This window comes from Molothrus ater, chromosome 2 (genome assembly GCF_012460135.2).
Source record: "Molothrus ater isolate BHLD 08-10-18 breed brown headed cowbird chromosome 2, BPBGC_Mater_1.1, whole genome shotgun sequence".
NCBI classification, from domain to species: Eukaryota; Metazoa; Chordata; class Aves; order Passeriformes; family Icteridae; genus Molothrus; species Molothrus ater.
This window is the reverse complement of record NC_050479.2, coordinates 94,259,474-94,322,463: the sequence shown is the minus strand read 5'-3', so window position 1 is coordinate 94,322,463 and position 62,990 is coordinate 94,259,474. Positions and strand designations below refer to the sequence as shown.

General features: G+C 45.6%; 3 protein-coding genes across 5 annotated transcripts; 1 reads left to right on the top strand and 2 right to left on the bottom strand.

Annotated features, from left to right (window-relative positions):
* Positions 1-2,521: 2,521 nt before the first annotated feature.
* On the bottom strand, positions 2,522-22,063 carry CCDC191 (coiled-coil domain containing 191). The gene is given in 18 exon segments (XM_036394754.1): positions 2,522-3,838; positions 5,340-5,494; positions 5,883-6,035; positions 7,107-7,250; positions 8,279-8,380; positions 9,600-9,682; positions 11,233-11,327; positions 11,821-12,275; positions 13,552-13,798; positions 14,531-14,721; positions 16,595-16,742; positions 17,524-17,608; positions 17,611-17,746; positions 18,255-18,433; positions 19,341-19,469; positions 21,779-21,993; positions 21,995-22,018; positions 22,020-22,063. Coding segments are annotated over 18 exon segments (2,718 nt in total). The 3' UTR covers positions 2,522-3,705.
* Positions 22,064-24,130: 2,067 nt separating this feature from the next.
* QTRT2 (queuine tRNA-ribosyltransferase accessory subunit 2) lies at positions 24,131-37,231 on the top strand. Of its 2 annotated transcripts, XM_036394765.2 has the most exons (8): positions 24,131-24,398; positions 25,368-25,423; positions 26,669-26,745; positions 29,446-29,655; positions 30,566-30,765; positions 33,286-33,437; positions 34,814-34,931; positions 35,937-37,231. In XM_036394765.2, the coding sequence occupies exons 1-8, from the start codon at positions 24,202-24,204 to the stop codon at positions 36,175-36,177; spliced, it is 1,251 nt and encodes a 416-aa protein (XP_036250658.1). In that variant the 5' UTR covers positions 24,131-24,201; the 3' UTR covers positions 36,178-37,231. The 2 variants fall into 2 exon arrangements, with proteins under 2 accessions (XP_036250658.1, XP_036250666.1); XM_036394773.2 differs by lacking the exons at positions 24,131-24,398; positions 25,368-25,423; positions 26,669-26,745 and adding an exon at positions 25,450-26,668.
* An 8,057-nt stretch (positions 37,232-45,288) lies between these two features.
* DRD3 (dopamine receptor D3) lies at positions 45,289-59,496 on the bottom strand. 2 transcript variants are annotated; one of them, XM_036393049.1, is made up of 7 exons: positions 59,392-59,496; positions 56,849-57,140; positions 51,749-51,861; positions 50,412-50,554; positions 49,133-49,329; positions 47,868-48,213; positions 45,289-47,034 (listed from the first exon to the last, which is right to left on the bottom strand). In XM_036393049.1, exons 2-7 carry the CDS (start codon positions 57,128-57,130, stop codon positions 46,838-46,840), a joined length of 1,278 nt encoding a protein of 425 aa, XP_036248942.1. In that variant the 5' UTR covers positions 57,131-57,140; positions 59,392-59,496; the 3' UTR covers positions 45,289-46,837. The 2 variants fall into 2 exon arrangements, with proteins under 2 accessions (XP_036248942.1, XP_036248950.1); XM_036393057.1 differs by lacking the exon at positions 59,392-59,496 and adding an exon at positions 57,231-57,273.
* Between the last annotated feature and the right edge of the window lie 3,494 nt (positions 59,497-62,990).

The window sequence follows — 62,990 nt, the reverse complement described above, 5'->3', positions numbered from 1 at the left end:
TTGTTCCAGAGCTCACCTTTGATTTGCTGTGGTACTTCTGTCTGCTGTTCAACTGTTCGTTTGAAGATAACTTTGCACTGCTGACAGCAAGGACCTTCCAGTAGGGTTTCAGTTGGATGAGACTGGTGTTTGCAGAAGGTTGTCAGACTTGGACACCCAAGCATGACTAGCTTTAACTCCAGTGCTGTTGATGGGGACACAAGAAACTTGTCTCCCCCTAGCTTTTTTTTCCCCCTGTTGTGGCTTGCTGTGCTGGCCCTGCAGAGCAGGGCCATGCCTGGAATGGCAGCTCCTGTGCTGGGAAGGCCAAGGTCCAATGCTGGGGCAGGTGCCTGTAATGGATAACAGGTTTGCAAATATGTGGGCTGTGGATCACACTGCAGTGGTCCATGGACCCCTCCCAGGCTAACTATTGTTCCTCCCTGCCTGGGGGGAGGAGAGGAAATTGTTTAATATTTCAGGCACCCTTTCAGATCGAGTTTGTGCAGGGCCTGGGGAACTTGGAAGTGACTGGTGTACAGATTTAACAAGAAGATGGTATTTCTGTGGTTAAGGTTTTTGGGAAACCATGTTAAAATGCTGTAGGGGCAGGGGTCTTGCTAGAGGATGGGGAGCTTGCAATCACTTCAAGGTTCTGTATTTGCTGTTGCACTGCAGTAAAAGTCCTCCCCCCACCCCTGTGCAAGAGAACGAAAGCCTGGCTGTGCAGCCACCTCCCTCTCTTGCTAAGAAAAGCAAGGAGCTGACAGGCAGGAGTGTGCCTGAGCTGTGAGTGTGGGCTGATGACCAGCATTAAGGCACTGACATCTGTATCTAGCCAAGTGTTGGAGCAGGAGGAATGCTCTGGCACAACTGCAAGCTGAAGCTGTTTCCTTGGTCTGACAAGCTCTCATGTCACTCTCCTGTGGGAGCCTCAATTTGCAAAACACCAGCATTGTGCCAGGGATTTTAGGGGTATCCTGTGCATCATCTGGCACGGCCTTGCTTCTGCCAAGGAGGTATGAGTTGTTTCAGCCAAATGTCAGCATCAGTAGGGAAGTAAAGGGGCTTCTCATGTCCCTTTTGATTTAGACCATGTTCAGCATGAATTTGCCTGATCCCTGAACATCTTCCCTTCCCTCAGCCAGATCTAGCAGAGGCTTCAGCTCCATGCTTGCACTGGCAGTAGGCCAGGGCTGTCAAAGCACAGCTCCTGGATCTTCTTTTGGCTCCTTGGTGCTGCAACTGTCCAACCAAAGAGCATCTTGTCAGGAGAATCTTTCAAAGCTACTAGGAATAGAAGGAAACCGTGGAAGGTAAGAGTATTGGAAACAAAGGACAGTTTCCAAAGTGTTGACTGTACTTCAAGTTCTTTGGAGGCAACAAAGCCCCACATAAGCAGCATTATTTTCATTCATGGTGAGTGGGCACTGAGATGAGTGGGAGCTGTGGGCTTTGAGGACAAAATGTGCATTGCTGGGGAAAGAATGTGCAGTTTAGTAAACTGGATACACCCTTGAGTAGCCAGTGGTTTGGGGCACCTTTTTAGCTGTGCAAGATGTAAATTCAATACATGCCCAGCCTGTTACTAGGGTCAATTCCAGGCTGCATGTGGGCACATCCACTCTGCTGCTAAAAATGCCTGTTCTTCCCCTTACAGCTGCAGCATGTCCTGTCTCTGGCTGGCTGGAATGCTGCTTCTCTCCAGACGGAGAGGCTTTCTCTCTCTCACCTTTTGTCCTCTGGGTTACTGTTGTCCTTACACAAATCCAGGTGGAAGGTGGGCCAGTGGCCTTCCTTGCTGTGTTGTCAAGCCCCGCTAGAGAGGAAAATTCCAGCAGAAAAATGGGAGTATAAGGGCTGGTTCAGGAGTTCCAGGAGCTCATTGGCACTACATGGCAGAGACTTCCAATAGGAAAGAATGTCCCAAGAGCAAGTGCATTGCTGTTAGCACCAGGTGTGGTTGCTGGCTGCACTGGGGCATTACTTCGGGAGCTCAGACCCAGCTCTGCTCCTCCCTGGCTGTTTGGCTCAGTCCTCTGCAAAAAACGCTCCCTGCTCTTCCCCGCAACACGTGTTATCCAGCCTCTCCCAGCTTGTGCTTCCTCTCACAATCTGCCTCTTAATGCAGCCAGATGGTCTGAGCTCGCCCACGCTCCATGCAGGCACCTTCAGCTCCCTGCACTTGGAGAAAGCGCTCATCTGACCTGCTGCTGGTCGGGTCTGCACCGCGCCTGTGGGAGATGGGGAATGCTTGGGTGTTGCAGAGGATGGCTGTGGGAGGTACCTGCAAGTGACAGCTGTCTTCAGACCTGCACCAACAGCCTGGCTTTGTGGGCAGGGTCCTTTTTCTGGCCACATCCCTGTGTCCACATGGACAAATTCCTGATGCTAAAGCTCTGGAATGTGCTGCTGTGCTTCAGCATCCACCCTGTCCTATGCCACTTTGTCTGCAGCACTTAATGCTGGTCTAGGTCCCTGGCTCTGGCCTTTTGTCCAGTGCCATTCAGTTGGCTTGACACAATGTGCACGAACAGCTCAGTTGTATTAATTTCAGATTTGGGTTTATTGGAAACTTCCAGTGCATATATGGGTTTTACTAAGGATCTGTTACAAGATAACAGTAAACTGTTGTCTTTCTGGTGTTACTCAAGTACTTCCTGTACTGCCAAATGCTTTTGGAAAGCTTTGCCTACCTTGCTGTGAGAGGGAAATCATTCCAGCTTCCTGCCTTATGTTGTTACAAAGACATAGTGTACCTGAATGGCATTACCCTGTCTGCATTATGCTGCAGGTTAAGGTTAAACAGTAGTATGAAACTTCCATTTAAATCATGTCAGCAGCTTCTGTAAAACCTACAATCTGCCTTTTTCTTGGAGTTTTGTCTTTTTTCTTTGAAGTACTGGATCAAGTGAAACACTCGATCAAGACTTGCACAATACACCCTGAAATATTAAATAGCTTGGGAAGTGTTTAAATGATAATTGAGGCTCATAAAGTTGGGACCACTGCTTGGTACCAAAATCAAAGCACTGTGCTTATGAACTGGCCAGTGGGCAAACAAGGCAGCCTCTTGCAAAAGAACCCAGGTTTTAGACTTTCCATATCCAATTATATGATCTGGATCATTAGCAAATATGGTTTGCATAAAAAAAACTCTTCTCTTTCCCCCTCCCATCCAAACTTTCCTGGCACAGTTAGCTAGAAACTGTGCTCTGGGTGGCCAAGTTCACAGCAGTAGTTAGGGGTCAGCTGACAGCCAGGTCTGTCTGTCCTCTGGACAAGCTGTCACTCTACATAGTACTGCCAACAGAAATGCACCAGATTACTGCTTTGGCAAAAAGAGGTGCAGTTTAGTTCTGTGCTTCCTTGGGTGGAGGAGGATTCATGTCATTGCTGCAGCTAGCTCTGCATGTGGAAATGGCCTTGGCCTCAAAGACACCCTATGCTAGATTTGGTTATCTGGGCTTCATAGCCACCAGCCAAGACACCCCTACAGAGGCTTAAAAGGACTAAGTTCATGAAGTGCATCATAGAATTGATGGAACTGTCCAATAAGCTTCCAGCTCTGCTTTGTTTACAACAACAGTGACCACAGGGAGCTCTCTTTGGCTCTAAGATCCTCTGCACTTTGTAAGCCTTCTCCCTGGACTTGTTTCAGTCAGCAGGGAGATAGAACTGAACTGGTCTTGTTGTCTCCTTCCCATCTCATCTGACTCTCTTCTGTCATGTTTGGAAGTTGGGGAGAATTTCAGCTACTCTCCTGCGTAGCTGGTTTCTTCTTTCTTCTCTTTCTCTTTCCTTTTTCATCAGCAATGGGTACTGCCTCCATGCCTTGAATGCCTTAAGTGTAATTCTCCTGAAAGAAATTAGGGACACAAGGAACAAAGTGACAACATGCAGAAGTGTACGTGACATAAGTGGCAATCAAAAGAGAACGTCTGTTTGAAGGGGGAATTCAGATCTTGAAGATTTGTCCTTTCTGCTGTTAGTCAGGGCTGTCGCATGTTAAACATCTACATGCAGACCATTTCATTGAAATGTCAATCATGCTGGGGAAGAATAACATATTGCCCTTTTCTATTCCTCTCCACCAAGAATTCTGCTCTTCTCTCTGACAGGATTCATTAGCTGTTGTTTGCTTAGCACTCTAAAGATGAAAGAGGTTTTCTGAAGAATGAATAGGGCCTCTGAAAGAAGTTTCTTTAGGAAAAATGCAGGCTCATTTGGTCCAAACCAATCCCTTGGGAGTGCAGGCAGCTGGGCTCATTGGGCTCCAATTCTTACCTGATTTTAATCATCCCATCACAGGTGCCTTTGCCCTGGGTTCCCATACAAGCAATAGGGAACCACAGTCCTGTCTGAAGAAGAGTTTGTTATGGCAAGGTCTGAACTGCCTTTTGCAAGTCAAGAAAGAGATAAAGAAGAATGTCAGGTGATTATGCTCCTAATAGGAGGTCATATATAGAATGAATCCAGTCTCTTCCTGGGTCTGACTTTCCCCTAGTTCCTCCAGTTTGCTGGCTTGTTAATGCTAAACTGTGCACTACTCAGACCTTACTGACACAGCAAGCTAGAACAGGTTTGCTCTACCACATAAGAGATTAATTTAATTTTATTCTTCCTCTAAGGTGCTGCAGATCCTGTTGGGGCTGTGCACAGGCACAGCCTATTCGTGACTGCATGCAGCTACCATGCTTCCATGATGAGGCAGGTGAACAGACTTCTGTTCTCTGCTGAACTTTGACAATAGTTTTTTCTTCCTGCTAGAATGCATTTTATTGCACAAGGAGTGGACTGGGTGTGTCCAGCTCCAATCATGATTGGTAGAACTGACTGCTCTAGTTTTTGCTGCCAAGTCAGGCTGGTGATGGCATAAATATAAAGACTCCTTAAGTAGGATTTCTAGTTGATCAACTTTGGATTTGTGAACTAAATCATCTGCTGTGGACAAAAAAGTACTACGTAATTCCTACACAATCATTTGGCTTGCTATAATTGTACTTAAAGATTTTCCTAAGGCAGCTTTTAGCAGAAGCCGCATGGCCAGATCTGCTAATCAGCTTAGAAAGTTTCAGCTTCTTATCCGTACTTAGGCTTTCACTGTATTCTCTTTTTTTCAGATTTAGAAGTCCTGTGAAGGGTGCCATTACACTTTCTTTTCCAAGCTGCATGGAAACTTAGCATAAACCTCTGCCGATGCTGTCTGTGCGTATCACAAAAGCAAAACACCAGCAGTACAGAACCTGTTCCGTGTGTTCCTGGGGACAAGGTGACCTGTCAAAAAGTAGCCCCTAAAATAATCTACAGAGAATATTAAACTAAAGTAAAAAGAACTGCTAGTAAGGGTATGCACTCACCTGTTACTGTGTTCAGCAGCAATCTTCAGCCTCTCCCATAAGGCCCTTTTTTCCTCCATGGTATGATCAAACCATGCCCAGAAGCACTTCCTCATGAGGCAGACTGTGTGGAAGGTACTCGCTCTCTCCTCCTGAGCAGAGAGATAATCCTTGTACTGGGGAGGAGGACAAAGAAACAGGTGAGAATGGCTTTTTTTCTTCTTTTCTCTCCCAACCTCTGGCTCAATAAATAAAACAGTGCTGAGACTGTGACAGTGAAGGGTGGTGGGCACAGGAGTGGAGGAAAATCAACAGGGAGCAGGGTGAGACAGTAGATGGTAGAGGAGCAGTGTGTAAGAGAAAATTCAGTGTGGAAGACAGTGATGGAGAGTGAGAAGTTGAGAGAAGGTCTTTGAAAAAGGGAATAATGTTGCTGGAATGGGAAGATAGCATTAACTTGGCAAAGGTTGTGCTACAGGTGAGTGAATTGGCACTGTGGTTACAGGAAAGTGTGGCAGCAGCCAGCCCTCTTGGTATCATTTCTTCACTGTGGTGCAGGCCAACCTTTAGCCAGTTCCTGAAGCCCCATCTCAGTAACATATGGGAATAGAAGTCCTCAGCCCGAGACATCTTCTCCTTGAGACTCTGCTGGGCAACCTGCAGCCAAGTCATGAGGCATTTCCTCTGCAGGCCCAAGCTGTGGTGCCTTTGTGCCACCTTGAGTGAAGACAGCAGAGACAGCAGCTGGTTACCTGAACTGGTGACTACCTAAGTATAAAGCCATAGAAAATTGAGTGCACTAGAAAATCATCTCAGCTTTTTTGGGGCCACCCAAATCCAGATTTCTGACAGCTGGAATAACTTAGAGGATCCAATCAAGAGGGGTCAGCATAAGGAACAAAAGCAGTCTCTCTACCAGGCCACTGCTGCATCACTTGTAGAGAATACCCTTTTGAATGAGATGCTCAGTTTAACTGATTGTGAAAGGGGCAGAGGCATGGCCTGTAACAGCTTAGTCCAAGCCTGTCCATAATGCCGACCAGCAGGGTGGACATACGGAACAGCTTGTATCCATCTACTTCTTCCCAGCTGGAAGCCTGCGTGCATTTGGTCAAGTACTGTGAGTAGCTCGAGTTCCAGTGACTTAAATGGAAGCTTTCCAACTTAGCCCTGGGCTCTGGCTGGATTTTCAGGATACAGCTGAGTGTTATCGGTCTCTCCCTGATAAGGGATGCTGACTCAGTCATGTGCAGAAATGTTTTTTTAGCAACATTCCTGCATTGAGGTCTCAGAATCTGCCACTCACTGTTCTGCACTCAGGATAGGGCCAGGATAGAATAGATTGTTGGATTATCACCTGTAGTGTCCTGCCACTAGCAGTGGCCAACTCTGTACCAGGAACTTCATAGAGAGTGAAAGCCCTGATGATAGGTTGGGGTTAACTCCTGCAGCTAAAGTTGCTTGGCAGTATCTCACTGATAAGCTTTGCTGTGGAGTAAGAAAACTGGCAGGCTCATGTCATATGACTTTAAATTTTTTTTTTGCTGTATAATCCTGTTTAATCAGCTATAAATGAGGATGCCATCCCTGCAGGTTCTTAATGGCTTTTCATGATTATTGTCAGATGGGCTGATTTAAAAATTAATATAAGGCAGGGTATGCAGGGAGAATTTTGCTTTTTCCATCTCTACCTGGCCTAAAAGCTTATTAAGGCTTCTGTTAAGTGCTGCATCTACTTTTTCCCTTCCTCCTATTGCACCAGTCATTTCCTTTACCCTCAGCACTTACCACTAGGTTTTCCTTGGCTTGCTCCCTCAGCCTTTTCCATGGCACTATTCCTAGCTTTCTGAGAAGGACCTCCTCATAGTGATCTCTAGCCTTTTTGTGGAGCTGCTGCTCTTTCTCCAGCCTTCTCTGCTTCTCCAGTTCTTTCTGCAATACAAAAGTAGTTTTAATTCCCTCAGGATGAAGGGGATATCAAGCAATGGCAATAGATTATCATATTGGAGCTGGAGGTTCTGACTTGACAGGAATTAGGGATCTGCATCAGCTTTAGCACTGCAGACCAGACATGACCCCATGCAGTAGAACTGTGTCCTAAAACATGTCTTCTCCTGGGAGATGATGGTATTCCTGGACACTCCCTTGGGCTGTGTATCAGCACTGCAGTCTGGAGTTACTGTAACAGACATGTCACTTGTGGCTACCACAACTGCTGATGTAGCAGGAACCTTCTTTGACATCCAAAACATGTCAAAAAATTATTCTGAGTTTATGCATGGACCCTACCACTTAATCTAGCCTAAACAGCAGGGGAGGGATGGGGGTATTTCGTAACTGTGTAACACTGCTTTTGACTGATACTCAGGAATGAAGGTCAAATGTTCTAAAACACTCAATCCAAGGAGAACAGTAGTTGTAGGTTGAATTCCTGTAGGATTTCAAATGCGCTATTTGGGTTATTAGGAGAACTCATTTCCAAGTAAGAATAATGAAGTGCAGCTATTCCTAGGTTAGCTCCAAGAGGAAAAGGTGCCCTTGATATAACTGTCAGGCTCGTTTACTTCTGAATGATGTGTTTGTGACTGGTATCACTGCATACATTGGAGGGGTGACAAGAGTGGAAGGAATCTGAGAGTAGACTGAACATGCTGCCACTGTGAGGGACTTATGTGGCTATATTTCATCAGAGAATGTCCAGCAGCTGGGACCTCTAGTCCTGCTGAGGAGACAGACAGCATATACTTCATAGCACATTTGGGACACAGCCCTTCCCCTCACACTGCCAGAAAGAGGGCAGTCTGTGAGTCTGTATTGTGGGTGTTGTGCTGTGGAACTCTTCTCTACCAATGAAGACCTTCATTTCACATTACTCTGGCTGCTGACTGAGTACCAGTGGGTACTGGATCTTCTTCCCTATCCCTGCTAAAGGGGAAGAAACAGGTAAGGCATTTGGTCACCAGCTTCTGCTGCCTTCTCTCCTCCCGGCGTTTTTCCCGCTGTGCTTCCTTTTCCTCAGCTTCCTTCCTCTGTCGTGCTTCCTCTTCAGCCTTCAGCTGGGCCTTGAAATGGAGAAAGGTGAAATTCAATTTGTTTCATGTGACCGTTTCCATGAACACAGATCTTTAAACTTTCCTAGTATTCCTCTAATATTGACCAGCACCTGAAACTTCAGCAGGTGAGGTTTCACATACTAGACATGATCCGTGCTCAAGAGTGAACTGTGGAAAGGACAGGGAGGAGGGGCTGTCCTTTTTACTGCCTAGATGCCTTCCTTTCTTCCTTTCCTTTCCTTTCCTTTCCTTTCCTTTCCTTTCCTTTCCTTTCCTTTCCTTTCCTTTCCTTTCCTTTCCTTTCCTTTCCTTTCCTTTCCTTTCCTTTCCTTTCCTTTCCTTTCCTTTCCTTTCCTTTCCTTTCCTTTCCTTTCCTTTCCTTTCCTTTCCTTTCCTTTCCTTTCCTTTCCTTTCCTTTCCTTTCCTTTCCTTTCCTTTCCCCTAAGTTAATAGTATTTGTCCACTAGTCATCAAAAAAAATGTAAACCATACACCAAGTGATTTATTGAGAACTTGATTACTGAAGTCAGTTCTGAATCCCTAGGCTCTGCTCTCAAGTTTCATTTCCACATGCAAAGCAGCATTACAGGTACCCAAAATTTCTTTCCCCAGACAGTGAAGATCACACTTTCTAATCCTAATGCAATTTACTAGTAATATTTTCAGTAACAGTTTAATACCCTGACTTGAAGAAGGCTCCTCTGTTGTATGTGTATCACAGAATTTGTACATTAACTATACAAACATCATCAGTATCTTCCCTGTTCAGCAGAGATTTGCCAGAAATATGCAGATTTTTACTAGGTGAGACTGCATGTCCTCAAGCTGCATGTGACCAGAGAGGAAAGGCAGGGAGGGGAACCCCACCACTGCCAGGTCCCATCAAGTGGATCTCTGGGTGCACTTCCACCCTTACCATTCTCAGCAAAGACAAGCTACAGTCATGGGGTAGGTGTGAAAAAAAGTGTTTGGGGGTGGTAAGGGAGGCTGTTTCTAGAACTGCAACTTCAAGATGAAGTATCTGTCTATGCTACAGGAGGGCTGGTGCTGCAAAACCAGCAGTAATTACTTCTTTTGATATGTGATGCATATTTGCTTTCTCACAAGTCATAAAACTCCTGCTTTGGATAAAGGACCTCTTCTCAGTCCCTGACTCTGGGGTTTAATCAATATTTCTTGTAACTGGAATGATGTGAAAGACACTTGTTTCATTTTCCGCTTCCCTTACCAATTTTTCCTCTGCTTTTCGTTGTTTGGCTTCTTCTATTTTCTTCTTCTGTTCTGCCCGCTGAATTGCTCTCTCCTCCATCCCTACAGAAACAAAGGACAAAAGGCTTAGTGGAAATGAGCTATGGTGTAATGGCAGAAGTTTGGTGAATAAGGATGCATCACTCTAAGCCATGCCCCCACTGCCCTGGCAATGCCAGCACAAAGGGACTTGCTTCCTGCTGGCCCTTGCAGCTGGCAGTGTCATCAACAAGGGACCTTTAAACGTTTGTGAGATGACTCAGGACCACGGCAATTACATTCTCTCCACCACGGGGCTCAGTTATGAAAGAACAGTGTTCAGAGGGTTTGTCCCTCCCTGCCTTGCCTGAGGCTCAGGGCACATGATTTAGCAGCAATTACTCTGAGGTCTCCAGTAAGCTCTAACTGCTTATTTAAAAGCAATTTCATGACAGCATCACTGTCACAGGGACATACAGGTACTTGGCCCCTCTAGTAAGAAACTACTGCTTAATGCTTCTTTCAGAAGATAAATTGCAATGGAGTGATCTTGCTGGCCATCAGCAAAGGTGTTACACACAGAACATGCAGAGGAGTTGGGAACCTGTGCTTGCTTCCTCCGCAGCTGCAAACAAAGCACAAGCTGGAGCAATCAATAACTGGGAGGCATTGAAATGTTTTGACCACAGTATGTTTCCTCAGATTCTTTTCTCCTCTCAACTGTCCCAGGATTCTCAGCCAAGGGCAAACTATTACGTGATAACTTCTTCACTGAATTTTTTTGGGATCTTTAAACACAGCTACTTGAATGCTCTGAAAAATGTTTTCTGTCTCTAAGGTGTACAGAGTTCAGGCAAATCAGGGTGAACGATGGCTTGGACTAGGTAGCAATGGAGATGAACACAGGTAGTAAAAGACAACTATTAATGCCCAACTGTCATGGCCAAAAAGGTCTGCTGATCCCAAACTATTGAAACATCACAATGATTATATTCCAGACAACTTTTCATGCAGACTGACACTAGCCTGCATTGATACAGAAGAACATGACCGAGGAATATAACAGAACCCTGATTCTAGTTTACTAATGAAAAGGCTATGTTGTGTGTTTATTTTGTGCCAGTGTGGCCAGAGAAGGAGAGATATCTTACAAAAGGCATGGATGTGGAATTCCTTCCCATCCTGGGTATTGTTGTCTCACAAAACCTTGGCTAGGCACTTAATTGCCTCTGAAATCTCAACACCTCTGTCAAAGTTGGATGAAAACGACTGGCTAGTTTAAGTGTTACTTGGATGCATAACAAAGGGAATGAGACTGATGGCAAAAAAACCTGTACAGCTTCTCTGAGTCTTGTCATGGCAGAGGCAGCCACAGGTGTTGCAACAACTGCCACAACAGTGTACTAAGCGTGGGCATGAGGAGTTTGCAGTGTCCCAGGTTTTACAGATGCCTGACTCAGACAAGAAAACAACTCACCCTCTCCTCTCACAGCACTGTTAGACTGAGAAAGAAAGTGCAGAATTTTACTTCCATACCATATCATCAACCAGCAAAGTTGAGGCAAAGACAGACATTTCCATACAAGCTGTTGAGAAAAGTGGTCTGGAATGGTGTTTGCTATCTAGAACAATACCTTTCAGTATGGGATGAGGTGAGGTCAGCCGGCTGGAAGGCCTCCTGCTTTGCATTGCTGCCCTTGTGTTTTCTGGCCCATAAGAATCAGATGGGCTATGAAAGAAAAAGAGTAAGGAAATTCTTCAGTGAATATGGTCAAACTATGTCTCACACCTACCACCTATGGCCTTCTTGTTTCTGTTCTCCATTGTGCTGCATTATCCCTGATACACTTTTCTTTTCCTTGAAATGGGACTGATGATGCACCCTTACAATGGAGTTCCAGGGCTCCTGCATGGTCTAAAATAAGGGAGGATGATGCTCTTTTTATTCATAATTAAACAGATCCCTGCAGCTGCTATGGGTGACACTGGTGTTGCTGTTTCTAAGTAGATCCTGCATGGATCACCTGATGTTGAGCCAGTGCAGGGAGGGAGAAGGACAGAGAACTGTGGCCAGTCTGATACTTCCTTTGAGGCTAAGTCACAACTGAAAGGAACAGCAGATAGCACTAGCATGACTGAAATGTGCCTGGCAAATTCTGGCTCAACTTGAGTGGGATTGAGACATGATGACTAACTGACCTTGCTTTATGGAGGGTATATACCTCAAAGGGGTTGTATTCTTGCATCTGGATTCTTTTTTCTCTGTGGATTGAGAAACAGAACTGTTAAACATCTGGGTTACAGCCATAGCTTGTGCTCCCTCTTCTTTATCTCTGCTCAGCTTCTGATTTTCCTGCAGTTTATGGATCAGCTCTTGCTGTTTCTGAAGCTGCTGCCTCTGCTCCTCAATCACACGTTGCTGGAAGGCGTGACGGTGCTCAAATCGACTACCATAAGCAGGAGATGTCTTTGGATTGGGTGCCTGAAACTGCTGGAGGACTGTGGCTATTTGATTCCTGTACATAGCCTGGTCCTGGGCACTCAGGGCTGCATGTTTAATTGTAATCTCCCAGGCGAATTTGGGATTTCTGCAGAAATGAGATGTGTGAACAATATCCCAACAAGACTGGTCTCTGGTCTGATCAGGCTCTTTCTGTATAAGGCAAGTTTCAGTTGGCTAGGGGAAAAACCAAAAGAAATGAGGAAAAATTGGCATTGATTAAAACTAAGCACTCTTCTGCGCTTCCTGCATAGTGTTTTTTTTTAATGCAAATCTAGTGAGATGCCTGAGAAGTAGGGTAATCTCAGCTATGCAATTCTTATCCAGTCAGGCCAGAGGGGCCCCATTATGCACAAAGTGGAGGCCGTGGGTAAGAACTCTTAAGAAGCTGTGTGCCATTTCACCAGGAGGAAGAAATCCTGATTAGACAAGAGCTTTAGCAGGAATACATTCTGACTATTTTGTTAGGGAGCACATCTTAGGACAGCTCATTTCGCAGCAATTAGCACACTCGCTTTTGGACTGTGTTGTCCCTGCTCAGAGATCAGATGGAGAATAAAATTAAAACCAGTTGTTGAAGTGATCTACACAGCTGATCTACTGAACAGTCCCCTTTTAAATGGAAGAGAAGTCTACGAGGTCCCGCTTTCTCATGTCTCTTTTACAGCTTTGATAAATGTTACCACAAAACAGGTGCACAATGGGGAATGAGGGTGCACTTTTCTGACACATGGTCATTCTCTGAGGAGGCATCAGCTATAAGGTCTGCTTTCTGATTCCTAGGTCAAACCCCAAATTCAGTCCCATTCCTAGAGCACAAATATTACCAGTGCAGCAGAAGAAAAATACATGCCTACTAGGATCGTATAGGCATTGAAAGAATCAACATTTGCTTACACTTAAGCAAACAGAAAGCTTGACCTGTAATATGTGTGTTTGAGCTCTAATGCTGACATTAGAGCACTGATGTGGTACAGGTTTCATAGACAGAAGGGAAGGTGGGGATCCAACCTGACAAATGACAATTTAAGCGAGCAACCTCTGATTCTCCTCTCTTACCTCCCTGTGATGTGCATTATTCTGAAACAGCCAGTGACAACCTTTTTTTTCCTCCATAGTTAAAAGCAGGAAAAGTGCAATGGCATGAAAAATGTAACTAATCTCTCAGTAAAAGTGATCTGGGGGTGGGATGCTCATTGCAACTCAGAGTACACGAAGGGTTGTTCTTTGGCAGCACTAGAGATTATTTTTAAAACTCATCCATTGTCCTTCACATTTGCCTCTGATTTTTAGACTTCTCTCCTGAACAGCTGCAGGGAGATATTTGGGGGTCATCCTGGGAAAGAAGCTTTCCTCTGAGACAATGTACTCTTTATTTCAGACTGCATATAAAGTAAGTACTTTCTAAGAGTACTGCTATGCCAATAGGCAAAACTACATGAGAAAGATTTACCTTGTCTTGCTGTAAATCATGATGATGGTTTACTTCGGCTGTCCCAGGCTTGTTAACCTCCAGTGGCCTGTCCCCACCTGTCTCCAGCGATATAGCCTCCAGCAGCTGTTGCATCTTTCTCTTTGTCTGCTCCCTCTTCATCTGCAGCTCTCGCTTTTCCGTCTCTGCTCGGCTCCAGCGCTGCCAGGCCAGAAAGTAGCAGCACAGGAGGCGTCGCTGGTTGTGCTCCACAGCCAGTTGGGTTTTCCTGATTGAGAAAGCATTTGTGTTATGGCAGAAGTGAGGCTTCTGCCCAGGAACAAAGCCACATCACTTCCTCAGTCTTTTTGCTGTTCAACTCTGAAGGCCCTCTGAAGATGTACAGAGCTCCTCCAAGGAGGAGTAGGAGGATAGAAAGGATGCCGGCTATTCTGAATTAAGTTTCACTGGTACACACTTTGCAATTTCCTGTGGCATCTCTGAGATGCAGGACAGCTGCAAAAGAGGTATCATGTTCCCTGGCCAGCAGCATATGGCAAAGTGACAGTGTCTCACCACCGCAGCCTGCCAGACACCTGTGAAGGGAAGTATTTTCCTGGATGATAGGGAATTCATCCAACTGCCTCCTTAGTGAAAGGCACTGGCCAAAATCATCTCTGTTATACATCTACTGAAACAGCAAATATATTAATCAGGAATAAATTTGGCAATGCAGATTCTCTGGAGTCCAGAGCAAGCCAGGGTGAGTTTTCTAGCAAAGACACCTACAGAGACTGAGACACAGGCTTGTTGAAAAGTGCTAAAGCTCTTGTTTATATCTGTCCTCCTTTTCATCTGTGCCACAATGCCTCTGGCAGCCTGCAGGCAGTATAGCAATTTTCTCAAAAAGCTGCTGTTTCCTTCCTGCTGGATAACTGACAAGCTCCTTTTACAGTCCCTGATCATTGCTCTGTCCAAGTACGGCAGCAGTAGGAGGAATTCCACAGTAAAGGGCCACTACCTGTTTTGATCTTGAAGATGAACTTCCAATTGCTCTGTCTCCTGCTCTACTTTCTGGGCCCAAGTATAGTTTCTCCAAGCTCGCAGGGCCTTCAGCTGGCATCTCCAGTCAGCAAGGGCTCTGGCTTTTCCCATTTTAATTCTGTGCTCCAGAATGACTTTCAGCCAAGCAGAGAAATGTTGCTGCAAGCACTGCATGGGAGAGTTTCAGAAAACCAATGAGAAAGATAGATACAACCTGTCACACAAATACTGATCCTCTCTGCTCTTTGTCTATTCTGGCTTTCCTTTTTGAGATTCTTTTTAGAATCCTCATTTTCAATAATTATCTCGAGGATTTAAAAAAAGTATTGCAGAGCATGTGCAGGTCTTCTACAAAAAGCAGAAAGGATCTAGAAAGAGACATCATATCAAGGGGCTCTATGCTTTGGAGTGAAATGCACTTAATTCACCAAGTATAGAGGAATGAAATGGGTGAGGAACATAAAATTTCTAGAGACAGGGAAAATATTTTCTAATCTAGAAAATGTCTAAGATGCTACAGGTAAGAACACATCTGTAAATAACTGCTGCTTTTAAAAAAAAAAAAAAAAGAATTTTTAACTTAGACAAAAATCAAGACATTTCCTAGAGTGAATTTATGACACAGCCTCAGCTCATCCTCGTTCCAGCAGGAAGCCAAACCTTTCCCCTATTGTGTAATTAGACTTGCTGCCTTTAGGAGTAATTTGCATTGTACAGAGCAGCAATTTGCTGTCTAATCTACCCCATAATTCTAGTCCTGTCACTGCAGATACTGTTCATTTTGATCCTCCAAGTGGGTCAACTTACAGGACTCTGCTGTTCCCCTTTTGTCATAGTGCCTTGTGTTAATTGCATTCCTCTCTCGCTGAAATCTTCAAATGGAGACTTACAAAAAGTCAGTGCATTAGCTGTTTCTTTCTGCTCTAGGAAAGTAATCAAAATGTCACTATTGCTTAGCTCAGCCAAGCTGTGTCTTCTTACATTATACCAATCCTGAATTGTTCTGTGGTTTCATTCAGGCTTATCTTCACAGCTTAGACTGTGCTGGAGAGAGGTTGTGTACTGCTAAATAGCAGCCAAGCCCAAATCCAGCAGATGGGCAGATGGATTGAGCTGTGAGGAGAATCGCCATAAAATCTACAGGATTCTTCTGCTGAAAAAACCCCTAGATGTAGATATATAGACATCAACAATGATGACTGCTCTATTAATTAAAAACATTATGGGATGGATGGCATTCATAACTGCACTCAGGAAATTTATTTCCTTTGCTGAGACTGCTGAGATAATAAAAAATTATTCAGTACTAAAAGATCATCCTTTGGTAGTGAATATTTGATACACATTTAACCCAGAGCTGACCATTGTATCAGAATAATGAACGTGAAACAAAGGGGTTCCTACTAGGAATTATTTAAGTTTGTTTGCATCAAAAGAGTTATTGCAGTAACACAGAATATCCTACTGTACCCAGGGGAAGGGATCCTTGAGGAACCTGTTACTGTGGATGTACTGGCATGGATCAACTCTCAGAGCCACTGCTCAAAATTCATCCCAGGCTGCAGCATTTCTCTTTCCTTTCCCTGCTCCTGAAGTAGAGTGTGCAAGGCAATCTTTAAAATGTCTTCCCATGCACACAATAAGGGCTTCTCAGGCCTTTTTTCTGCCATTTTCCCCTATTATTTCCCTCCTTGAGGGAAAATAAATCTTACTTCACTTCCTTCTCTGTATATGTCTTTATTTATTGATTGCAGAAGCCTTTATGGTCTTATCTGTCTTGAGAGCCATGTCTTTTCCACAATTCTAAGTGAAATATCCCACTGAATGCACTTGAGGCACAGGCCCAGTGGGGTCAGCACCTCAGGATTTCTTGCTCATAGTCTTATAACACACTTTTGGCCCTGCTTTCCTACTTTCCTGGTATCAGGAAGTCTTTGAAAAAGTAAAAGATTCTGTATAACCAGGACTTTTTACTTCAGGTTTGCAAATGGTAGACAAGGCAGGTCGCTCAGAGTCTCCGATAAAGAAAGGTGATGCTCACTCTCTGCTCACTGGTGTGAATCCTGCGAAGCAACTCCTGAGTTTTTCTCTGTTTCTCCTCTTCTTGCTCTTCTCTCTTCAGGGGTGGTGACACAGCAGCCACCTCCTGCATTGACAGCTTCTGAGTTTTTCCTTGTCTCTTCCCCTCCCTGCAAAGTGAACAAACACACAGATCTAATATCATGATATACAATCTAATACCTTCTCTTTTTGGCCAATTGTAAGAGAACCACCTCTACAGCTTAGAAATTTGCTGATTATTTTAACTCAGCCTCCTTAAAAACCACCTCTGTAATGGTTTGGGGTCCCAGAGATTAAACATTCCAGTGCATTTCCTAAACATAGAAGGCAGAGAAGTAGTAAATGATTCCAGTAAATATTTCATTAAAGCATTTTTATAAGAAGATTTAGGATCTCAGGGCTGCCTAAGTAAATAAATGGCATCCCTAAAAGGGACATCTCTGTGAGAATCCAAGCTCAGCAGAAGAAAAAAATAATGTCTCTGCAGAATTCTCAGCCAAGAATGCTCTTTATTCTCTCATAGTAGGGAAAGTATTGAAAGGGCTAGACTCTCAACACAGACTTTTTTCTTTTATTTTTTTCTGTGTACTGGCTTTCATGTGGTATTAGATGCTGACAAGACTAGATGTAGCCACAGTGTTGATGGAGAGAATGCACAGTGGTGCAAACACACTGCTACTTTGTGATTCAGTGCATATACTGTAATAATGGCCAAGGGGAGAATAACACTATCCTTAGCACACCTTCCCACTCATGAAAAACTCTGCCACCGATGTTGGTAACAGAGGACTAATAGGTTTTGGGAGAGTTCCAAGTCAGCAACAGCTGTTTTGTTAGGGATCACCACTACTCTTATATTTAACAAAAGGACCTTATAAGTGGTTTTCATCTCTCCACACCCTGCCTTACATTCTCCAAACTTTTGCCACAGTGTACTTCTTCTCAGCCATTTCCTTTCTCAGCTTCACTATTTCCCTCTGGATCTCCTCTTCTCCTTCTTAGCCTGCAGGGCCTTCCTTCTGTCCTCCTCCTGTGCTTGGAGCCTGGCCTCAGATAGAATTGCTTTCTTCAGGGACTCTTCTTGTCTCTGAAGCTCTAAAGCCTTCTGATGCCTTATTCGGTTTTCTTTCACCTGGGCAGGAGAAAATTGGCAAAAGTCAAAGCAAACACCAAAGGCTGAAGAATTTGAAGTTCACTGAACACTGCCAGGGTAGGTCACAATCCACCTTTCACATTAAGCAAGAAAACTTATCTGTAGCAGGCGCTGACTGGAGAGAATTGTTCTTGACCAGCAAAACACTCCATATGAGAGAGTGAAATTAAGTCAATATTCCTTAATGGGAGCAAACTCAGATCTGACAGCTGTGGCAGCTCTTCCTGTCAGTCTTCAGGAAAAGGGGGAAAACCTGAACAGTTTTAGTGAAAGCTGACTATGCAAGCTACTGCTGAATGGCTGATGTGCACATGGAAATGCAGTAAAGTTTCAGCTGAACTCTGGAAGAGTATCTTTGCGTAGCTGCTTCCAAGTCAGAGATTATTGCAGGCTCTGAGAGAATACTGGGGAGATATCACTGAGCATTTACTCTAATCCTATAATCCTCCACCTTATTCCTTTTAACTGAGCTGCCTTGCATGCTCACCTGCTTGTGTCTGAGCTCCATGATTATTCGTGGATCCGCAAATTTGTTTTTTTCCTTGATCTCTTCAAGTCTAAGATGTTTCGCTATCCCACAGTTCACAGCTTCACTCTGCAAAAGATGCTGGAGGTATTTCTGGACAGAGGAACTTTCCATTTCACATTCCAGATAGCTGCACAAGTCTGAAATGAGAAATTCAGATTATCTCAGGCTAGTCTGAAATGAATAAACTCTTCTGTCTCAGATCACAAAGCCTAATGTAATTAAAGGGATCACTTCCCCAGACTGTGAATGCATTTCTGATGAATGCAGACACACTGACTGCACTCCATTTATCCCCAGAGTCTTAATCAGTCTCCCACTGAACACGCTAGAGCAGTAACAATGTTTCATCCATTTTTTACAGTCTTGCCTCTGAGCTTCTCAAATGGCTGTATAAACTTGACAGGCCTCAAAAATACCTGTTCACAAAAGAAAAAAATGGAATCTCTTTTACAAAGGGAGACATTGAATGTTTATGAGTCACATTTATGCAGCCCTACAGCAAGATGCTGTAAAGATCTGGGGGAAAAAATCATCACATTTAGTCTGGGTTCTACTGAGTCCACTGTCCTGGCCTCAAAACAACTGTTACCTTTCAGTCATTCAGACAAACCATAAGGCCTGACTGTGGCAGCAGCTCTCTGGCCACAGAGAGCAACAGATGACTTCCCCAGGCATTTTCCTGGGGAAGGCCATGAGAAGATGAGAGAAAAGAAGGAGAAACAAGTCTTATCTCCACCTGCTGCACCTGTTGTTGTGCACATGTGGAATGTGTTATGGAGATTGTTTACCAAAGGGTGATTTCTTAATTGGACACTGGATGGTGATTGGGGGAATTGACCAATTAGGTCAAAGCAGTGTCTGTAAGGGTCACGAGCTTCTCGATAAGTATAATATAGTATGGTAGAATAAAGTGATTGATCAGCCTTCTGCAATCATGGAGGCAATACTAATTATTACCCAGCTGGGGGCCTGTGGAGACACCTGACCTCCTTCCCCAGCACAGCCTCAGAGAGGAAACCAGGACCTGCTCTGCAGGGCTCTCACCATCAAAGTGCTCATACTTCGGAGGGGCTGCAGAAGGCTCTTCCTGAAAGACACAGTCAACTTCCTCTTCTTCATTGCTCAGCTCCAGTTGCAGTTGGGACTTCATCCAGTTACTGAGCAGCTCCTGGGCTACCATGAAGAAAGAGACTGATGACTTCACTTGCTTAAAAAAAACCATATGGCTAAGTGTAAACTAGCAATAGTTTGGGATAGTATTCTAGGAATGACTGAAACCTAATCCGCAACAGGAAATGGAATAAAGCTAATAGTTCTGTTCTTATCTTCTTGATCTGTAAAAGAACAGGAAGAGAAGGTGGCAAATGTTTTCCCTGTCATGTATATCATAAATTCATTCTTCTCCATCTCATTTTTACTATGATTCCGTAGGCATTTAGATCACTTGTTACTAGATTATTTTCTAGCATTTATCAAGGAGATGGAATTCACATGAGGTAATTCATAATTTAGACAGCTTTCATATGTTTTACCACTGCACTTGCAGACACTTAGATGGTTTCCACATGTGCAGCCAAGGCTGTCATATGCTAAATTCAAAAGAATCAAAAGTTTGGACAAACTTTTGCTTCATGTGTACAGGTTAACCCTTTGCAAGTACCACAGAAACAACTGGTAAGTCTAATTACAAATCTATCAGGTGGCAAACTTCACCTGGGACTCAGGGTTAAGACTGCAGCTACAGGAATGCACTCATGATGGATGTGGTACTCCTCAGTGAGCTCAAATGCCTAATGAACAACTGGGTATGAAGTCCTGCAATGGACTGTTTTCATCTCCATTCTTTTCTGCAGAAAAATGAAAAAAATCCTTTTTCAGAATTTCTTCTCAAAAGCAAGGTCAGCTCATGGGTCTGCTGCTTAAAACAAACCAGCTGGCCTTGCTGCATGGGTGGCCAAGCTGCTCCTGAAGCAGGACACAGGGCTGTAAACTGCAAGGCATCAGGAGCAGCCCCATGAGAAGCAGAACCATCCTCAGCCATTTGTGTGGTGAGGATGGGCAAAGAGCCAGGATCCCAGCAGCCACTCATTCCAGCGGGAGTCATGACACAGTGTGAGACAAAACAGTCGATGGACAGGAGCAAGCAGCTGCTCCTCATATCCACTCCTAACACACAGTGAAGATGCTCCCTGGTATTTCTAAGGCAATAAAGCATTTTTCAAACTTTCTTTGAAAATGGTGAGTTTTTTGAAGAAAACATAAATCTAATGTTTGTTGTCCTTCAAATCACTTTTATTCTCTTTCATAATCTCTCCAGCCAGATCCAGAGCAGGGAAATGAATCTGATAACAGAAAGAAGAGCAGAAAACAACTTGCCACTTGGGGAAGGGTTACTTTTTTCACTGGGATTTGTGATCTTCTTGTAACTAGAGTAAAAGTCTTCTGGCACTTCTCTTTACAAAGTCGGCTTTGTGTAGTTACTACCAGTAAGTATTGTAATAATGGATTCCAGGTAAAAGAATTTGACTTGGGAACAATTCTGAGGGACTGTTAGCTATAAAAAGGAAAATCCTAACAGAAAAGGGCAAACAAAAATAATAAAGAAACATGAGGAAAGCAAGCAACCTTTCCACCAAAAGAAAGATAAGGCTCTTCACCACAGCAAAGACAGCTCCTTTGGAGCCATTGGCTGTATAATGCATTGAGACAGGGCACTGTAAGCAGGTAAGTGTATTCCATGCTGTTAGCTGAACCCTTGATGATTACAAGTGAAAAAGCTGACTTCCTGGACTGAAGTGGATGCTCTTAAGATGTGTCATCATGTTGTTCTGTAATGCTCACTTTTGATTCTTAAAAGAATGGTTAACTCAGGTTTTAAAATACTGTCTCCTATCAGCTTTTTACACTGCAGACATACTTCTAGCACTGATGGGTAATAATCTCCCTCCTTTTTGTTTTTTAAACCTACCACAGGTTTACTTTCAAACTTCAGCAAGCACTTTTGGCTGCAGGCTTTACAAAAGAAATATTTATTTAGGTAACTAGTAAGGAAAATTTTGCATGGGAATCAAAACAAAACCACACTGTCATTCATAAATGTGAAATTTACACAGAGCAACTCCATTTCTAGAACTAATCTGCTATCATAAATATGTCAGGTGATTTCACCTGGTTTCCTGCAGTGCACTAACTTGGCTTTGACCATACAGTGTATCTTCAAGGACAGTTCTTATCCTTGTCTTGACCTGGTATCTCCAGGAGACAGAGAGTTTATCCTTCTCTCAGGTATGCCCTTTAAGATCTGCCTTGAACTCCAGCAACTGATCCTTCTTATGCCTTTCTCCATTAGATGAAAGACATCTTCCTATCAACTGTTTCTTGTGAACTCAAGATTTGCAAGAGCCTGTTCAGGTCAGAACTGCAAAGCTGGATCAAGAACAATTCATTTTAGGCATCTTGTGGCAAGCAGAATTTTACCTCACCTTCCTCACAGGCCTCACGATGAACCTGCAGCCGTTCTGCAGTTTCCAAACTTGTCACACGACCCCAAGACCTCTGTGGACACCTTGACTTTTGAAGGGAAAAAGCTTCAGAGACAGCATACTCAGAGGCTCGGTCCACTCTCTTAAATTAAAGAAAGGAAAACATTTCTAAGGATATTAATTTTTACACTTCCCATATCCACATTTTTCCTCCAGAGAGCAAACATCAGTGGGAATGTAACATAAAAGCATGTTATAAAGGAATAGATTGTTTCTGAAATGCATTTCTACAACTGCTTAAACATTTCTACAACTGCATAAACTGGACTTAGAAGTCATTAGGCAATAAACAGTCATTTGGCAATTAGTGCCAAACATAGAGACTGGAGAACACAGAGAGAATAGAAACACCCAGTCCCTGGGGGCTGGATGGAGACTTGCTGAGCTAGTGCCCAGCAACCAGCAACTATGAAATTTGATATCAGCTTTCTGTCATAGCCAGGCTGAGAGAATACCTGTCCCATATTCATCTTTCTGAAATGTTACTGGTCCTGACGTGTCACTGTGTTTTCACAAGTAACACCTGTGCCCCAGACAGTCCAGATTTCCGAACTCCTTCCCTCTGTGCTGCGGCCAGAAGCCCAGGATACTGCCTGAGGAAGCAGATACACACTCCTACCTGCCACAAGAAGCAGGCTGAAGGTTGAGAGCACGGGTGTGCCCAAGGAAGCAAAACAAATGGAACCTCACCCTAGAATTCATTTTCTTTGATGTCAGGTGGTTGCAGGTGCAGGACACAGTGCTTTGGGGTAAAGCTCTTTTATTACTTGCCCAAAAAACCTGCAGCACTCTTTAACAGAAAGTTTTTTGTGTTGAGTTTTATGCATAGCAACACCTTGTTCTTGATAGAGTTTGGATTAGAAGGTACCTTTACAGGTCATATAGTCCAGCCTCCCTGGCATGAGCAGGGGCATTTTTGATAACACCAAGTTGGATTGGAATGTTGCTCTACTTGAGGGCAGGAAGGCTCTGCAGAAGGGTCTGGATAGGCTGGATTGATGGGCCAAGGCCAACTGCATGAAGTTCAACAAGGTCAAGGGCCAGGTCCTGCACTTGGGTCACAACAACCCCAGGCAGCACCACAGGGTGAGGGAAGAGTGGCCGGAAAGCTGGCTGGCAGAAAAGGACCTGTGGGCACTGGTGACAGCAGCTGAACATGAGCCAGCAGTGTGCCCAGGTGGCCACGAAGGCCAATGGCATCCTGGCCTGTATCAGCAATAGTGTGGCAAGCAGGACCAGGGCAGGGATCGTCCCTCTGTACTCAGCACTGGTGACACTGCCTTGAGTCCTGTGTCCAGTTCTGGTTCCCTAAATTCAGGAAAGACACTGAGGTGTCTATTCAGAAGTCAAAGCTGCTGAAGGGTCTAGAGGAGCAGCTGAGGGAACTGGGATTGTTTAGTGTGGAGAAATGGAGGCTCAGGAGTGAAGTTGTCACTCTCTACAACCACCTGAAAGGAGGATGTAGCTAGGTGGGGGTTGGTCTCTCCTCCCAGGTAACAAGTGACAGGATAACGGGGAATAGCTTCAAGTTTTGTTATGGGATATTTAGATTGGATATTAGGGAAAATCTCCTCACTGAAAGGGAGATCATGCATTGAAATAGGCTGCCCAGGAAAGAGACTGAGTAACCATCCCTGGAAGTGTTCAAACAACCTGTGTATGTGGCACTTGAGGTCATGGTTTGGTGGTGAACCCACCGGTGGTGAATTAATGGTTGGACTCAATGATCTTAGAGGTCTTTTCCAACCTTAATGATTTTGTGATCTTCCACCACCTCAGGTTACTCAGAGCCCCGTCTAACCTGATCCTGAATGTCACTGTGCAAGTTATTCAGCCTTGGCCCATTGTTCCAAGCTACCCAAACCTCGGCAGGGACTAAGGAAAACCACAGCGTTCCAAGCTCCCGTGCCTCTTCCTGAACCCGAGTTTCACAATGCCAGCTTCAGCGCCTTTCGCTCGAGTCCAGTGCAGATTTCCCGCCCGCCGGCACACCGCACGGGCCTGGGCAACCTCATCCGTGATCCTGACCCTGCCGTGCTGACTGCCCGTGATCCCAAGGAAGCAGGATCCCAGGGAAGCGTCCCGTCCCCGGCGCCGCTGAGGCGAGCGGGCCGCGCTCCCCCCGCCGTGCCCCGTTACCTGCGGGAGGCGCTGCCCCGAGAGGGCCATGGCCGCGCCGGGCACCGCCGCCCGCCGCCCGCCCCTCTCGGCCACGGCAACGGAAGAGCAGAGCCCGCCCGCCGGCGCCTGCTGATGACGCTAGGCCAGGGCTGGGCCGGGAAGGGGCGGTCCGCTTTCCCCGCGTTCCCCGCTTTCCCCGCGTCCCCTAGCCCCGCGTCTTCCGCCGGCGCCACGGGACGAGGATGAGGCTGAAGCTGCTCGGTGCGGGCGGCGGGCGGCTGGGCTCGCTGGCGGGGCTGGGCCGCGGCGGGGCCGGCGCGCTGGCGCTGCCCGGCTGCCTGCTGTACACGCGGACGGGCGCGGCGCCGCACCTCAGCCACGACACGCTGCGGGAGGTGCGCGGCGTGCCCAGCGTGGCGCACATCGCCCTGCCCGCCCTGTGAGTACCGGGCCCGCTTGCCCATCCCAGGGAGGTGCGGGGGCGGGGTAGCAAAGGTGAGGGGAAGGGAGCTGGAGGGCTGCGTGATTTTTAGCGTCTTTAGGCTAAACCCATCGTGGTGTCTTCACAGTCATCGTTCTGAGGTGGGCAGCAGGGCGGGGGGGGTGATTCTGCCCCTCTGCTTTACTGACACCCCACTGAGAGTGCTGCATCCAGCTCTGGAGCCCGCACCATGAGAAGGATGTGGGCCTGTTGGACCAGGTCCTTTGGAGCACCACACATTCCTGTAACAATAGGCAGAGAGCTTTGGGGGTGTTCAGCCTGGAGGAGAGAAGGGTCCAGGGAGACCTTTTACCAGGCTTCTGATACCTAAAGGGGGATTATAGGACAGATGGGAACAGATTTTTAACAGAGCCTCTTGTGGTAGGATTAGTAGTAATGGGTTTAAACTATAAGAGGGTATATCTTGTAATGAGGATGGTGAAACACTGGACCAGGTTGCCCAGAGAGGTGGTAGGTACCCCATACCTGAAGACATTTAATGTAAAACTGGAGCAGCAAGTAACTCTCAAAACTAGTTAAGTTGCAACCAAAAGGAAAGATAACATGGTAAAGCTTGTGCAGCTATTGAATGATGTGAACACACTAGTGATGGTCCCCAAAAAGTCACAGTATAGCTTCATGCTCTCCCTCAAGTCAGTGGTCCCTGGTCAGTGAAGGTGAAAGTGAGAGCTTTACTTTTTTGCCACAGAATTATGAGTGCCCCAGGTTGTGAGCTGTGATTCTAGAGCTCTGTGACTCTGGCATTTCATTCCATCTGTCCCTGCTTCACTTCCTGACAGCTGGATGGCAAATACCAGCTCAGTGTCAGACAATGCATAAGTATGGGAAAAAACCCCTTAGTTATGAAAACACCAATCTCTAGACAGTTGTCTGCTTAGTTAATGTGTTCCTATATCTGGATTGCAGGGCAGAAATTCATGATGTCCTAGAAGAATATAAGGAAGGAGCTGCAAAATTTATGGGTAAGTACAAGTATTTGCTTGTATATCTGAGAGATAATGCAGGTGGATCCCACTAGAGCATGTTCAGGTAGTATAGTAGGCAGAAAGATGTAGGCTTTGCACATTTAGGGATTTTCTCAATCAAAGTGGCACTAGGGAAGACTTGAAATTGTATGTTGTCACTAGTATGGCCAGAAATCCTTCAATCAGGCAACAGAGTGATGATGTGTCTGTAATTTCTATAAATTACAGACAGTTCTTTGTGTATGGAATCCAGCATATTTTACAAGAAAAAAAATGAGTTGCCTAGGCTTGTTTTGTTTGTTTTATTTTTTTAAAAAGCACATAAAATTTTGGGACATACATTTCATTATGTATAAAAAAAATTATGGGTTGGTTTTCCGAAGGAAGTTTGCACCCAAATTTCAATAAACCATACCTGTTTGGAGCAATTTACTTCTTCAAGAAAAATTAAAAAATGTATTTGTCTGGAACTTCCTGGAAGCTTTACCAGTTTCAGTGACTATCTCTGAAGAGGAGGCTTTATGTCGTGGAGGCATACTGTCTAGCTCTCTGACATTTGAAACCTCCAGTCCAGCAGGGATGATAAATTTCTCATTTGTGTAGTTGAAACGTTCTCACTCTCCTGTTCTCACTCTTGTGAGGGTGTGAGCCACTCAAGTTGCTCAAAGAAGTTGTGAATGTCTCATCCCTGGAAATGTTCAAGGCCAGGTTGGATAGGCCTTTGAGCAGCATGGTCTAGTGGAAGGTGTCCCTGCCCATGAGGCATGATCTCTCAGGTCCCTTCCAAGCCAAACCATTCTATGACTCTACTTTGTCCTTCCTTAAAAGTTCTAGGCTTGGGATTGTTGCTAGTTTGGATTGTGTTGAGTGTGAGGTGTCTCCAGCAGTTATCAGTTGAGTGGCCAAGTGAGTCAGCTGTTGGATCTGGAAAACTTTAATAGGTAGAGTATTAATCAAGAAGTAACATAAATAAATCCCAAAGCAGCTATGCAGGCTGCAGAACCAAAGAGTGTTGTTTTGTGGTTTGTGCTGCTGCTGCACTCTTCTCCAGGCAGTTAGTAAAGCTGGGGAAGAAATCTGTCTTCTTTGGTGCTGAGATAGATGAACAATATTTTCTTCGTCAGAATGTATGTATTTGTGTGGGGGACAATACCCTGTTCCCTTTTGCAGATCTGCAAGCCACATCTTTGTCTTTGCTTTGGTTCATGAAACTCTGCTCTGGATCTGTCTCTCTGTTTTCAGGTATGCCAGATGCTGTGATCTACTGCTCCCTTCATGACCCAGTCACTCCCTGCCCCTCTGGCTACAACACTAACAAGGTGCAGTAGCTGTAAAGAGTTGAAAGGATCCACCTAAAGTTCCCAAAAGAAATCTGCCAATTCTCCCTTCATCTTTGTGGGTGTGCTCAGATAGCCATAAGACTAGCAAAATGAATCTTTCCACAAAGACGATTGTCATTTACATGCTCATACCTCCAACTGAATGAAGCTGTACATTGTTCTTATTGACAGCACGTTCCCTGAATGGTTCCTGAGCATTTAAATGGCAATTCAGGTAGAAAGGAGAACTCTGGACTACCATGGTGTTGTGGTTTAAATGGCAGTAAAAGGAAATACCTGTGTTTTGGCATGTTTGCTGTACAAGCTTGTGCTTATGCCACTGATAAGCAGTAAATCTGAACCCCTGTGTGTTTATTTACGTACAGCCTGCTACAGGCCCACAAAGGGGAAGGACATCAGAATTTTTGCAGGAGGGTGGCTCAGCAATCTAGAAGTGCATAGTTGCAGACATTTGCCTGTTCCACCCTACAGGCACACACGCTGCTGTGAAGTCCACACACTGCCTGCTGCCTGACACTTCATGCTGGAGCTCCTGGCACCTGCTATGGGACTGACATACATCAGTCCCATAGGCTGTTTGGGTATGGCCACATGTGGTGGAAGGTCACTGAGTGATGGAGGATAATTCCTGCCAGACAGCTATCAGTGTATATTCCTTGCTGCTGGGATCCAGGCTGAGCCCTGTCCCTCTGCAGGGAAGGAATTACCTGAAGCTTGTCCCACTGTTGTGCAGCTTTGAGGTGAAAGCAGCAATCTAAACCTGGGTGTTGGGAGTTTGATTCAGAGGTTTTTTGGGTTTTTTAAATAAGCTGGTGAAGATATCTGTCACCTTGTTGTAAGGCCTCCTGCAGCTGGATCCGTGCTGACAAATACTTATAAAAGCTTTTTGAAAGCCATGGGACAGAAAGCTCTGTGCTAGAAAGTCTAGCACTGGCTGGATTTAAATAATCACAGGATAATGCTCAGCTCTCTAAGCTGCATGGCTATTTTATTTATTAAAGCAGCTTTTTTCCTCTCGAGAGCAGAATGAAGGTAACTAGATGTGATTACACTCTGCCCTTTGGCTCAGACAGCTCTGACTTTCCTCTGCCTGCCTTCACCAGCTGTTCCTTGATGCTCTGGTAGTAAGAGTCAGCAGGTACTGTCTGACATCATGCTGCTGCAGAAAAACATACAGCTGCTGTGTTTCAGTTATTCTGTAGATGCAAATTTTGGAACTCCTTTTGGAGTTGCTCTTTTTTTTTAGTTGGAAATTTGCAAAAAATTTTATTGCTTTGGAGACTTCTGGTTTCATTCAAATTTGGTGAAATTGGCTGATAAGGCCAGAAGTAATCAGGATGGATGGATGGACAACAGGCATGTGGTATACTGGTGCAGTCCTTTTGGGTCTTTGTGGGGACCAGCCCAAAAAAAAAAGGGCTTCTGCTCATATTTTTTGCATCTGCTGATGAAATTCAATTTGCAAATTAGTATACATGAGAACTGCACTGCTTAATCTGTCTGTCTTGCAGGCTAGGAGAATGTGTTTATACCCTCAGGCCCCAAAAAGTGCCCATAACACTCCAAGCTATATGCTGTTCCTGATGGCTGAAAACCCCTTCTCATTTAAAAAGACATGAACAGAATTGCAGATGAAAAGAGCTGACTTCTGAAGGGCTCAAGCCCTTGACTTAACTTACTTTAATAATACCTCTTTAAAGTTTTGGAGCAGCAGTTTCACAAGCCTAACAATAATACAACCAAAGCAATGGCCAAGCTGCACTCACAGATTATTACAGATTCTCCAAAATAGGCTAAAATGTGAACATTTTACAAATCTGAATGTTTAGTAAATTGAATATTATAGTGACATATGCTAGGTGTTCAGGTAAGATAACCTCCCTGTCCACATGCTTTTGTCTTGCTGTAAATTCTTTTGAAGGTATCACGGAGTAGCGATGGAAGATGTGGTCCCATGTGTGCTGGCACGATGGGAAGCATGTGAAGAGACAGGGAAGATCGTATGTGAAATCCTAATGAGTCATTTCTTACATTGACTTGGTGTGGGTATTTCAGTGCCTTCTAGATTTGCTGGATTTGGGACCTAAAATAACATGGGGTTCTAAGACTGAGTGTTTAACAAGCTTTTGTATTCTTCCCAGACTGCCATGGTTTATATAAATGCATACATTCACCTGTGTTCACATTGACATTATACACATTCACATGTGTTGTGTGAGTTAAGTGCTCAGAAAGAGGAAGTAATTTCTTGGGTTTGCATTTTGTACAGAAAACTAGCAAGTTGTATTTGCCATTGCAGCCTTTGCTGCTTTTTATAAGCTTTTGCTTACTTGACAACAAGTTTGGTGGTAATTCAAGCTTTTTTTTTTCCCAATTCTGCCACTAATTTGTGTGACGAGAGGCCAGCTGCTCTATCTTGGATTTTTAAATATGGAGAAGTCAGTGTTGAGTGGGATGTTTTCACCAAAGAGTATCGTAGAAATTTCAGTTCAGTCATTTATCTCCTTTCATTCATTGTGCCAAGGGCAGCTGATTATCTGAGCCATGCTCCAGGGGAACTTATCTAATGAGCTATCATTCCAGTAGCTGGTGTTTCACCAGACCAATTCCTTCTCTCCTCTCACCCTTAAGATCTGCTGTCATTTGCAACTGCTGTTGATCCCTGTTCTTCCTGTACAGACGGTCTCCCTGTGGGGCAGCTCAGGGCGCATGGAGATGACAGCTTCCAAGTTCATGGACATCCAGCGGGCCATCCAGCCAGACTGGTTCCAGTGCATCTCTGATGGAGACACCATTTCTGGGGAAGCTGGAAGAAAAAGAGCCAAGAAGTCTGTGGATAGGTCACTTTCCTTCTTGGATCTATGCCTTCAGCTGCAAGAAAAATCACCAGTAAGCTCCCCAAGATACTGAGGCAATCTCACTGCAAGTGCTTCTTGGTCCATGCTGCATCCTGGACCAGCCCCAGGAAATTGTAGTAGGAAGTTAAGTCACTTGTAAATCTGAGAATGCCCAGTTTACAGTCCAGAGTGGATATAACCAGTAGCACAGTGAGTTTTCCTTCCTTCCTTTAGTAAATTGTCTTCTGCACCAGGATCACCCCTTGTTGAGGAGAACTACATTTTAAGATTTTTCTTTCTGTTTTTGGGTTGTGATGCATTTCTTTCACTTACCTTATTATTAGATGCATTGGCAAAGTGGGATCTTCTTGTTCAGATTAAGAAAACCCATCTTTTTGCTCTGAAGTCCCCTTGGTTACAAGTGAGGGAGAATTAGTAAGTGCTAGTCTTTATTTCTTCCAGCAGCTTTGAAACTTTCCTTCCTCTTAGTGAAAGGAGACATACTATCTGAGTCTGCACTACAAGAGAAAACAGGTGACAGGAGTTAGTGTTTGAGTCTCCTGAAAGGGAATTCCCTGTGACATCTGGTGTCTGTGAGAACCAGCATAATGGCACCTGCTTTGTATTTTGCACTTATACATCCATTGCTGAGACCCCTATCCATAAAAAGCCATGCGTGGTTATTGCCTTCCGTAGGGAGGTGGGAAGAGTGGCATCAGAATTCTCAGTGAGTTAGTGTCAAGGCAAGGAGCAGAACCTTGTCTCTACTAGTCTCATTTCTGCCACATGGACTTCACGGTTTTGTGTGGGAAATAGTCTTGCGTGAGATGAAACCGCATGGCGCTGGCAAGTTCCTGGGAATGTGGGGCTTAAGTAGCAGGCATCTGAAGTCTGGGCTGTGAGATGCCTTTCATGTCTTTGGCAGAGCATGCTCTAACACTTGTAGCTTTCTCCTGGGACAGGAACTACAAGGAAGTGTAATGTTTGGGGCAATTGAAGGTGGAGATATCTTGGAAGAGAGGCTCAGATCAGCCAGGGAGACTGCCAAGCGGCCTGTGGGTGGCTTTCTGCTAGATGGCTTCCAGGGAAGTGCCATGGCCAAGGAGACCAAGTTGAAACTGATAGCTTCTGTCACAGCAGAGCTGCCAGAGGATAAACCAAGGTAAGTTGTGTGGGCAACATCCCAAGAAATCCATCTGTTCTATTATGAGGAGCATCTACAGGCTGCTGTGCAGTTTCTCTGTGGGAAATAATCACTGTATTGCACAGCTCTATGTCTGCCAGGCTGCATAAATTTTACCTGCATAAATAATAAATTGTCAAGCTGCAGTCTTCAACACTTGTTTCAGGTTTTAGCTGCAACTGGCACCAGGCTTTGCTCATACTGTGGGTTTGAGGAAACGTTTTTAGGAAGAGTTACAGGTAGGATATATCAGGGTTACTTGCATTTGGAGGCAATGGTTTACTTGAAGTTCATCTCAAACAAAAACATTATTATCAAGGTATTTTGCAGGGACTTCTTCTCAGTAAAAGTGTCATTTTTCCAGTTCTCTCTGGCCTGAACTCGCAGATGGCAGAGAGGGGAGCTGGCAGAACCAGCCAGTGCTTGCTGCACGATCTTGGTAGCCAGCTCTGTCCTAGTACCTGAGGCACTGAGCCTGTGTACTACCCAGGGTGGTACAGGCTGGCCCAGAACAGTGGTATTCTCTTCTTGGACAGTGTGGGGTTTATTGCATATCTGAGTTGTTAGCTGTGCCCATCAGACCCATGCCAAGGACTGGACAGGAGCGGCAGCTTTCTTAATCCTTATAACTGACTTAGAGTAACTAAAGACTTCTTGAAAATGTGTGCTAATATTTGCTAGTGGTTCAGAAGTGTAGGAGCTTCTTTATTGGTTTGAGCTTGCTGGATTGTTCTTACCAGAGCAACTGATACAGAAATAATATGGTTGCTTTTTTCATCATTTCCTGAAGAGAATGACTGAGGCCCCATTGTGTTCCTGCTTCCCTCTGCTTGCAGAGCATTGCTCTGACCTAATGGTGTTTAAAAGGAAATTAAATGCAAGAGCACTGTGTCTGGTGCTGTAGCTTGTTCTTGCTCAAGGGGTGCCTGGGGTTTGAATTTTCCTGACAATTGCTGTGTTGTTGCTATTCTGTCTGGTTGAGCTACTTAAAAGATCCCCTGGGAGCATTAGAGTCCAATCTGCTCAGCTAACCTCAGTGTCTCCCCGTGCATCTGCTTCATCTATCAGATAGTTTGCTTGTCTTGTTAAGACAAGTGTTTGTGACCTCTTGATAGCAAGAGAGCTGGTTAGCCCCAGGGGGTCTTGGAAGCACCTCACGTGAATTTCAGGCAGTCATTGCTCCTGAATCACCCTTGCCATTCTGGCTGGAGAGGTTGTTCTTCATCTCTGTTCTACCCCAGCATGAAATTCTCTTGAAGACAAGCAGTTTTTGTGCTTCACTCAAGAAGTGGCTGCTTTTTGTGTGATTGTAAAATGATCTTATGAGTGTACTCTTGATAAAAAATCCTTTCATGTACCTAAAGGGGCTGAAGTCACTTGATAAAATTTGTTTTCCTTTCCAATAGCATAGGAACCCTTGCAAGAACAAATGTTTGTGCAGAGATGAGTTTCAGCAAGGCTTTGATCATATATGCAGAGCTACTGTTTTGACTTTTGCATTTCATTTTCTCCCTGTCATGGGAACCTGAAACATAAAACACTCATGCTGTAAACTTCTCCTCTCCTTATTCTGTGCTCATCAATTTAATTGGAGTACTTAGAAAAGTGACTAAAAATGGCACCTTGTGACTTCATTTATCAGCCCCTGTGTATTTTCCTAATTATCTGTTTAGCTCATTGCCCTACATTAACTTCTACTGCTTTCAGCCTATGCACCTGCAGGAGAGCAGACACTGCTCTACTCTCTTACACTTCACCCACCCTCGGTGAAGCTGCCCAACTAAATTTGGCTGCCAGCAGGATCTCTATTACCACTGATGGCAATCCAGGAAGAGCCTGGCTCTTAATGCCATGTCTCAGGAGATGTTACAGCCCACGTTCTTGGGTAAATCATTTGAGCAGTTAGAGTGTAAAGAGAAGGGAAGACTAAAGCAAGGATGTTTTCTCTTTCTAACAATGTTTTTCATTAGTATGTTCTCTCCCAGGCAGTTTTCCAAGTGCTATAGGATGTGTCTGTCACTTGAAGGACATGTATCTTTGACCAGCCATCTACTGCTGTGTCTCTGTTGAGACTCTTTTTAAGCAGCTAACAAGCAAAAGGGTCCATGTGTCTGGGAATTGGTAGCTCATTGGGTCACAAACATGATTAAGGAAAATATCTGTTCTATGGCACAGATGTTATGAATCTAATGGTATTTATGTGTATGTGAAAAAAATCACATACAAATCACTTCAAACACAATGAACAGAATGGGATTTTTCCACAGTAAATGAGGGATTTTTGCCTGTCTTCCAAAGGGCAAATAATGAAAAGCCTGTTATGTACTGGGTATGTGAGAGGTGGGGAAGCAGAAGCACATGGAATTCTGAGTGATGACTGTTAGCAGTTGCAGAGATAAGCTACATGTGCTGCACATGACGTGGAGGTCTTTTCCTTCAGGTACCTGCTTGCTTCTACTCAGAATATTGTAGATTTTTCTTCCTGCGTGTCTTCTACAGAATCATTCATGGTGTAGGCAAACCAGATGAGGTGCTTGAGTGCATTGAAAGGGGAGTGGACATTTTTGAGAGCTTCTTTCCCTTCCAAGTGACAGAGCGAGGCTGTGCCTTGGTTTTCAGTTACGACTGCCATCCAGATCCTGAAGCAACAGGTAGGCTTCTTGATGGTTGTTATAGTTTTTGCATTTTGTATTGTGGTAAGCATAATTCATACTTGGGAGCAATCTGTATTTGAGGGCTTTGTTCTTGAAATAAGTGCAGTGACCACTTGAAAACCTGGGATTCCACCACCACATTGCTTTTGAAGGCAGGCTGCTTTGTTGTGATATCTGTTGAGTAAAACTTGAAGATTCTGAATGTCTCATTAGCCAAAATATGATGATTAAATATTTCTTAAACACCTCCTGAATAGAGGGGTTTTAGTTTGACACCGTTGGCAAATTTTCTGTTACTGTTAGCAGTGAAGGCTGGACCTATTAAGCGATCTCTAGGATTAAATTATTATGTGTCTGTTGTAGTAATATATTTTTGAAGTTCTTTTTCTAGCTGTCTGAAGTTTCCCATTTATTTGGGCAGTTTTCCTCTCTGTCTTTGCATTCATAGGTTTATATCAAAACCAAAATGCTCTGTTCATTATACTGTGAGATGGGAATGTGTATCACCCATTAAAGCCCCTATCAAATGTGTTTCAAGCAGCCGTTTTGTTTTGGACTATTAAATGTTTTTAATATGGGGAAACATTTCACATTTTTTCTCTTGGGTAGAACCTAGTGGCTTTTCATGCCTGGATAATTCAGAGCCAGCTGAATAGAACAGAACACCTTATTTCTTCATGCTGGCTGCTTTTTTTTTAACCCTTTTCTTTGTTTGTTGTTCTTTATCTTGTCTTACTTCATTCTTAAATTATGAGGCTCTGGGTAATGGCAGTGGTTTTGTCCTGTGTCTGTTTTAAACACTGTAGGCATGGATTATGCATCAGTAATATTGGTATTTCAAGATACATCTCCTTCTCCTTTAGAACAAACTCAAAAATGCAAACCTATAAAATCATGGGATAATGCTTTATTTTTCAGATAGATGCTGAAAAATAAAGGTGAAAATGGTGCTGAAAAGGCACATGTTGACCCACCTCTTCTGAATTAGTTCTACCAGCCTCTTTTGATAGCATTCTGTTCAGCATGCAGTTCAGACAAAATACTTTTGACATTTTATAAAGAATTCAGAATAAAGAATTCAGCTCAGTAGAGCAGCAAAAAGTTATACTGTTGTTTCAGCTCTAACTTTTGATTTGTTCTAGTTGATTAGTTTTCACTTGTCTCTTGCTGTTTTGATCATCTAAAAGTGTATTTGTGTTAACTAACATACAGCAATTAAAGTAAAATACCTGCTTTCTAGAAAAAAGAGGTGGAAACTTGTGGCAGGAGTTTTCAGCTGGCAAGAAAGCAGCAGAAGTATCTTCTGTAAGGTTGCTACCCTTGCTCTGCTCTTGATTTCTGATCTAAGGCTGTTGTTTTTTAAATTTAATCAGTTTTAACACAAAATGGGATCCAGGACCTGGAGAAGAATGGTGCTCAAGAAGACCAGGAGGAAGTATCCAAAGCCGACCCAGAAATGACACCATTTGAGATATCTCTGAAGGATAAAAAGTATGTGAGTTTGTGAGGAGGATACCTGCAGCTGTGTGACTAAATATGATTCTTCTGTCCTCTGTATTTTTTTGCAACTGGTCAGCAGCTGGATGAGAGACTTCATAAAACATGATGCTGTTGAAGAGAGTAATTCTGGACACTGAGCAGATAGTGTTGGACAAACATTCTGGCTTGTTATCAGGCAACAGCCTAGCTCTGAAAGCTCTGTCTTTTGCTGACCTAGAGCCAGGGGTTTTCTGATCATTTATTCAGCAAATGTGGTCATAATTATGTTTCAGCTGAAAGATCATAGGTTCACAAAGGTGATCTGGGAATCACTTTGTTCTTCCACATCTAACTTGGGTTGTCTTGAGATACCAGATTTTATTTGAACTATGGAGACCCTCTACTCTCTGACTCAGTTTGGGCAGCTGCAGAGCAGTTCTGCCATTTCTGGATACTTCACAAAAACTTGGGCCATTGTTACCACTTGTCCTTCCTTCTCTTTGTCACAGCTACTTCCAGGCTATCTGAGTAGACAGTGGTGTTGCTTTGCTCTCCCTGTGAAATGGTGCATCTTAGAGTGGAGTGGAATACTGTTCTGTGAATAGTGAGATTAGTAAATCTGTGGTTTTGGTGGCTTTCCCCTTCATAAAGTGTGTAATAGCTGTCTTGCACTGCAGCTTTTCTGCTAGGGAAGGCACAGATGGGGCCTCTCTGCTGTTAGCTGTGATGTAGTCAGAGTTATTCTGAGTTCTGGCATGAGGAGGCCTGGGCTTTCAGCAGCCATGGCCCCCACCATGGAAAGGTGTGGGAGTTACATGATCTTTAAGGTCCCTTCCAACCCAAACCACCTCTGATATCTGATGTCCTTTGTGCCAGTGGTGCTGGTCTGAGTTGTCAGCAAATCTGGATTAAGGACCTCAGGCCACCTTCAAAAGGCCAGGTGGATACAGGGAAACTCTTTATTGCTTGGATGGCTCTTCTTAGCTCTGATGTTACCCACCATTGCTTCTTCCTTAGGTACCACGATGATTTTGGTCCTTTGCTGGAAGGATGCAGCTGTTACTGCTGTCAGAGGCACACCCGTGCCTACGTCCATCACCTCCTGGTGACCAACGAGCTGCTGGCCGGTGTCCTGCTCATGATGCACAACTTCCAGCACTACTTTGGCTTCTTCAGTGCCGTTCGGGATGCCTTGAGGGACAGTAAGCTGGACCAGCTCAAGGAGCTTGTCTTCAGGCAGGCCCTGCAGAGACAGTGAGCTCAGAGAGGACAGAGGAGCCTACAAACTGCATCCTCATCCAGTGGGACTGTATCACCTGGACCTGGCAGTAGTAAAATGCCTTTAAAATGCCTTTTTTCCTTCCTGGAGGGACCTGAAGGAGACGTTTGAAGGAGATCTCACTTCCTGGTGGGGAAGGATGATCTTGTTCAAACACCTCTTTTGGTTAATTGGCTTGGTGCATTCTTGGTGGCTGGAAGGGCCTGGACAATTCACCAGTAAGACCAGTGTGGATGGGTTTGTTTTCAGATACTGACGTTGGTTTCCCATGTGCAAGGACAGAGTAATTGAAATTGTGATTGAGGATAAAGCAGGGCATATACTTAAAATTAATCCAGCTGCATGGAGACTCAGCAGCTGCTTGGGACTCTCATTCCATACTCCATGGTAATTATCCTAGTCTCTCATCATGTATCCCCTTAGTAAGAAATCCCACCTCAGTCTTCAAATACTGTCCTTGTAACCATTGCCAGCATATGTGTCCTTGGAAAGAACTGACTGGAAGTGCTGCTGTGTCCAGTGGCACAAGGGACTGTGTGTATTCCTCTCTCAGGCCACCCGCAGTGCAGAATGTTCTCTGGGCCTGGAAGAAGTCTGCCACCTCGGCCTGGCCTTGAACACCCCTGCCTCTGGAGTCCCATTCAGTAACATTAGAGCCAGAGAGAAAAGAAAGTGTTTAATCCATGTCCTGCTGTAGGTTTTTTTTTTTTTAAACTCTGTGCACTTTTTTCAGATTTCACTCCTGTGTTAGCACATGGGTGACAATGACTGTATCATTCTTTCCAGCCACCCTAGCACTGGTCACAGAGCAGGCTACACAAATGTTGCTCTGAGATGGAGCTGTGGAAGGGTAGCGTCATAGGGAAGGGACTTTTAGAAAACATTCTGGTGGGTCCTTGTTTTAGAGTATGACTTAGTTATGTTACGTTCCTCTTACTCAGTTGCGGTTTTTTACTGTCCCTCACTGTGGAATCATGGATTTAATAGTTTTCTATTTCAAAGCATCAATAAAATACATTTATTATTTGTTTCACTGGCTCCTCAATGTGTGACAGAGGTGGTGTACCAGAGAGTTTGAACTCAAGAAGGTATCTCCTGAAAACTTGACCTAGCAGCCTGATGGAGGACATTATCTTGGAGTATCCTGTCATGGAGCAGGTTTCCAAGTAATTTGCTTCAAAAGAATGTCATAATAGACTTGGAAGTGTTGAAGAGAGCTGCCTGTCCTTCTCCCCATAAGGACTCTACTGCCTTAATTAAGCTTAAAAAAATACTACACTTCATGGCCTTAAAGCCATTAAGGATTAATCTGTAGTTTGCTCTTCACAATTTCTGCCATACTTTAAGATTATAATACCTCCCATCAGAATGACTTTACCATAGAGTATAAGGGGTTTTTAGTTTCCCTGTCCCTTTGGGCAACTACACAGGGTTGTCATAGTCCTTTATACCATTCCAGCTTTACACTCTGTTGCAGTAACTACGCTTCTGTTCCACAGGATCCTAAAGAAATGGTGCAAATACTGCTCTCCTGTTGTCTTCAGACAGATTACAGAGAATGATTCAGCCACAGAAACGACATAAAATACAGAATTACCATCCTCACTCCAAGTAGTACTTTGTGGTTGTTAAAATTGATACAGCACTGGGAAACTTGGAGATGGTGTCCTGGGTATACAGTGTGAGGTAGAAGGTCTGCCTATCTTAAAGGACAAGAATTCTAATGAAATAAAAATGGTTTATGTTTCTTTCAAGAGGAATGCAGTCGTAGTGCATGGGACCTTGCAATGCTCGTTTCTGCAGCGCCTGTTTCTACAACGTTGGAAGTGCCTGTGGAGAATCTTTTGGCAGGAGACAGGTTTTGAAACTTCTCGTTCACTGACACTCCTGTATCCACATATTGAATCACTGAAATGCCTGAGTCAGCCCAGCCCTCAGGCACCAGGATGGTTATGTCCAACAGGTCAGTCATGGATGCTCTGTGATGACACACAGGACAAGGGGTGCAGGTGGTTGTGTCCTCCACATTTCCTGCATACTTATTAGGTTGGTAACCTTACTGCTAGTTTTGGAATTGCTGTTTATACCTTTTGGGGGCTACTTGTGATCACTCAGTCTCTCCGTCCTGCCCCACTTCTGTGAATCATTTGGGTTTAATAATTTTTCTTTTATCTCCCAGCCTGGATGTCCTCAGGGGATAAACATAGCTGTACTGGGATCTTAGTGGCCTGCTAAGCTAAGTGCCAGTAACAGGCTACTCTCAATAACCCTTCTCTTCTTCTGGCTTTCCAGTCCTTCCATACTGCTGTGTTATGTTTTTTTCCCAGTCCTACCCATTAGGCTTTCCTGTTACAGTTCTCTGGTTAGCTTTTATATGTGTGCACCTGTGTACCACGGCTGCACAAAGTAAACCATTTCATACTGGGCAGAATTTGACCAGCTACATCATTCAGTATCTAACAAACACAAACGTCACTAACCCTGAAACCTTCTTAATGTGTTGTATTTATACAACTTCTCAACATATCAGTCCTCTTAGTTCACACCGTAAAAAATCAGCAACATTTTTCATGCTAACTTAGAAAGTTTTTAAATCTATTTCCAGGCAGAGATCTTAATTTCTTTCAAAAACAGAATTCTTGCCCTAATATGTGGATGAAAACTGCATGAAGAAAGCTAAACTTTCCATGGAGAAGTGAAAATTGAAATTAATAACGAGTGGAAAAATGTCTGTGCTAAATTAACTTCACTAAGCACAGAAGACTGCAAAAACATCTTTGACTGCCATCCATCCCCAAAGGGCAGAGTATAAAAGAGCAGAGCAGAATACAAAAGAGATGGTGTGTTATAAAAACATTAGACCATTGACTATCTTTTCCTTAGCAACCTTTAGTGTAATCTTCCCCTAAATAAAGAAAAACCTTTCATGCTGATGAGAATAACTGTCAGGGCCTCGTGTTAAGGCCTGTGTCTTTCTGACCACTTCATCCATATTCTGCTCAGTAACTTCCTTCTTCCAGAGCTATTTTAATGTTGCAGACTCTTTAGCAGTTTCAAAGGTATGCTTTGAAGCGTATTAAGGAAAAAAAATCAAATTGTCTTATTACAAAACAGTCTTCTTTCCTTCAGGGTTCTAATTCCCCCCCCCCACTGTTTATCGACCCCATCCTGTAAATCACTAGGACAGTGTCCAAGACACACACACAGTGTATATCCAGCCTTCTCTGACAGTTTCTAAGTCTGCTCCTCTGTGGCTCTGCAGGATCACAGGAGCTGACCAAGACTGGAAATGTTCCAGCAGGGTGTTCAATTTATTTCTACATCTATAAGGTCCAGCGGGTTTTCAGATCATGGAATTTTTATGCATAGAAAATTTTGATCCAGGTGTGTTTCAGAGGTGCTTTTAAGCATTGAGTAGCTTTATTTTTTCTTAATCCCATACCCTGTTGGTTTTTGATTCACAACCTGAGGGGGCAGACAAAGAGACAAAGGGCTCCAATAAAATGTTTAAACCGTTCTCTCAGTAATTTCAGAGCTGTTTCCTCTGTGATGTGGAAGGCATGCATGAAACAGATGATGGTGCAGGCCAGTTTAATGGTTTTATTTGTAGTACTCTGGAGTGATCTACATAATTCGCTAGGGACCTAATCTCTTTCTGGTAATGCAGCACTCCTTTGGACTATTAAAGATGTTCAAGCACGTTACCATCCTTTCTTACGCACATTCTGTAGGCATGACAGGACTTTTCAAACAAAAAGAGAATGAATTTAAATCCCTTCAAGAAGTTGGATCTAGACTGGTAAAAGTTGGTGCTGGGACAAAAATGGTGCACTAAAATGTCCTTGCTTCCCTGTTGATGTTGCCAATGTGAACAGTGTCTGTCACAGTGCACAATCTCCTCCCTGGGAACACATTGACTTGGAAAAGCAACACCTTTCCTGCCTCACAATGAGGTGATGATGAACTGCCTGGTTAAGTCTACATCTGTTGTCTGTATGTTTCAATTACATTGGTCATGTGAAGGAGCAACACAGTGGGATGCTCTGTCATGCTGACACAGCTCCTTCAGCTCCTGGCCTTGCTTTTACTGCCCATCATTGCAAAATCTTTGGAGAAAGCCTGCTCTGTTCTCAGCTATTTGTGTGTCTGAACATCTTGCAGAGCTCTTTGGGAAGCAGTTTTGGATGAGAAGGGGTTATGTGGTTAACCAGGATTATTTCAAGCTTCTAGAGCATGAAAATCTAGTAATCTGTTAAGTGAGGACCAAAGGTAAAGGAATTATAAATAAAGGCATTTGCATCTGCCAGACAGCTCGGGATTAACCAGCCTTCTGTCTTCCCTATGCTTCTGCTACTGTGTAAAGCATTTTCTGGCTCAAGGGAGTGGTCAATGCACTGGGAGAAGCAATGGCAGTGGTTCATGCCAGAGGCTCTGCAGGACAAGGTGTATCTTACTGCCCATACCTGCAGAGTTGATTGATTTGCAGGGTGCTGATCAAGAAAAGACCTAAAACTATGGCACTTATATGCAATGGCCCAGCACAAACTTTCACAAAGAAAGGAGGGTTCCAAGGTCCTTTGGCCAGAGTTCCTGGACCCATTGCTGTGCTCTATGTGTGACACCTTGTGCTCTTGAGCTGGCTGGCTTTCTGAGCTGGTGGATGTGTTGCAATGCATGACACGAAGGTGGCTTTGTAGCAATGCTTTGTCTTCACAGCTCCCTCCTTCCACAGGAGAACATCTGGTTTGCCTTTTGATGAGGCAATCAGGGGAGGTATTGATGCAGCCAGCATCATGCAGGAAGTCAGCAGAGTCTACGAATCTGTCTTGAGCTTTTTTATACTGCCCTTCCTGGGCCAGAATGGAACCATCGATAAAGTAATGTCAATTTCAGTGGTACTTTGTGCTAAATAACAGCTGAAGAAACCAGCCCTTAGGAAAGCCAGATGCTTTCCTCAGACAAAGCTGAACTGGGATGAGAGAACAGACTGGCAGGAAGCTGAAGCCTTTAAAGAGATGCAGCCTCTTCAAGAAAGGGAACAGGAGATGGAGCGTCTGGGAGGAAGGAACATAGGCAAACAGGATGATTAGGATTTGGCAAGGCAAGCAAAAAAAAGGAGTGGGAGCTGTGCAGTGTGTCTGTGGGTAGCACTGCCAACATCAAGTTGCAGAAGCCACTGGCATGTGCCTTTTTCCATCCCTTGTTTTGTGCACATCTTGAGGAGGAAGAAGTGTTCTGTTGTGGTTCAGGGAAGTCAGTAATGGCTGCAAAAAGGCAAAAGGCCACAGAGCAATGCTGGTAGCCTTCAGGACTGAGGCTGACAGAGGTACTTAGTGCTGGACTCAACTCCAGTACCTGGCTGCCCTGTTGCTCACAGCCAGTGCCATCTCAAATATTCAAGGGAGTCCTGTAGCAACAACCATCTGGTCACATCCCTTGACCTGACCCCCACAGAGACACAGAGGCTGCTGCCTCTCACCTACGGCAGAGCAAGGTGAGCAGTCCACCTGCACCACAGCCCTTCTGCCCTGACATGGGATGGCAGAAAGAAATGCATTTTTGCTTCTGTCCGGTGAAAAGTGGTCTTTATTTGGGCTGTTCAATTTGCCATGCTCACAGCTGTGCTGTAAAACTTATTAAAACTGACAGGAGTCCCCAGGGCAGGAAGCCAGTAAGGTCTTCCCCACATCACCAAAGATACAACAAGCCTAATGCTTGTCTCACTGAGATGCTTACATCATTATACTGAAATTAATTTTTAATTATCTTCATTTTCTTCTTTGGCCCCAGGGGTTTTCTTTGCCTCACATTTCTAGAGGCATTCAGGGATGAGACCAGTGTCTGGCAGGAAGAGATTAACTCCCAGAATCACAAAGGAAGCTCAGGAAAATACCAGGCCTGGGCCTCAGAGAAAATCTATCCCTGTTGAAGAAAGGTGTGGTTGGCATCAGAGTTGGTGGGCTCCTGATCTGACACTTGAGGCAGTAAGGAACCAAGGAAAGGTGGCATGAGTGATGCCGTGAAGGCATAACAAGGAAGGTCACTACTATGTGTCAAGATTGACTATGTGGGGAGTAACAGAGAATAACTGGATCGGTGGCTTTTGAGATTGAAAGGCAGCATTGGTCTGGGATGCATCTTCTACATCCTGTTCAATGTCATTCAGCAAGAGATACTTAGCAGATGATGCTGACTTTGAAGAAATACAGTTTTGAATCCCTCACACCTTGAAATTCCTACAGTCTTGTGAGCCTTCCTTTGCTCATAAGGCAGAAGGACAGGTGGCAAAATACTGCCAGGAGATGACATTGTTATGTCAATATGAATTCATTATTATCATTAGAAAAGGAAAAACACACTTCAGTGTCTCATTCAAATGCTCATGCAGATTTGGGATACTTGCATTGGTCAGAGAAAGAACTGATGAGCCCATTCTTCTTGTTAGATGAGCCAGGTGTATTTGCAGGTGTATTTGACAGCCAGGGTCTGTCACTTTGTGACCAAATCATCACACACTTAGCTGAAACTAATCAGATTGCTACTGCTGTCCTCTGGGTTGTCCATAATTCCTATTTGTAGTTCTGAGTGTCACCATATCAGCAGCCTGCAGGCTGTTGATCCTGCCTTGAAATGCTGGCATCGATTAGACATTCTTCAGAAAACATCAGCAACAGCTGCAGCCAAGCTCTGTCTTCCAGGGGAGCTGCCATCCTGAGCAGGTTGTGCTGGCCCCAGCTGGGAACAGAGAACCCCCTGCCACTCCAATTCCCCTCAGAGAGGCAGACTCCAGGTGCACTCCCTTCTCTTCCCAAGGGGGAAGCTCCCTGTGCTTAGCCCCACAGTGGGGTCCAGCTGAGCTCAGCTGAGTATCTGGCCAGGCCAGCCCAGCCCCTAAGAGACCTAAGGAGGGTTACCTGGAGAAGTGTGATTTTTCTGCAAGGCTTTGCTTTGTCCTTGTAGTCTGGCAAATGTGGATTTTAATATCTGCAGCTGGGACTGTTACAACAACATGTCCAACAGCTGCTGCAAGGTACCTGCAGAAAACTCACTGAGCAGTATCACCTGCAGAGCACTGGTCTTTGATGGTAGGTGAAACCTACCTCCTCCATAAATTCCTTGCCTTTCCAGGAACCAGCTTTTTTCTCATGGAAGATTGTTTTATCTTCTGCCCCATGGACCTTTGTGCTCTTCTGCTTAAAGATTCTTGTATGGTCTGGTGCCTGTTGTGCCTCTGACGAGGTAGAATGTTTCATGGTTTCTTCTCTGTTTGTATTTTACAGTGTAAAACTCAACATAAGAGCTTTTAGTTTTAACTCTGGATGGCTCCAGTTCAGTGTCTGGTACCATTTAGGATTTTAGTGACTTGGGTAACCTGCATTTTTGGTCCTAGACCTGAAGCTTAACACATGCAACATGTGGCACATCTGTCACAAATGGGGAGCTCCAGGTACAGTGGAATAGCAAACTGTGGGATATGTGGGCTCAGTGGCTCATTGATCTGCATTCCTGCAGCTGAGCCACAGCTCATGGTTCTGTGAGCTGGGAGATGGTGGATGCAGGGGATAAATGGTGTTTTTCAGTCCATTTCTCAGGTGTGCTATAAACGTGTCTAGACAGGCAGCACTTGGATGGCTGCCTTGTACCTTGTGGGGGGGTGGGGCTGATCTTCCCAGTGAGTGTTGCCGGCTCTTCTTCATCTCCAAAGGGTCTTAACTCTCCTCAGCCACGGTGGAGCTGCTTCCTGGCTGCTCTCTCATTCACAAATGTCTTGCAGCACAGGGGCCCTGAGGTGCCCCATTGCAGCCGCCTGCTGGGGCAGGGTGGAGGTGAGCACACCCTGCAGTGCTGCATCTGCACGTCTGCCCAGCCCTGCTGCCACAGCACCTGGGGCTGCCTCCGAGCTCCCTTCTCCTCTCTGCAGGAGAGGAGGCTTCTGCATTATCCCAAGGCTCTTCTAATGTGAATATCAACATGTAATGAGTCCCCATAGAACACAGTGTCACAGCTCACCTCTCCCGGCCAGTTGTGGAGTCAGGGAAAACAAAACACCAAGGAGGAAAATGTAGAAAATTAAGGTTAGTAGGAGACATTGAGCAGTTGGAGAATGCAGATCACTCTGCTGTAAATAATGAGTGGGGTGTGTCTTGGGGGGGCCCTCAGCAATCTCTCTGGCTTGCTGGAGAGGGTGGAGAGGCATCAACTGCTTGTGCCTGTAATTGCTTCTGTTCCTTGGCATTTTCTATAGGATCACCTATGATCGTATTGACAGAGGAAAACTGGGCATGGTGCTCAAGCAGCACTTGAGGGAGGAGACAGAGATTGTTTTGGTTCTGAGTTGAGTTTTTGTAATTGTGTGAGGGTTTTGTGCTGGTTTTTTTTTTTTTTTTTTTTTTTGTCCCTAGTCAGTTCTGTGATCTGGTAGTTCAGATCTTAGTAAAGAAAGGACCATGTGTTTAGATACAGAATTTTCCCCATCCCTTATAGCTGTGTGGACACGAAAATGCTGCTTAGTTTTCTGCGACACCTCCTGTTCTTACCTCTATCCTGAATCATCTTGGGGATCACTCCTTGAAGAACTGGTTCAAATTCAAGATCAAGCTGACCCCTGAGAGAAGCTAGGCCCGGTCTTGAAATGGACCTAGTCATCCTTTAAAAGATCTTTTAATTTCCTCCTTACTGACAATTGTTACATAAAGCAACTGGACTGGTGATCTCTGTTATGAAGCATCTTAATGAGAATTACTTGAGTGGCAATCTGTCCACAGGTTGGTTCACTTGATTCATACCTCCTCCATCCTGTGTGCTGAGTGCCTCCTGTGCTATCCAGCATCTTTGAGCAGATAGAGTAACACTACTGCATGTCTGCCTGGTGTAGCTGGGAAACTGACTGTATTTCCAGAATTCATCTGCTGGAAGTGCTTACAGAAGCCTTTGATTTCTTTCCCAGTTGCAAGGAAAATGCAAGTAATAATAAAGACTTCTTGCAGGTGTCTGGGTGGATGATAATTTTTTACAGGGAAAGTGTTAAGAGGGCTACAGATGACGAAAGGCTTATGGAAGGAGGTACATTAATCACAAAGATACCAAAACTTCCAATTACACTTGTGTTTTATTGGGTTAAGGCAGTTACAATGCAGTATGGAGGGCACCTGCCCAGGCAAATGACACATGCTCTCCACAAGATCCTCCTCCCAAAACCCAGACAAACCAAAGCAGCAGCTAGAGCTCTGGCATGTGCTCTGGAGGCAGAGAACAATGGCCTTGGCCTCATATTAGGAAGGAAAGGAAGCCCTTCCCAGATGGAGGAGCTGTGGCATGGACACAGGCAGGAGCAGCACACAGAGTTATGCCCAAAGCTATCAAACGAGCATGGCTGACAGCACAACTAAACCAAATCCTGGCAGTGAGAGCTGAAGCCTCTGATCCAGTACAGCAAGGGGGCAAAATGGGAGAACCAAGCTGAGGCTCTCTGGCCCATGCCAGGTTTTTCTATATGAGGGGAAGAGCATTAGAATGCCCTGACATGAGACCAGCTTACGGTACATCAGGACTGTTTTTTTCATCCAGGAACTACTGGAGATGGCTTTGTAGAATACTGCTAGGAAAGGAGACCATGGTCAGGCTGTATTTGGCCAGCTCCTGGATGCTGGGATACACAGATACCATATGTGATGACAAGAGTATTGGCAAGGGGCGTCAGGGAGAGTGCTGGAGCTGATCCCAAGGCAAATGTCCCTTCTTACTGGGAAGAATGTTATGAAAGAGCTCTCCCCCAGGTATGGGCTGTAACTGGAGTTATTGCAGCAGCCAGGTGGTACAAACCCCAAATCTAGCAGTGCTCCTTTCAGGAGAGGAGCACAGGTGAAGATTGGTTCCAAGGAGATTGTGAAAAAGTTTGGAGACAAGGTGCATGCAACCAGCTGAAAAAACAGGTTTGAATCTATGGCAGCTATCAAGAGCCTGGTTCTCTTGGTGACCCCTGTAGATCATTGGGGTGTGTGGTAGTTAAGTAATGGCCAATCTATCACTGGTCCTTGGGTCAGGAGGAGAGGGGACCCTGGGGTAGTGTTGCACTTGTCATGTGAGGGAGAGCAGCCGCCTCTCTAGCTTGCAAGGAGCAGTAAAATACAAGCTGGCAGCACAAGGGAAGATTTCATTTGCAGCTAGGGTGATTTTCTCAAAGCACTTAGACTGACCCAGTTTTACAGGCAAACCTTTTGATGGAAACAACAGGAAAGTTGTTATTTCTCCATCGGTGCTCCTTTTCTAAGTTTTGTTGTCCAATTTTCACTCTTGGCTCCTGACTGAAGAGATCAGGATCCTTATCAAAGAATTCAAATTCTGTCCTCTTATTAGGACTGCTGTGCATGAGCTGGGTGCCTTCTGCAGGCTGAGGTTCCAGCTGTGGGAGGGCAAATGCACTTCCAGCACGTAGGCAGCAGAGATGAGGGATGCCATCTGCGTTTGGGTCGCGTGTGCCCTGCAAGCCTGTCAGCGCCCAGCAGCGATGCACTGTGCTGGCTGATGTGCTGCACACCCAGGGCTGTGTCCAGCACTGAGGGACTTGCTGGCTTGTCCCTGTCTTCTTCTCCCCCCACGGGGCTGCTGCAGACCCGTGCAGCCCAGTGTGGCCCCACAGTCAGCAGCAGAGGATCTTGAGGAAGGCTTTGCGGAAGTCAGTGTTGAAGGTTGTGTAGATGATGGGGTTGAGGGCACTGTTGACATACCCGAGCCAGGTGCTGGCACTGTAGAGCCCTGGAGGCACGTGGCAGGATGGGCAGTGGGCATTGAGGATGTGAATCAAGAAGAAGGGCAGCCAACAGACTATGAATGCCCCTGGGTTTAGAGAGAGGCAGAAAACAATCCGTGAGTTTAGACCAGCAACTATTTGGAAAGGGGCCTGCAAGGGGGACCTCTCCCTCCAGCCCCTCACTATTTCTGTATTTCACAAACACTGAAGGCCACATTTATTCCTGACGTAGAGAGATTTGGCAAAAGTTTGGGCTCCTTGGGACCAGGTTTGTGAATGTATGGGGCTTCAGAAGTGGTCTGATGACAGACAAAAGCAAGTGGCCACAACTTTGAGGGAAAGCCTCAGATGCTTTAATCAGTTAGGATGAGGGCTGCTTTATTTTCCTGCTACTACTGAGTTAATGGGGGGGAACAGTGCATCTGGTGACCACAGCAGGTGACAGGGACAGCAGTGTCCCAGCTTCTCTACCCAGATGTATGAACAAGCTCCTCTGTGGCTCCTTGCCTCAGTTTCCCTTTCTGTAATCAGATTTAAGAGCTTCTGCATGTATGGAAACTTAGGATTGTTCCAGCCTTGCAATAGTAAAACAAAGGAAAAGGAAAAGCAAAGGTATTGGCTGTTGCTCCCTCTAGCAGGGCTTGTTGGCCACTGATTTTAAACACAAGGGTAACAAAACATAGTTTACTAAAACACTAACATACATGGCTCTCAACATTTGGGAGCATTATTCTAGATCCCTAAATGTTCCACTACTGTCTATCCTGAGTTTGTGAAGCAGTAACAGCTGAAGCCAAGGCCCAGCTTGCATTTTTTTATTAAATCTCCATATTGTATTAGGAGGTTCTGTATTAGGAGGCTCCTGGAAGTCCCAAACCATCACCCCTTGCACCCCACAGGCAGAATGGCTCTCACTCACCCAGGACAATTGCCAGCATCTGCGTAGCCTTCCTCTCCCGCAGCTGGATCAGTCGGGGCTGCTGCTGGGACAGCCTCAAGCTGCTGAGTGTACCACCATTGCTGAGCCTCCGTACCTCCACTGCTGCCTTCATGTTCCTCCTCCTCTCTTCCCACCTGCTGGTTTGGGTAGTCCCTGGTGCCTTGGTGAGGGATGCTTCGTGGCAGAAGCTTCGGTACCGCTGCAGGCTGAAGACAGTGAGCAACTTCCTTTTTGTAGACATCTCCTGGCCTGTGCATTTGAGCGAGAGACAGGGGGAAAAGGTGCCTTGGCATCTGTTTGGCAAAGCTTTCCTCTCCATGTGTTCCTGCAAAAGATGATGCCACAGAGGATCTGGAAACCATCCAAACTGCTCATTGGGCCAGAGGACGATGAGGGAAGTTGTAGGAGTTATCCTTATTGCATCTTATATTATATCTATAATATGGATATTATTATATCCACTTGCATCTTATATTGCACCATGTCCTCTGCACTGACCTGGGGGTTAACCAGCAGCTGGCAACAGTTTGCCTCCATCCCACCAAGGAGAAGCATGAGAACAGTAAGAGCAGGAATACCTGCTCTGCTAACCTTCCATCTGTATTTTTGTAGTGGCCCTGCTCCCCTTAGCATCCCCACCCTTTTAATGTAGCTTTACTGTGCAAAAATGGGTAAAGGAGTGGATATGCATGATCAGGTAATTCCTTTCAAACTGTTGTGTTGGTTCCCATGGTTGCAGATATTTCATCTAGAAAGGTCAGTGGAACAAATGTTGCATGCACCATGAGTATTTTGACCTGTTAAGTCTGTCAGATGAAGAGGGTTTTTTATTTTAATAACAGATGTTAAAGCCTGTGAAGCCCTGAGAGTGAAGCTTCATAGAGCAAAAATCAATAAATGAAGACATTAAAATCAATAAATGAAGAAATTATGCAAAAAATGAAGACTTATGCATGGCTGAGAAAACCCTGCTCTGAAGAAATACTGAAGTAGGCTGTGCTCTTTTCTACTAGCCACTTCTAGAGGCTGGAGATACATAGGGAATATCCTCTTTTTAAGGGTCTGAAAAGGATTTAACTGGAGCGTCTGTGCCTCAAATATCATGGTGTATGAGCAAGGGATGGGATGAAAACATGTCATGTTCCTCCTTATGCTTTCTGTTCTGTGTTTTAACCCTTTGAGGAGAAGAGATGATGCATTCCTCTCCTTTTTGACAGCTCCTAGTGGGTTCATGTGGCTCTTACTTGGTGTGCATAACACGGTTTGGTGCTGGCGCTCTGGCTGCCCTGCCGGGTGAGGGTTCGCTTCTTTTGCCTCTGTCTGAGCACGAGGTAAATCCGGACATAGAGCAGCAGGGTCACCATGAAGGGGAGGTAGAAGGACACCAAAGAGGAGTAGATGACGAAACTAGGGTTGGAAATGGAACAGACACTGGGATCCCCTGGGGAGGAGAAGAGAGAGAGAGGAGTGGCTGAGCTGATTTCAGTTTAGTACGAGGAGGCTCTGGTGTGTTGGCAAAGCAAGACAGAAGGTGGCTGGGGGCAAAGGCAGTCTAAGGAGTGCAGAGTATGCTCTGGCTTACCCAATTACCTAAGTGATGCTTAAAATGAACCCAACACAGGGCCAACAACCATTAGCAAGCATGCATTTGCCTGCTTTTCTGTCCAACAGCTGTTCTCTCATGTCTATTCCCACCCTTTCTGCTATTCCTTTGACAGCGTCTGAGCTGTCTAGATGCAGTGTGCATTCACTCCTATCTGTCTGAACCAGGCAGAGGGGGGCAGCAGAATTTCCCACTCCCATCCCTTTCCTGCCTCAAGCACTGCAGAGAGGATGGATGGGGGCAGAAGCTTCTGCCTGTGACTCAGTGGGAAGGAAGGCTCCCCTGCTCCTCTGCCTCCAGGGAGACTGTGCTGCCCTAGCTAAGGGAAAGGAAAAAGACCAACCTGCTTCCAAGGTGGAGGCTAAGTTGTTTGCCCTCCTCAAAGGACTAGTTAAGGAAGCAGGCGGCCAGCTGGATAGGAAGGAGGTCTCTAACAAGCAGTGCTAATATGCAATCCTTGCTGTTTAGAAATGTGTTCTGTACACATTTCTAAGATATCCACAGGTTCAGAAGCACAGTTTCAGAGTCAAAACTGTGCTTCTGAACCTGTGGATATCGGCAAGGTGCCATTAAGTGTGTGTGTGTGTGTGCACTGTATGTGCTGCACGTTTTGCTCTGTGTGTTCAAAGTGATTGTTTGATGGGAATCTGAAGACCTGGACACCTTGATGGGCATTGATTTGGCAGTAGAGCAGGCAGGTTTGCCCTTTAGAGTGACAGTCACTGTCTACGTGAACAAATGGCAAGTTTATAGACTTGAGTACATGCGGATTGCTCTCTCCCTTCATAGTGTGGTTTTCAGTTCCTTAAAATTTCCTGTAACTTGGCAAATCTGCAGACCCATGTTAAGTGACCTGGCCATACACAGGGCAGCTCCACTGCCAACCCCTCCTGCGTGCTGTTGTTCAGGATATCACCTACCTGTAGTATTGAAGCCAAAGAGGAGAGGGCATGACACTGCAAATGCCAGCATCCAAACTATCACAATCATGAGAGAGACTCTCCTGCAGGAGCTCTGCCCAGTGCTGTACTGGTACTGAACTGGTTTCACCACTGCGGTGTATCTGCAGACCAAACCAGCTCCGGGAAGAGGAGATGGAGGAAGGAGGGAGGGAAAGGAACAGGTTTTTAAAGGGAGAAGTGAAAGCAGCACAGGGAACATGATGGTGAATGTGGTGAAGAAATAGAAGAGGAAAGTAGAGAAAATCAGATGATGGGATCAGCAATTTGTAGAAATGGTAAGTGGGGCATTGGGGGGAGGAACAGAGGAAATCAGAGTTAGCTGGCAGCAGTGCAGAGAAATGCTCAGAAGAACTCACAGCATGCAAAGCTACAAGGTTTGGGCTACCAGATGGATCAAGACACCCCAGGAAGTCCCTAACCCTCAAGGCCCTAGAGTTATATGCTGTGAAAGAGCACTCTGGAGTAACCACAAACTACTAAACTCTGTCTCAGCTGCCTGGTCTGGTGTTAGCCTGACAGGCGGAGGGTTGCCTGGGGGCAGGTTGTCAAGGACCTTCAGTTGCTGGGCTGCTCCAGGAGATGCTGCCCCAGCAGGGCAAGGATTTGGAAGCTACAGGAGTCTCATCTTTAGGAGAGCCTGGGGGCTGTGTCTTGCAGACAGCCAAACTGAAATGGGGATACAGATTCCCATGGAGGAACACCAGACCAAAGCAGCACTGAGAGCTGCCTTGCATTATTATCCTTGAACTGCACATTACAAAGGTACAGCATGCAGTATTTTTCCCTTCTCTCATTCCTTGGTCCCAGTAGGATCACATGTGACAAGGTTTTGGCTCCCAGCCCTCAGCATTGCTTAAAATAGGCTCAGTTTTAAAATGCAGAAAACCAGAGCAAAGCTCAAGATTACACAGCAATAATCTTCATCTCTGTCTGTGAATATGGCAGGATTTTGTTTATTAAAGCTTCATGAGTGAGATCTCCAGAAGGAGAAACCCTATTTGACACTCACTGGGAGCTGGATGACCAATTGTGGTTCATGCCTTTAAGAAGCCTGAGGATATGGTTGACTATCTGCTGGGGATGTTTTATTGCTTGTGTCTCCTTGCCCTCCAGTGCAGGCCTCTTCTTGCAGAGCCACATCAACAGCAGTAGTGGCAGGGACAGACCTCAGGGGTTTGTTGTCCTGAGGACACTCATGCTGTCTGTGCTCACCCCACTTCTTTGTCCCTGCCCCACTGGGGCACAGGGCTGACCCCCATATCCAGGCTGTACCCCTGGATGCTGCTGTGTCTTACCTGTCAATGCTGATGGCACAGAGGTTCAGAATGCTGGCTGTGCACATCATTACATCCATGGTGACGAAGATATCGCAACAGATACGGCTGAACGTCCAGACCCCTCCAGTCACCTGCACCAGTGACACAAACTGTCAGCCTTGCTCTGCACCAGGTCCTGACAAGTTATGTGTGAGAAGCTGCTCTCCTCCAAGTATCTCAGCAGCTTGGAGGAGCTCCACAGTGATGGGCAGAGGGAAACTGAGGCACCAGTGTTGTGTGCAAGATAACACAGCAGTAGGTCGTGGAGAAGGAGCCTCACTTTAATTTCAATCCTTTATGTGCTCTTACAGAGGGAGGCAGGTAGAAGAAACAGCAGCTATCCCTTCTCTCAAGGCCTAGCATGAAAAACTGATTTAAATTTGCTATCACTGTATTTATCCTTTGATTAATGATTATCTGAGAAAATCTAAGGGCTGAAAGTCTTTCTCAGCTTAGCTGCCAGAGTGCTCTCGCAGGCAGCGAGCTGGAAAAGTGCTGCAAATTTTTTGCATTTATGTATGAAACTGAGATCTGAGACTGAGGCTTCTCAAAAACCTTATTTGAATTCTTATCTCAGTTACAGATTTTGATTATTAGATCTGAGTGAGAACTCACAAGCTACTCAGATAAAGGAGTTTGAGTTGCTACCAAGCTGTTCTGGTTGTTTTGAATTTTTAATCTGAAGTGTGTGGTTGTGAAAGCTCAGCCGCAGCCTAAGCTCAGTCTTAGCAATGGAGAGAAGTGGGTTTTGGAGCAGGCACTGAGTTCTTGACAACAGCCTTTTTGATTGACAAGCATGTTCCAAGCACTGTGTGGCCCTGCTGTCCTTGGGATTGGGATGACAGCCTGATTCTGAGGGAGGTGGTCTGCCTCAGTGCCCACTCCTTGTAGGAGATGGAGGGCAGGCTGTCTCCTTGTTCAGCTGCAAACAAACCCAGTCCTGTGCCGAATGGGGGAGTAGGAGAGAAAAAAGGGGGAAAGTCCATGCTTGGGAGAGAGCCTGGATTTTAGCCTTCAGCCCTGTAGATCCTGCTGTTTCATCTGGGTCCTGGGAAGCAATCAGAAACTGCCACTAGTTTCTGGTTTCTCTCCTCACATTTAGACAACATCTGGAATATTGCACCTGATTTTGAGGCATGAGTAGAAGAAAAACATTGATTAACAGGAGTGAGTCCAGTGGAGAGCCACCAAAACAATCCACAGGGGCCGGGGCAGCTGTGAGGATCAGCTAAGGGAGCAGGACTTTTTCAGTCTGGAAAAGAGATGGCTTTGAGGGGTGGGAGACTAACAGCCCTCTGGTGCCTAGTGGGAGGCTATTGAAAAGGTTGAAGAAGATGGAGCTGGGTTTTTCACAGCAGTGACAGCAGTAGTGCGGTGGGAGGACAAGAGGCAACAGGAATGAGCTGGAAGAAAGGTGCAAACTGGTTATGAAGGTTACTTTTCTGACTGGGACAGTGGTACAGTGGAGCAAGTTGCTTGGTAAGTCTGTGTAGGATCCATCCTAGGAGCTCTTCAAAACCCATTCAAAAAATAAGTATCCCAGACCATACTGGAGAAGGTACCACAAGTAAGTTTGGCTTCTCAGGCAGTGGGTCAGCACTGCAAGTGTTGGTGCCTAGGAAGGATGCAGCCCCCTGCAGAGAAAAGCACTTGTACAAACACAAAATTCAGTCTGTGAGAATTGTTTAAGAAATAATCCCGAGAAATGTAAATGATTTGATAGTGGCAGCATTCCCACACATGGGCACAGGAACTTGCTGCGGTGAGCTGTGTCTTTTGGGTGTTCTCTGCTGGACCCAGCTGCTACATTTCAGAAATCAGGTATTGAATGAGTCAGTCTTCTATTAGACCCTCTGATCCTGAATGAATACAGGGGAGGGAAATGGGAATTGGCTTGCAGAATGCAGAAGGGAACTGTGCTTTCTTCTCCAGTTCTCTTGATAATGGAGGTGCTCCTTTGTTTTCTTATAAAAAAGTAAGTAAAGGGGAAAAAGTCAAACCAAAACTATTGAGCTTTTCTACACAGATGAGCTACAAGACATGCAGTCTGAAGGCTGTCCATCTGAGATTAGGGACCTTAACAGGTAGGTTCAGCTTCCTAAGAAACACTACACTGCTTTTACTTTAGTTTCAGATTTTGAGATCTGCTTGACCACCTCAAAATATATTAAAAAATTGCTGGAAGCCTTTGCAGTGGGACCCAGTAAGGGATATTTCTGCAGTTTGAGGTAAAAAGCAAGGCAGTTTCTTTATGAGCTGTGGAGTCTGAAGAAAATTTCACCAAGCCAGTGGCAGGTGTTCACATGAAAGCCAGCTGCTGCTAACCCAGCAGATGAACAAGCACTTAACTGAGGGAGTTTCCAAGGCCCTGACCATGTTAAAATGCTGAGGTCAAGAATGTGAACCATTAAAACTGAAGAAGGTGCTGGTGGGGATGGCTCAGAAGTGAGGCCTCTCAGGATGATGCTATCACATCTCACCACCTGCATACTAGACTGCAGCTTGTGTAAGAGGATGCTTGACAGATCAAAATGTTTGGGCTTAAAACCTATTCTCACTTCCACCTGCCACTTCTGAAATGGGGAGTAGCTCTGCTGGAGTTGGTGAAATAGTTAATATTTACCTGTGGGGTATTTGAACCCAGAATTTATTCCAGAATTTACCAGTGAAGAAAAGCCTTTTTATTATATGCCTTGTTCAACATTTTAAAAATTCTATTTCTGATCTTCCTTTTATTGCTCTCTTCTAATCATCTTTGCTACAACAGCTAGAACCTGCTCGTCTGCATTCCTGGTTTTCATGTGCTGGCAGGGTACTTCTTCTTTATCCCTCTGGTGCTTTTTGTCCAGGAATCTCAAAGGGTATCCCAGGTATTAACTGAATGAATCCTCATATCACCTGGTGAGGTGGATGGTCAAATATTAATCTCTTACAGCTGATGAGAGCAAACTACAGAGAGATGAGCTAATACAATCTCTCATTACCACTCAGTGATTATGCAGCAGAAGTGTCCAGGGTGAAATCTGGCTCTATCAAACACAGGGCTCAAGATCCCTATAGACTATTCAGGTCAGGTTTTCACCTAATCTTCCTTGATGACCAGTCTGCTTTATCTACAAAATTGTGGTGTTATTATTTTAACTTCCAAACTCTATAAGAAGCTTTCCAGTTAATGAATGCCCAATGATTATTTTTTTAAACTTATGCTTATCCACCAGTCTCCTGAATTCTTAAAATAAACAACAGAATCTCCACAATTCAGACACGAATGGTGATGCTGCATTGAGGAGCACATGGATGGGAAAGTAGGAAGCCAAGTTGCATCAGGAAATGGCAGGCATGAAAGTAGTGGTGCATCTAAGCAGGCTCCCTGAAGGGTTTTGTTCTTGAGAGCTGATGCCTGGGGCTGCTGCCGGCTCCTGCAGCTGTGAGATGGCTGCTCATGGGTTTGCACAGTGGCAGTACAGAGAGCACTCGTGGTCAGCACTGCTGAGCTGCAGTAACTCAGCTCTGTCCTCCCTCTGACACCAGTCCAGCAGAGCTCCTGGAGCTCACAGAGCAGCTTAGGTCTCACTGCTCCTGTGTGAGAGATGAGGGACAGTGTGACTCCCACACAGTCTCAGCAGACTAGACCTCAGTGACAACCTTCTCCTGAAGCTTTCTTCCCCTTTGGAGGTAGAATTGGATGTTGTGAGAAGCCTGAGGAGGGCGTTCCCAGCCATGCTGCTGCATGTCCTCCTCCATCTATGCAATGACTACATGGCATGATGGTGTTTAATGCCCTCAAACTCCAGTGGAGAGGATACCCTGATGCCACTGTGCTGGAAACCTTGGTGAGCTTCAGCAGTCACAGCACCAGGGATCAGTAAAGAAGAGGGCAGCAATACTGGTGTGCCAGACCTACAAGTTGGCCCCTGGAAGATTGCTAGACACTGTTAAACAGCACTTCTGAGCCAGAAACCTCCTTGAGATGAGGATTTTGAGGCTATAAAATGTTCCTGTTTCTGCTCTGTCACAGCCTTCCCAAAAGATTTCTCAGAAAGAGACAGTTCTGGTTTGCATGATTGATAAAATAACACATTTCATGGCCACTGATGACTCTAAAAATGGAGTGTAAAGCACAAACTTCACAAGCAGCATTTAAATCTGAGGCATTTATCCACCTTAAGCTTTTCCATAAATAAGGGCCAGTTCTGAACTCTGGTTTGGCAAACCTTCAGTAGATGAATAGGTATTCTACACAGTTTTAGGGACTGAATGATTTTTTGGCAATTTCCAGGCTCATGGTGTATTGAAGCATAATGCCATTTCTGCTTCATTGATGGCATTGCTGATCCATAAACAGCAGCAAATATTGAAAAACTTGGGGGCTTTTTGGACTGTTTTTTAAATCTTAGTCTTTCTGGAGTCCTACAGCCCAGTTTTATAGGAAGTCCTGTGCAATGCTAGGATTGGTAGTTTGGTTTGGGATGTGTATGAGTTCTTTTCTTTGTTGTCTGGATGACTCTTGCATCAGCTGCTTTGATTATCCAAGCTCCTCAGACGGAAATTAGTCTTGAATGGGTCTACAAACACAACTAGGAAATGGACCTACTGTTGTGCTCACAAATCATGGCCAAGGCTTTTTATGGGGCAGAGGCTGCTCCACAGATGTGCCTCAGTCCCACCCTGTCCAGAGCAAGAGTGAGTGCCAAGTATTTTCTAAAGCAAAGCATAATGTGATTTCATTAAGGATTGGAATGCACTTGAGCTGATAGACTATTCCAGTCTCAAATAAAACTTGACTTTTAATAATATTTTTTAGTTGCAATCAAACTGAAGAGTCTAACTCTATCTTTCTGGGATGGCTTCACACACACACACACACACACACACACACACACACACACACACACACACTCTTATACCTTTTTTTTAATAACTCCATGCAGCACACCCAAGCAGTACACAGCCTGCAGGACACCTCCAGGGCTGCTCCCCACAGATCAGTCTAAATGCTGCTACAGCCTTCATTAGGAACATGACCACGCATGCAGTGGTGTGGTTAAATTCTGCTGATCATTCCTGAGAGGTACTCACCTCCAAGTACACCATCCATGGCATCACCAAAGTAGCCACCAGCAAATCTGCCACTGCCAGGCTCACCACAAGGTAGTTGGTCGTGGTTTGCAAGGTGCGTTCCCTCAGCACAGCCAGGCAGACCAGCACGTTCCCAAAGATGATGGCCAGAATCAAGATGCAGTAGCAGAGGGCATAGTAGGCGTGTGAATGGGGCAGCTCAGGCTCTGTGGTGCTGTTTGCCCCACAGGGAATGGGGTCTGTTGCGTTAGGATGGCTGCCGGCTCTGGTGAAGAGGGCCATGGGGCTGCCACTGCAAAGAGAAAGAAAGGATTGAAAATCAGAGCTCTGCAATGACTGTGGAAAACAGAACTCCCTGTGGGTACTGGTACGATTTTTATACTTTCTGTATGAATTCTTCTCCAAGCCAATCAGAAAGGTATTTTTTCTGCTCATATACAGGCAGAGCTTTGCTTAAAGACTTCCTTGGCCTGTTCTGTTCTTCACTGAATCTAAGCCAAGAGAAGAATGCAAGATTTCACCTCCTGTGTGCATGTGAAAGATGGATCTTACCAACCAATGCAGCTGTATGGAAAGTGGACAATGGTTTTGAGAAACACCACAGTGTAAGTCAGCTGGGCAAGAGTGCAGCCTGAAAGACAACAATTTGAAATGATGAGCAAGACCCATCACAGCTACCCAAACATACTAGGGCTTGGCCAAAATTTGGAACTTATATATTTTCTTCTGGGAAGTATCCTCTTCTTTCTCTCATCAAAAAATGCCTTCAATAAGTTCACACACTCAAGTGCTTGGCAGACTGGCAGCAAGCTCCACCTCCAGAATTCCTCTTTTCCTGTAGCATGTCCCAACCGCTGCCTGCCTTGTAAAGGGTTGACTGCTGGTGCTGTTCCCATTCCATCCATACGGTGCTCTGTGTTTTCCATGCCTGGCCAGAAGATATGCTTCTTGTGCTGAAAAGCAAACCAGCTTGATGTTTGGGATGAAATAATGGGAGGATGCTTGCAGGGTGCTCTGCATTTCTTTTTCTTACAATAGATTTAAGTCTGTTCTCAGTAACCTACCCTTTCTTGATTTAAGAGGAAGATCTTTTTTCCAGAAATATGAAAGCTGCTGTACCGAGGTTGTTCCATGACATTTAATGGCTTGTATCTTTTTTTTCCTTTGCTACTGCTCCTGTTGCTGAACTCATCATCAGTATGACAGGTATGAAAAGCAAGGACAAAACATTGCAATAGCAGTGGTGTAAATATTACTCTGTTTCACCTCACCCCTTGAATAGCAGCATCTGTGATGCACAGCTGTGCAATGGGTATAAATTGCTCCAACCCCTTGGCATAAACTCATCCTTAAAAGTGTTGCTACTTTCCCCTGATGATTTGTAGCTGGGAGAGGACAAGGGTTGAATGAGATGGAAACTGACCTTCCCCATGTCTTGTAAACACAGATCCCTCAGAACAGGGGTGAAACAATCTCTTATGGCTTGTGCTTGTCTCTATCTTTCTCCTGCCTGACCCTGACAAAGAAGTTAAGCTTTCCACTGGATCACGAAGATCTCTTGTAGCATGAGTGCTGCTGCTGGGTCCAGGACTGTTCATAAAACAGTTGAGCTGCAGCCACCCAAAGACAGGATTCATTTTACTGTGTCCCTTGCACAGACACAGTTCCCACTCTGGGAATTCTGTATTGTCTGGAGCCAGGAAAGGCTGGTATTGTAGCGCAGGAAAAAGCAGCTGCCTAGGTGATAAGCATGGCCAGAACAGGGAATAAACAAAACATCACCAATAATATACATAACCAGAAGGCGTAAGGCATCCCAACACACAGTTTGGCTGTGGGTTTCCTGTCTTGTCTTCTGTTTCTTATATTCACAAGCACTATTTTTGACTCTCACCCCAAAGTCAGTCTTCCCTACTGAGATCCCTCCCAGCCCTGCCAGGTCCCTCATTCCTGGACTATGTCAATCCCCCCCCCCACCCCCCCCCACAAGTCCTGCTCACTCCACACCTGGCACCTGGCCAGGGTGCTGCCAATCCAGGCACGTACCAGTGTACCTGGATACCCTCACAGAGCGGTGGCAGGACACCCACCACCCCGGGTAACGGCGTGACAACCTGCCATGAGGACAAGGGTCTCACCCGTGGGGAAGAGCAGAGGGAGGGGAAAGGGGGGGAAAGGGACGCTCCTCCCGTGTATCTCCGCTTCGGAGGGGTCCGGGTGCCTGTCCCGGCCCGCACGGCAGATCCGGGTGCGGGAAAGGGTTCGAGGTCCGAGCGGGGGGTCCAGATGTGGCGGTGGCTTTGTGTTCGTCTCCAGCCGCGGGCGCTGCTCTGCTCCCGCTGTTCCGCGGCTCCCGCACCCGAGGGGCAGCGGGAGCTGCGCCCCTCCCCGTGGTGCCCCGGGCCCGGCTGCCGTGTGCCCCGGCAATGCCTCGGGGGCCGGGGGCTGGGGAAAACCGGGCAGGGAGGGAGGCGGGGAGCTGCGGGAAAAGGGACTGCCGGCGCCGGGCGGGAGGGGAGCGGGAGGCAGCAGCCAGGACTTACCCCCGGCCCGTCGGGCCGTGCCGCCACCGAGCAGAGCTCGGTCCCGGTTCAGGTCTCCGGTCCCGCTGACTCCCGGCCCGACCCGCTGCCTCCCGCCGCCTTCCCGGCGCGGAGCCGCGGGGCGGGACCGGGCTGGCCACCTCCTCCCGCCCGCCCCCTGCCCCGGGACCCCGCGGTGCCCGGCCAGGGGCAGCGGGGCCGGGGCCGCGCTCGCCGTGCCCGCCTCAGGTGTCCGGGAGGTTGCCCTTCTGCCCAAGGGGTCGCGGAAGGCGTCCGGCGCCGGGGTCCGCAGCCAAGGGCTTGTTTGACTGAGGGATGGAGCTGCTCCTGCCTGGAGGCGAAGCGGGGAGCTGGGGCCCCGGGGCGCCGGTGCTGCGGCCGAGCGCGGGGAGATGCCTCGGCCGGAGCTGCTTGCCCAGCACACAGAAAGTTGTCACTTAAAAAAAAAAAAAAAAGCAAAAATAAAAAACCAAACAGTTGAAAAAAATTATCAAAGCAGAGATGATTTTAAGAAGGGGGAGGTTTAAAAAAGATATATCTTTAAATAAACTACCCTAAATCTGGCATGAAGGAGTGCTGATAAGCGAGGAGGAAGTTGGAAAGGAGACTAATATTGGGAATCATCCTTCTCCAGGGACCACTGCCAGTAGGCACAGCACGAATGGCCAGGGCACAGCTACAAACCCTGCCACATCTCTGCGATGTGGCTTCCCTTGAGGTCTGAGATCGAGTCCTCTGAGGCATAGTTCTCCTCAGACTGTGGTCACTGGGGTACGAGTGATGCCAGTGGATCTTCTCTCTTGAGGTTGGGTTGTGCCCACCACCCACTCTGGCACAGCAAATGGGGCTTGCAGGGAGTTGTCAGGAGGGTACAGGAAGCTCAGCAGCAGGGCTGAAGTTCCCCTTCGCTGCACGTAGGACCTGTGGCCCTAGCAGGAGGAGGCAAAGTGCCCTTCCTCTTTATGCACCCACAAGTCAGAGTGGCCACAGGCTGGCTTGTATGTGGGCAAGGAAAAGAGGAGATCCTGTGGAGAGCAGAGCTTATCTACCTATTTTTAAGAATTTACTTCAAAATGATGTGTTGGGACTTGGCCTTCCTGGACCATGTCTCCTGCCTGCAGCTTTGCAGGCTAAGCTCTTTGTGGGTGAGTGGTACGAGGGAGAGGTGCTGTAGAAAGCCCTCATACCCATCAGGTGCAAGGGGTGAGAGTACCATCTTTTGCCTGGCTGGTGATGGTGAAAATGCCCCTACAGGCTTTGATGGGACTAATCAGCACCACTGCCTTTACCCAAGGCTGTGACTGCCCTATGGCTGTGGATGGCACTGGAGGTGTGTGATGAGTCACTGCCCAGTCCGTAGGGCACATGTGTCCTGCTGGAGGATATAGCTGCAAGGCTTCGAGACCAAATGACCCGTGAAGGGCTCTCCAGCCCCTTCATTCCCTTGGGAGCCCCCAAACAGTGTGACATGGACTACATTTACCGTGCTTACATTATATTTGTACAGTCGAACTTCTGCTGCCAGCTGAACCATACTGCTCTCTTTTGGGGAAATGCAATCACTGGCGGTGTCAGGGGCAGTCCAGGAAGGGGGGAAGTCCTCCTACCCATGTCCAGCAGAGGCTTTTTGGCTGTGATCTTGCAAAGAGTCCAACACAGCCACACTTGTGTGGTTAAAGCTGGAGAGGAAAGCACACACCGTGATGCTCATCCTGACTGGCGAGGGCTCTGCGAGTCACAGGCTGGGTGCAGATGCCCAGTGAGCATCACTCCTCACAGGGGGGCTGACAGAGAGATGGAGGCATTTTAACTTCATTTTAGCAGTTTTTAAATGCAGTTTGTTTGTGGGCAATTCCCAAAGGAGTGTGGCTGGCGAAGTGCTCACACTGGCTCTAGGGTGATGGTTACTGCAGTTACTGCTGCCAGCTGTTTGATGTAGCAGCTAACCACAGATTGATAAAGAGACACTGCCTGGCCCTCCTAGAAGGTAAGGGAGATGCAGCAGGGGGAACGCACTGCTATAACCACAAGATCACCATTGTTTTGCCTCACATTTTTATCTTCCAGTGCTGAAACTTTCCCTTTGCCTTGCCTTGTGTGTGTCACTGGATCCCCTAGTGGTGTCTCCCTTGTGAAACTTGTTTCTTGCTTTTAATTATTTTTATCTAATTTTTTAATATTACTCTGACTCCAGGAAGAAAAAAAAATCATAGACTCACAAAATCATAGACTGGTTTGGGTTGGAGAGACCTTAACACTCAATCTTCAAGATCAACAATCTTGAACACTTCCAGGGATGGGTCATTCACAGCTTTCCTGGGCAACCTGTTCCAGTTCCTTACAATATCTTCCTAATATCTTATCTAAACCTACCCTCTTTCAGTGTAAAGCCATTCCTCCTTGTCCTGTCACTAGGTGCCCTTGTAAAAAGTCTGTCCCCATCTCCCTTGTAGGCCCCTTTAGACATTGGAAGGCTTCTACAAGGTGTTCATGGAAGCTTCTCTTGTCCAAATATAATTCTCCAAAAATAATCTAGTTGCAAATGCTTCTGTTCTATTGAAGTTCATTATCCTAAGTACTCCCTTCCCACCTCCTTCCTGGAATGGCTTCCTTCACACCCCCTTGTCTGGTTTTCCAAAGACTGGAAGCTCTTTGGGGAAGGGACTGAATGACTTTCTTGTGTCTGCTTTGCAGTAGAGGTTTTGTGGAGCAAGATAATAATCTTTGCGATCATTTAATTTAGACTAGATTGCACCACACACAGAGGCAAGGCTGAATTAAATTTGCATAAGCAATCTAGATTGTGATATTTTCAGTGGGTTTTATTAACAGTACAACTTCTTTAATACAGTAGTTAGTGCAATGTCTCTCTCATAAAATTCTCTCCTCCCTACCCCAAAATCAAGTGTGTGGTGTATATTTGCCCTTGTTAAACACTGGACATGTTGCAGGCCTTGGTTGTCACATCATGGTATCACTGGAGCAAGGCAGAGAAACAGGTCAGTAGTAAGTTGTTAGAACTTCAGAATAAAAGAATATGCCAACAGGCATTGCTGAAACTCCTGGTTTCCCCACCCCTTCCCAGGCTTTCTGTCCCATGTGCAGAAAGGGGAGAGGTGCCATAGTTCCCAAACCTGATTAATTCCCAGCCTGTTTCTTTGCACTCACCTCCAAGAGCAATTCCTTAATTCTCCTTTTCAGTCCTATGTGCCTTCCAGCTCTTTGATGAAAATTTCAAATAACTTGGATAAATGCCAGTGTTCCCTCTCAATATTTCCCCACCTCCTTGGCTGTCAGTCCTGACGTTCCTCTGTGCTGTTTGTCCAGTGAGGGTTTGTGCACTCCTGTTCCCTTGTGCATCTCTCCAGCCTGTGTTCGTGTTTCTTCCTTTGGTTTCCAGCCACAGTCTCAGCATCCTGTCCAGTCCCCAAACCTGTCTGTCCTTCCCTACTAATGCTGATTCCCCAGCTCCTCACTCTTCACTTTGCCATAGGCTGGCCAGGTAAGTCTATAGGTGTTTTGGCTGGAGGATAGTTTGAGAGTGGGTATTTCTTGAGGTATTTCTTGGTGGCCTTTCCCAAAGAGTCCTCTCCAAAGCA

Bases quoted from the DNA above. Each gene is read 5' to 3' on its own strand.
- QTRT2 (XM_036394765.2), top strand. From the start codon at position 24,202: ATGAGGCTGAAGCTGCTCGGTGCGGGCGGCGGGCGGCTGGGCTCGCTG. The intron at 33,438-34,813 runs GTAGGCTTCTTG...AAATTTAATCAG, and splicing joins TCCAGATCCTGAAGCAACAG to TTTTAACACAAAATGGGATC. The intron at 34,932-35,936 runs GTATGTGAGTTT...CTTCTTCCTTAG, and splicing joins ATATCTCTGAAGGATAAAAA to GTACCACGATGATTTTGGTC.
- DRD3 (XM_036393049.1), bottom strand. From the start codon at position 57,130: ATGGCCCTCTTCACCAGAGCCGGCAGCCATCCTAACGCAACAGACCCC. The intron at 51,862-56,848 runs GTGAGTACCTCT...TCACTGGTGCAG, and splicing joins CATGGATGGTGTACTTGGAG to GTGACTGGAGGGGTCTGGAC. The intron at 48,214-49,132 runs GTAAGAGCCACA...CATCTTTTGCAG, and splicing joins AACCGTGTTATGCACACCAA to GAACACATGGAGAGGAAAGC.